Raw genomic sequence first — 72,089 nt, forward strand, 5'->3', positions numbered from 1 at the left:
TTGGCAGAGATTTTGAATGGTAAACTGGAGATCACTGAGACATCCTCTATTCTTATTCCGTTTGCAAAGACTTCGCATAACACGTCCATAGAAGGGAGCCTCTCAAACATAATGATACGGCGATCCATCCACTTTTGAATTCCCATTCTCAGATTTTCACAACCATTGGGCAGGTATGAGCAATAAAAGCAATCGGGGTCACATCCTGGAAAGTAACCAGCTTGGATTAGCTTTCCTTTGACTTCGCAAAGTGGAGTTGATAATTCGTTCACATCATAGATGTAAACAGTGTCCAGGATAGCGTTAACAGTTTTGTCATGCTTTGGCATAGGTGCAGTGATGACATTTGGAGTTTCTGGAGGATCGAACTCAATTTCCCCAGCATCTATCATATCTTGTATTTTATTTTTCAGGGCCCAGCAGTGATCTGCGTCATGTCCTGGACAGTTTGAGTGATAGGCACATGTTGCATTAGGGCGATAACTCGGAGAGGAAGTGTTGACATTCTTTGGAGGACCTTTTAATGTGATCAGATCTGCTTTTAGCAAATGCTGCAATGCCTGAGAGATTGGCATGTTGATTCTGGTGAAATTTCTTCTTGGTGCATCTGGTCGATGCGTATATTTTGGCTGTTGATCTTTTTGAGGCGCAGATGCGGAGATCATAACTGCCCCTACAGATTGATGCTGCTCATTTTTGCGACCTTTCTGAATTTGCATTGTATTGACCTCATTTCTCCCGCTGATGGGCCTTTTTGTAGTACCAGAGGATGAGCCTATTTGAATTTTTCCATTTTGAATGCCACTTTCGACACATTCTCCGGTCAATATCAGGTCAGTGAAACCTGATGATGAGCTTCCCAGCAAATGACTATAGAAAGGGCCAGTTAAAGTGCCTATGAACATGTCGACTAGCTCGCGATCAGATAAGGGTGGTTGAACCCTTCCAGCCATATCTCTCCACTTTTGTGCATATCCTTTGAAACTTTCTTTTGGTGCCATGAACATGCCCCTTAGTTGAGTACGGGTTGGTGCAAGATCAGCATTGTATTGGTACTGTTTGTAAAAAGCAGCAGCTAATTCTTCCCAAGTATGAACCTTGGTATTTTCCAGCTGGTAGTACCACTCGAGTTGTGTACCCGACAGACTTGTCATACCCCAATTTTTGACCTAAGATACCACCTCATATCATTTGCATATGCATCATTTGCATCTCTAACAAATTGCATAGTTTGTGTTTGCTACTTGTGACTCAGCAGGACTTAATCAAGAGATCACTCATCAGTGCAAGGAGCAGTCAATTAGGGTTTTGTTCTCCCTTCATCTCAAAAGAACCATCTTCATCATCAATCAACATTTGGTCCTCAGAGATTCATTTCAACAAGCTCAACAGCTTTGAATCGACTGAATTAGGGTTTTGACTGAAGATAGCATACTCCTGACTTTTGCTCAGAGATTGACCTAATGACTTGGGACATGACCTCAAGACCCCAAGTGCATCATTTTGACCTAATCCATTGGCTCATAACATTTCCTATACAAAGATTGATCAGACAAATCCTCAGATCAGGGTTTTGAGCTATCAGGGACCAAAATCAGGGATCACATTTGGGAAACCCTAAAAATCCCCAGGGAGTCAATCAAAGACCTCAATCATCCTCAAATAATCCCTATGACAATATCCAATGGAAATTACGTCTCAATTCAAGATCCACGGTCATCAATTTCATCAGGTCGACAATTAGGGTTTTTGACCTAATTCACTGAACAACTGACTTTTTAATCAGGACATGGTGCCACAAACTCAAACCATGGCTCAATATCCTCTAATGCTTCAATATGATCCATTCATACCATTCATATGGTGAGGATATCCTGTTTCATTTGAAATCTCCAGAAACGCGATTCGTCTGAAAAAGTCAACTGTACAAGATCACCATTGACTTTTGGGGAATTTTGATCAACCATGACTTTTGAAGTTTTGAATCATCAATATATGATATATGAAGTCATTTGATCAAGAAAAATCAAGAAAATCAATCAAAAATCAAAAAGTCAAAAGTTTGACTTTCATACTTAGAAAAATTTTCTAAGTGTTTTTCATGGTTTTTTCCAAACTTTGAAAGGGAATTTCTCAAAATTTCACCTACAAACTGAAAAAAACTTCCAACATGAAAGTTGTAGATTTTGATCCAATAAACAACTTTGACACATATAAATTTTTTCCATAAGATCAACCATTTAAGAGAAATGGAGGTTCAAAGTTGGTATCTTTTGAAAACTTCACTTAAAACTTCATTTTCTTCAAAGTTCATGGATCTTTTTCACCCACTTCCTTAAGGATCTTGAAGAAACTTTCAACTAGGGTTTTGAAGTGTGTAACATGAGCTTTCCAAAATGTCCAAGAGCATGAAAAAATATGGAGTGTAGCTATGGTTTTGAATTTTGACATTAGTGACCATTTCACTTGAAATTTCAAGCCATTTTTGCAAAGTTATGAACCAAATTGCCAAATGGTCCAAGTAATGATACATAGAGGCAATAATTGGAAGATATTTTCTGATTTGAGACAGATGGGAAAGAGATAAGAAGCCTAGCCAATTTTAACCATGGTTTAGTAACTTTAACCATATGCATTTAATGGTAAGATTCCTTTCTATCCTTTAAGTGCCAAATCACCAAAGAAGAAGCAAGTTGCAAAGCTCTGAGTTCAGAATGTTTGGCCTATAAATAGAGGTCATTACCTCATTCAAATTCACACCAAAACCTCACAATTATAGGTTTTCTCTCTTCTTTCTTGAATTACAAGTCATGTGTTTCAAAGTGAGGTAGAAAACTCAACCTCCAAACCCTTGAATTTCTGACCAAAGTGATGCTTCCCACAAACCACAAACATCATTTGAAACTTGTTTGAACCACTCATACACCCCAAATCACCTCAAATCTCAGAATCACTACTTCACTTCCATAATTGCATATATTGAACCTTATCATGCAAAAATCCATACCAAGCCATATCTGTCCAAACTAACACTCCTAACACCATCCATATACTTCATATGAATGATCCAAACACTCACCAGCAATCTGAAACACCTCCATCTTCAAATTCGATTCATACTTGAAGCAACTGCAGTTCGAGTGCCAAGGCCATGCTCAGATGAATTCAGCTTGTTCCAGACATCCAGACACCTTCCATAATCATCATTGAAGCTATCCAGATTGATACAAAGCATCTGTAACACTTATATTGAAGAATCAAATCTCCAGTTTGGCCGTTTTTGAGGTAAGTACACTTGAACTTCAAACTCTACTCTCCACGCATCATAAATGAAATATGAACATACCATCTCATTTCTGCACACATGAGGATCATTAACCCTCAATCAATTGCATCATAACTTGCACATACACGATTTCAGATTGAATCATAGAATTAGGGTTCTTCGTGTTCATCAGAAAATTGATAACCTTAGAGTGAAAATAAATGCAATTAAAGACCACCATCATGATCCTTATGAAAAAACGAGTGAGATAGACCCTTCACTTGATCAATTTGGTTCAGTTTTGAAGATTTTCAAATTCAATTGGGGATGGTGTTCTTGGCGCCATTTTCTGTTCAGAATTTTCAAATGTTAGTTTTCAAATATTATTAAATGAGCGTGTATCATTAACAAGCTGCGCGCGCAGCTCAGTTGGTTGTTGTTTTGGCTGGTAAGTATAAGGGTGTGGGTTCAAACCCTGGTGAGGCCAAAAGCATTTTTTTTATCACTATTTTCTTTCAATTTCTTCACAACTTCATCAATTAATTTAACCATTCAAATCAACTCATTTTTGATTCATTTTTTACACACTTCTTATTTAATATACATATTTTGACAATATTAAAAAAAATCACAAAAAAAGATTTATTTAATATGTTTTTAATTAGGTTTAAAATGACATATTTTTAAGTGTTTTTAAATACTTTAAATATTGTTTTTTTCATTTAATTTTTAACCTAATCACTTGTAAATATTTTTTGTGATCAAACCCTAATCATTTAGGTCTTAATTAAGCATTAAAACTTGTTTTAGCTTAATTAAGTTGACTTTTGTCGAATTTAAATCGTTTTAAGACGAGCGATCGCGATTCTTTTTCAAAACGATAAACCACTTCTTTATTAAATCCTTTTTGATTAATCAATCGATTTTCAAACGAAGTGGGGCCTCTCGAATATTAGAGAGTGTAAGTCCCATTTCTTTCCTCTTTCTTTGTACAGTTTTTCTTTGTACAGAAAACTTTTTCCAAATTACTTCCAAACAGTTTTTTTTAACAAATCTCACATCTTTTTCAAACCATCCACCCTGTTTTATGAAAATAAAACAGGGGCCTCTCGAATATTAGAGAGTGTAAGTCCCATTTCTTTTCTTTTTGTACAGTTTTCCAAAAACATTCTTCAAAACAAAATCTTTTCAAAACAATTTTCAAATCATTTTCAAATCATTTTCAAAACTTCAAAACTTCAAAACTTCAAAACTTTTCAAATATACCATGGGCCTCCATGTAGGTATAAGTCCCAAGCCCTTTTGTACATACCCATTCCAGTACATGAAATTAGGTATTTCATTGTACGCCTTTTTGTACATATCTCGATCAGTTTGATTTTTAACTTTGAATAACAAACCAAAAATGAAGGTTTCTTTGAATCTTCCCAAAAATATACCATGGGCCTCCATGTAGGTATAAGTCCCAAGCCCTTTTGTAAAAACCTGTTTACATAGCTTTGAATAAATTCAAGTGGACCTCTCCCCGAGTATGAGTCCCGAGCCATGTGTATACAAATGGATCATGCTTACAGGTATATTTCCTTCATAAACTCCATTATATACACACACCTTGTCATATATATATGTTTATTCATAACTCGTTCATGTTTGTTCATACTTGTTCATGTTTGTTCATATGTGTGATATGTGTGCTTGTTCAACTTAGTACAACACTAGGTTCCCCATAGCCTCCTATTGGGCTTCGTGCAAAGAATCTCCACTAGTTTAGGTTAGGACATAGAGTATGGTTTCCCGGTGAAATCGCTCTAAGAGCTCAAACCAACTATACCATGCCTCCCCTTGGGCTTTGTACAAACGAGTGACCCTCCCATAGCCTCCTCTTGGGCTTACAATGCAAGGACCCTGGATTGTCCCTCCCATAGCCTCCTCTTGGGCTTACAATGCAAGGACCCTCGGATAGCCTCCTCTTGGGCTTCGTACAAGGACCCACGGGCTTCTTATAAGCATCCCAAATATCCAAAACAAATACCCTAGGAGATTAGACATTTTTCATCTCTATGCTAGGAGTATCTCTTATATATCATCACAAACAATCAATCAATCAAAATCAAACTTTTTTGCCACAAGGCTGGCTAATCAATCAAACTGTTTTACCACCGTACTGGATGATTAATCAAAGTTTTTGTCACAAGGCTGACTTCATTGAAACTTTTGCCACAAGGCTGGCTGATTAATCAAAACTTTTTGTCACAAGGCTGACTTCATTGAAAGTTTTTGCCACAAGGCTGGTTAAACAAACAAAAACATCTTTATCATTCTAAGCACCCTAAGTGGCATGGCCCCGGGCTTATAATGAAAAGATTTTCAAACAAAAACAAACAGATGTATGTGATGATATAGATTAGATACATCTAGCATTTAGACGACATTTGTCTATTTTCCTTTGCTTCCACTAGCATAAGTGGGAACTACGATTGCTCTGACTTTCTCAATATCCCTTTGAGAATACGTAGGCACAAGGTCGATCCTTGGCGAGCAAAACAAAACAAAAAACCATTCAAACCTTAGCACCCGTAGACCCCGAGCTACAGATGCTCTGATTCCCTCTAAGGGATATGTATGCAGAGGATCGCGATGATCTTTGCGAGCATAATCAAACAAACACCTTAGGTCCCACCTATTTCAAAACAGAACCTCCACCGTAACAAAGAATGGAATAAACAATAAAGAACCCTGTAGAGTACTACAGATACGATGGGTGCTAATACCTTCCCTTCGTATAACCAACCCTCTTACCCAAGATCTCCCCCCACTTTTAGGTTATTGCAGCTTTTTTCCTTTTCCTCCTTTGGAAATAATAAAAAGTTTGGTCGAAATAAAAGAAAAATCATTTTTTATGAGCACTCGAGCCCAAAGAAGGCATCAGGTGTCTCATCCACAGAAAAGAGGAACAAAACGATTTTTCGCCCGCGACAAGACTTTCTTGGAAGAAGTGAATCCGCAATTTGTTATCTGTTGTATGAGGTTGTATCTTCCTCACATAGGATCTCAGATGTAGTTTTGGGCAAGAAACTCCATCATATTTTGCAAAGACAGGAACTTTGAATTTTGGAGGGATAACAACATCCGAGATGAGTCCCAGATCATTGAAATCTAAGCCAGGTATTTTTTGTATCTCCATAGCTTTCATACGTTCTTCCAGCTGTTGGTACTTGTCATCATCCGGTTCGTCCCCAGAATGATCATCTTCTTCATTGGAAGAGAGAGAGAGAGGGTTTAGCAGAACCCTGGTTGCTGTGATTGTCTCCTTGTTCATCATCACCGACTGTTTCAGGGATCGGTGGCTTTTTGAACTTTTTGACTGGGATTTTGATCTTCCTTTTCAGGTGACTCAAGCCTACAGATCCTTTGGGCTTCTTTTTCTTCTTGATTATCAGGGCTTTCAGTTCTTGTTGCCCCTTTTCCAGTTCCAGAATTGCCACTTGAACTTGGGCATTCTGTGCTTCGAGATTCTTGATGCTTGTCTCAGATTCCATCTCTTCTGACTGAAATAAACAGCGAGGAGATGAGAAATCCGTCATGTGAACCTGTAATGCAATATGTATGAATGGATGCAATGTATATTAATGAAATGTATATGCAATGTTTATGAATGAAATGTATATGCAATGTATATGAATGAAATGTATATGCAATGTATATGAATGAAATGTGTGTGCAATGTTTTCAAGGATCTTAGAGTTTAGATTTGTTAAAACAAAGAAGAAACAAACATTAGTTAATCAATTTATTTCTTTTTTTTCTTTGCCCCATTTGGGCTTACAAAACAGAAATAAAGGAAATAAATGATCCCTCAGGTTTCCCATGGACGCTTTCTCTTTGCCCCCAGGAATGTGTTGATCTGCTGTTCTTCTTGAAGCTGTTCGGTGAGCTCCAATATCCTTCTCTCATAGTCTTGACAGTGTGCTTTGAAGGTGTCTCTTTCATCTTTTAGTTGAACCCAAGATTTTTGCAACTCTTCTAGGTCAGTTGGCATATCCGGGTGTAGAATAACTTGGGGTTCGTCTCCTTCGACCTCTGGCTCAATAGTCACAGGTAGAATAGCGGGATATGGCATAATGAGTTTCTGAGCATGAGTACGGACCCATCTGAGGTAAGGTTCCATAGGGATAGAATTCCATTGCCCCAAAGTTTTGCTTTCTATTGTATAGACACTGCCCCATGCATGTATGAACCTTCGTCGGTGTCTATGAGAATCATTCTCGTAATCAAACACAATGCCACGGATAATCATGTCATGAGGACCGTTGCTCCTTGCATATCCGAATTGGCGTAAAGCTAAAGAGGGATTGTAAGTGATGCCCCCTTTGATGCCAAGGAGTGGCACATTAGGGTACTCTCCACAATGATCAATGATAGTAATGTCTCTTTGAAAGAAGTTGTTCCACCGGATATTTGAATGAGACAAAGACATAATCCTGCGAGACCATTGCATTCTTTGTTCATTTCTCAGCACTGATCGGGGAAGATGAAATGTAAACCACCTAGCCAGTAGTGGTATAAGAGTTCATCGTTTCTTCATGGTACGAGTGTGTAGAGAATGTAGAATGTCTCCCAGCAATGTTGGTACCGGGTTACGGGTTAGGAAAAGGTTGATAATGTGTACACTTATGAACTGGTCGGGATTAGGGAATAAAACCAACTCATAGATCAAAAGAGCCACAACCTCCTCAAAAGCTGGATAACTTTTGTTTTCTAGTAGTAATCGAGCCTTTTCCATTAAGAACTTAGCAAGCAAACCCTTAACTCCACTCTTTGTTTCCCAATTGGACTCGATTTCTGACTTTCGCAAATGTAAAGCAGCAGCAATGACTTCAGGTTTTGGAATCCTTTCTAAACCAGTGAAAGGTAATTGATTTCGAACAGGTAATCCGATTAGTTCAGGAAATTCTTCCAAAGTGGGTACCAAATGGTAATCTGGAAAGGTAAAGCAATGATGTTCAGGGTCAAAGAACTGGAACAGGACCCGTATCATGTCTTCTTTAAATTTTGAGGTAACCAAATGGAGTAGGTGACCATGCCTTTCGGTGAATTGAACATTCCTGGGGAATTCTGATACTAAGTCTTTTAGTTCAGATGGTACCGTTGAGATGTTGATTCGAATGAAATCTCTGGTGGCGGGAGCCATTACCTGTAAATAAACAAAGGTAAACTCTTTGATCCTTAAAGTGTTTAGTGAGAAAATGATATGCTTATGATGCTTATGATGTCAAACATGTGGCACACACAAACAAATCAAACAATAGCCTTAGGTTTAAAGGCTTGCATGGAGCTGATAGGTGATACCCTCCCCACTGAAGTTGAGTTGGTTAAAACCTGTCCTAGAATAGTATTCGGGTTCTATGATCCTTGGAGGTAACATCTCAATACGGCGCTTGAGCGGCCGATCAAAATATTCCTCGAGGATAACTAACTTCGATCAATTTCAAAGCTAGCCACTTAATAGGCCATAAGTCAAGTTCAACTAAAAAGGTTCTAAGACAAATTAGTGTTTAATGACATTTCGGAAGCCTAATATACTCCTTGATCGTTTTCAAGGGATATCAGTATAAACCAAAGTATCGCACTAACGATGACTACCAGATCAACCGTATCGGTACATGCCGTACAGTTTCCTTGGTCTATTGTCATATACTTAAGGTATCTCGAGATTCGGGTTAGAATCTTCCACACAGGCAAAATACCCAAACAAACCTTTGAAAAATAGAGCAATCAAGTCAAACAATTGAAAACATCGAAGTGATCTATTCTCTTAAGGTAACCCCTTTTGAAAACATTTTGTTTTTTTTTATTTTTTAAAGTAATTCCCCAGCAGAGTCGCCAGTTCTGTGGGCCTCCGTTTTCGGCCATACCTCTCGCGGAGAGATACGTGAACTGACTCTTTTTATTGTTTCTGCTTTCGCATTTTTGAAAATTCAGAGAGTCGCCACCGACCTTTTATTTTATCCAATTAAGGAAAGGTTTATAAAAGAAACAGAAAAAAGACCTTTAAGAAATTCTGGGTAAGGGGGTAGGTTATACAAAGGGAAGGTGTTAGCACCCTTTGTATCCATGGTTATCCATGGGCTCTTTAGTTTGCTTAGCTCACTTGTTTTCGATCACTTTTCAATTGCTTTAAAATGCTCATATGTGGTTTCAAATACCTTTGTAAATTGAATTTGTAATGATCCTTGTGCGGATGTATACAAAGTGTTTTTTATCTTTCAAACGATGTTTTTTGAAAAAAAGAACGTTAACTTCGTAATGATCCTTCTTTGGATATATACAAAGTATTGTCTTTTTGGAAAGTTTTATTTTGAAAAACAACAGTGTATGAGAATTTTGTTTGTTTTGATTTGAGCAAGCAAATTAGGAGGTCTACCCTGAGTTGTAAGGTCTTTATCCTATTTCCTTTAAAAATCTATCCTTTCACCGGATACAAACAAAAGGGTTCGATTTTGTACTCGAAACAGTAGAATTTTGACTTTGATTTTGAAAAGAATGAGAAGGGATTACCTTAGGAGGTGCAAGTGTGATTATGTTTGAATTCAGATATTTTATCTTTTGGAGTTAGTGATCTAACGGTTCAATTTTATCTTTGACATACACGCAGTTTATATGTGCTGGAATTTAAAATGCGTAAATGTAAAATGCGGAAAGTAAATCTACGCTATTACATCGATTTGCAGGAAATGTAAACTACGCCTATTTACATAGATTTGACAACCTATACATTTATCTAGGAATTTAAATTGCAAGAAAATAAAGACATGTTTTTTATGGATTTTTTATGATTTATTTTAATTATGATTAATGCATGATTAATTTAATTAAAATGAGGAAAAGATGGAAATAAAATTTAAACCTAAAAATTAAGTTCAAAATATGTTCAAAATGTTTGCTAATTAATTTTAAAACAAAACTAATTTTTTTTGAATTTTTGAAATTGATTTGAAATTTATTAAGTTAATTAACACATAATTATGCAAATAATTACACAAAGAATTAAAACTTGAAGAGAAAATTATTCAAAATATGTGCAAAATTAGTTTATAATATATAAACAATATTTAATATAAAGAACAATTTTTTTTATATTTTTTTGATTGGTTGAAATAATTAAAAAGCAAATATATAAATATATACTAATTAATTATGCAAAATATTAAAATTATGAAGAAAAATAAAATATTTTTATATCAGAAAATAATATATTATTTTAGCAACTTAAAAATATTTTTTGTGTATTTTTTGGATATTTAAAACTATTTTTAATTAATTCAACAAAGAAATTAAAATAAAAATAGAAAATAAAAGGATAGTAATCAGATGTGGTTGATTGGAGAGTCCATGGTATGGACTGGCGTGTCAGGGACGTAGGATGAGCTGGCAAGTGGATCAGAAGGTGATTAAAGTGAGGCGTATGGCAAAAGCATAGACTGCAAAGCACAGAATCAGAGGTTATTTAAAAAAAACGCGCGCGTTCTATCCAATGAGGTGGAGACACCTCATCGTCTTCAACCTCCAGCCAGCACCTTTAATAACGTTTTTGTAATAAAAGCGCTGTAATAGATACCTCCTAAACCTGCAAAATAGCGAATAGGGTCAACCATGAATATAAATTTGGCGCGACATGCCCATTCGATTCGTCTAGCCCATACGAATTCAATGGTACTACTTAGAACCTGTAATTTTGCCTATTTCAGAAAGCCCTAATTTTGAGATTATGAACCCTAAAATGGTAACTTCGTGATTACTCAACCAAACCTTAATTAAATGTCCAGAAACGATCGGGACATCAAACTAAACTCAAATATATGTCTACATCTTGTCAAACATGCATGGATTATGAGATACAAGTTGATTTTAGTTCGAACAAATCGTGACCTGTAGTGCTTAGTTCAGTGAGTTTCAAGGCTTGGAAATGATTGGAATATGTTCAGTGATGCTTGAGGAAGGTGTTTGAATGCTTAGTTTGTATTGAAAATGACTTAAACTTAAAATTCGAATTTCAAGTTTCTTTGAAAAAATTAAGTGATTACAAGTGTGTTACAAGCAGAAGTTTGGCTCTAATTTCGTGCTCTTTTATTTGTGAAGTGTTATAGCCTTTATATAGGCTATGTTGTGCTTAGAATTGAAGCCAAGAAGCCTTTAGTTGCCTTTGTTGAATTCTTGATTTTTTTATATTAAAACCTTTGAATTGTTGACCAAGTCTTGCTTCTCTTCAATGCTCTTGCCTTGTACCTCAATCTTCTGCAGAAAATTGAAGATTCTTGGATGACTCATGCTTAGAAACTAAGCTATCCATTATCCTTCCATTTTCTTTTTTCATTTTATCTTAAAATAAGATAAAATTAAGCCAAAAATGGATAAAAATGGTGTGGGCTTTGTCTTGGTCGTGGGAGGCCCATAATATCATGGCAAACATGTTTGAACCATGAAAACTTGGCCCCATTTGGAAAAAATACATTTTTGAGCAATGTTGGTTTTATGCATTTTCCCAAAATTTAGCCAACTTCATCAAGGTGTAAATCCCTCAATGTTTGTCATATGAAGGAGATCTTTCACTTTTTGGAAACCTCAAAGAGTCCTCTAACCAATGTCTTTGTTCTCATGTCAAAATGATTTTTGATGCTCCTTGTGTGTCCTTTTGAAAAAAGTGTCTTTTTATTGACTTTGAAAATGACCTGTAATGTCTTTGTTCATATTTTTCAAATGGTGAATGTAATGACCATGGGATCAATTGCATTTGAAAGATAATTTAATTTCATTCAAAATGAGCTTTGGTTTGAATTTTTTGGATGAAGGATGAGAGAGTTATGGCCAGTCAAAGTTCAGTTGACTTTTTTAGGAGAAAACCCTAATTTTGAATCTTAGGGTTTTGTTGATTTTTGATCTTTCCTTGATGAATTATGATCATCCAATGATCAAATGATGAATCTTTTGACAAAATATGGATGTTGACAAAAAATTTCATTTTTGACTGTCTGTTGACTTTTTTGGTCAAACGGGTCGTCTGTTGACTGTTTGAGCTGCTGACGGTGCGTCTGAGTGAATTGAAGTCTGAAAATTTGTGTGATGGTACTTTGAGATATATGGATGTCCATGAAATCCATTTGAGGTCTCAAAAACTTGTTTCTCCTCTAAAAACAAGAAAACCCTAGTCAGGGACTGTTTGTGTAGGAGACAGTTAAGCGTACCTGATTTTTGTGCAGTGTTGAGTCTCTGCTAATCATGTGATATTCAGAAGACTTCTAGGACAAAAATCTTGGAATTTTGAATTGTAAAAGATTGATTTGATTGATGGTACAAAACACTGAGAATTGTACTGCCAGCAGTTTGACTGTCAACTGACTGTTCAGGTATTAATGTAGCAGTTAGAGTGAAAAATCAACAGTCAAAGTTAATTTTCTTTTTGTTGTTTTTTGTTTTATGTGAAAAATTAAAGTTTATTTACATGACTTGTTAAAAACACAGACATAATAAATAACTAATATTTACTGTACGCGAGCAAAATTACCGATAATAACCCTGAAAATCATTTAATGCACAGAAAAATGAATATTTGACTGGCAGAAAACACACAAAATATTATCTGAATAATTAAGCAACATTATGACAAATAGTACAACATTTAATACTGACAGTACAAATATTACATACTATATTGAACAGTACGACGAATAAACGGTACATTTAAGAAATAAGAAATACGGCAAATTTTAAGAATGACGATTAATAACCCATGCTACAAATAATAACATGTAGATGATTGGGAGTGCAAGCATCCCAGGTCCACAGTATTCCGGGCTATGTAGACAGAAAAAAGACATGATCACCGTAGCAATGGTGATGACCATAAGAAAACACGTTTCCCACCACTTCGCCATTTTGTCGGGGAAGAAGAAAGGATGGATATGAAGTAGAAATTTGAGAGATGAGTTAGAATTTGATGTGAGATTTTTATGGAAAAATGAGAGGTATTTATAGAATGGAAAGAAGGATAGAGACGTTGGGGAATGAAGTGATTCCGTACAACAGGAAAATTTGAGTGGAAGTAAGATTTGAAAGAAAGTGTATGATAGTGTTGGGAAAAAGAGAGATGTATAGAATAAAGTTAGGATTTGATTTTTTGAAAAAGAGATTTGAAAAGATTTTGAAAATAATGGAATATAGTACAAAAAATTAGTGGGAAACAAAAGATAATAATAATCTACTTGTTACCAGTACAGTCTGAGTTTCCTGATTCTGCGCCTGCAAAAGATTTAACTCTGTACCAATTGTGTCAGTACTATTTATCTGTAAATAAATAAATAGCATGTGTGAAGTAATAAACAGTATTTGGCGTTTGCGTAAGAATAAATTCAACTGCAAGCCAAAATACTATATAAGAAAAATTCTAAAAACTAAGTATTTCACATGTCAGGATATTTATTGAAATAAAAATCCATGATTATATGAGACTCTTAATTTTTAGATTGGAGTTTTCTTGAAAAAAGATGCGGGCAAATTTTGGGGTATAACAACAACAATTCAACAATGATAATACATCATTCTCATAACAACAATTACTTGCCATAAGGCCACACATCATGTTGACAACAAACAACCAAACATCCTCACATATCAAGAATGAACATTCATTAATACATAACGCATACGAACATGGTTTCATGTTAACCCACACCCTAACAACAATTGCAACCAAGCACTATGACTATTTACCAATCATATCACGCATATAAACAATTATGTGTTTTCATCAACAACAATTACAACCAATTAATCACAATCTAACCAAGCCTATACCATCATATAGAACATCCAACTAGCTTCCTAACGCTTCGAACAGCGTATAAAACGGGGTTACGGATCAAAAGTTACAAGGTTTCAAAGTTTGGATAATTGAACATACTACACAGTTCATCACTTGATCCTAATAAAAATAATAGGAGACTACATCCTATGAATCATTTAATTAGATAATAGTATAGTTCATTTCGTTAGCTTTCCAACGCTTCGAACGACGACAAAATCGGAGTTACGGTCCAAGAGTTACGAAGTTCCAAAGTTACGGGCTCAGCGGGCCGCTAAGCGGAAATTCCAGAAACGGACCAACGAAAACTCCGCTCAGCGAACCTGAGGCCGCTTAGCCGACCTGAGAAAAACCAGAAAAAATCCAGCACAAACAGAACTGTCTCAAGCCCCTCATACCCACCAAAAACACTCCAAAACATCATTATAACATCAATACAATACATACATACCATAGAAATAACCTAACATCAAACTTTTCATGGTTGATTCATCAATCTTTCTCAAAACCTAACATTATCTCCAAACTCAAACAAGCCATGGAAATGGAAAACAAACATGATCAATGAAGATATCTATCATCATATTGCACATACACACCACAAAATCATGTTTATAACTTCAAAACTCACAATCCACCATTGTTGGTCAAGCATAGAAATGAACAAGAACAAGAACAAGAACAAAACAAAACTATAAGAATCATACATCCAAGATAAATTAGATTCACCCCCTTACCTTGGTTTGATTCTTCATCTTCTCCAAAATCCCCTTATTCACTTTCTCTCCATCTTTGCTCTTCTTCTTTCTCTCTTCCCTTTCTTTCTCTCTTCTTTCTTTCCTTTTCTTTCCCTTTTCACGTTTTCTTCTTCTTATTTCTTTTCTGTCTCCCCCCACTACTTACTATTCACACACAAAATATCTCACTTTTCGGTCCAAATTCAATTGCTCAGAAAAACCCCAAAACGCAGAATATTACCTTAATAATATTTCTAGTACCAAAAATATGAAAACCTTCAATTAAATATTAGTCCGTCATCCCGAACTAATACCGACTGAAATGACTCCAAAAACGGTAAAATTCAAATAAACGTCACAAACGTCCAAATTAAGCATATTCTTATTTTTCCGGGCGTTACAATTAGCATTAGATAGATAAGGAACTAAGTCCCACAACTTATTTTTAATAAGAGCATCATATTCTTCTTTAATGGGTATTTTCCAACTAAGGTCATGTAATGCATCTATAATGTTTGTAGGTAAAGGGATATGTAATTATGAGGTGAAATATGTAGGTTAAAAAGCTTGTAAGGTTTGACTATACCATGTTGAGCTCAAGTAGTCCCTTGAGGTGATAATTATGGTAATATTGATGAAGGAGAAAGTGTGGGCGTCAATGTAGTAGCTGAGGTTTGTTGTGAGTTGTGAGTTGAAGGAGAATGAGATATAGGTGTGGAGGAATAATTTGGTGGGGATAGTTGGTTAGGAGAGGTCGTAGATGAAGGTGGATTTGAGGTTGATGTTTGTGAATTCTTAGATTAAAAGTTAGTTGGAGTTTGAGTATTTGGTGTATGGGATCCATATGAGTGGGAAGGAAGGAAAGGTGTGGAGTCATTATCTAAAAAAACATATTCAACCATGTCAGAAGAAGTTAATGAAGAGAAGGGCAACATATTTTCTTCAAATATGACGTGCCTAGAAATAAAAAGCTTCAAATGGACAACTCATAACCTTATATCCTCTATGAGTAAGTGGACAACCTAAGAATACACCTGGTGTTGACTGAGGCTGTATTTTATTTCTAGAGGTTGAGGGAATTAGAGGATAGCATAGACACCCAAAGACTCGAAGATATGAATAGGAAGAATCTTTTTGGTAGAGCTTCTTAGTGGGTGAATGGAGGCCAAACTTTTTGGTTGAGGATGTTATGTAAGTATAATGCCATTTACAAGGAATGCTGCCAAAAGGATGGTGGGATAGAGGCATGGGATAGAAGGGTGCGGAAAGTGTTATTTATAGTACGAATTTTCTTTTATCTTTTCCATTTTGAGGAGAAGTATAAGGACCTAAAAACCTAAATGACATGCCATTGAGTTTCATATAATTTTTGAAAGAGAGCATTGTCATATTCTTTCTTATTATCACATTAAAAACATTTGATTTCTCGTTTAAATTGGGTATTAATGTGAGCATGAAATTGAAGAACACATAGAATGAACTTGAGATTTATTTTGTAATGGAATAGTCCACACAAAATATCTGAAATCATCTAAAAATTACACATAATAATTGTGTCCTCCTTAGCTAAGAACAGGTGATGTCCAAACATCACTATGGATAATATCAAAAATGCATTAAAATATAAGACAAAGAATTATAAAAATACAATTTTATTTGTTTCCTACTTAGACAATAATGACATAAGACATTGTTTCGAAACTTATTACATATAAGAAAATTATTTTGGTGTAGAGAATTTAAGATATGTGCTTCAGGGTGTCTTAAGCGGTTGTACCATATTTCATTAGATACTACAACAAAGGTAGATGGTGGTTGGGTTGTAGAGTAAGATTTGGTGGTAAGTGGGTAGAGGTTGCTGGAGCTACTACATTTCATTAAATGCATTATTGTATGAAAATCCTCCACAGAGAAAGCAAATGGGTCAAATTCAATGGAAATATCATTATCAATAGTAAATTTTCCGACAAAAATGAGATTTTTTATTAGAATAGGGCATGTAATACAATGCGTAAATTGAAATAGTATGTAGAGGTAGATTATGATGCACGTTCATAGCCAATAACTAAAATATTATGACCACCACCAATAGTAATATTGTTGTTAGTATTGAAATAAGGCATATGATTACTTATGTTCACCGTCATATGTGAAGTAGCCTCCGTGTCCATATACCATTCAACATTTAGAGGAGAAATATATAATGTATGAATAGCATCCTGAATGTCTGTTGGAGCATACTAAGAGGATCCCAAGTGTCTGGCCCAGTATGGTGCATTGTTCTCTACACGAGCTTGATGATTTGGACATGATGGAGAGTACAGAAAGCTGGTATGACGGTGGAAAATTCCACTGTTGATTTTCGTTGTGATATGATGGATAAATCCATTATTATTGTTAATGTGGTTAGGTGGTAAAGTCCATTGTAGACGTTGAGAGTGATTCCCATCATGTCAATTGTTTCATCCTCTGCCATGGTAGCCACGATTATTATCCCCTTTTCCATGATTTCTATTACCGCCGCCACGGTTGGCGCAGTTGGCAATGTTGTTAGTGGTGTTGGCTTCCTTTTTTCTCGGGATCTTTCTTCTAAGATAATCATGGAGCAAATTTTGCAAAATTATGGAAGAGAATCACTCTGAAAATTTGTGAGCCTACAGTAACATAGACATTTGTTAGGCCTATGATGTTTGAAGAACCGAATCTTCATTGGAGACAAGAGCCCCAATATTAGATAATTGGTCGGAGAGGGATTTGAGATATTGACAGTAAGAGGATGCATCAAATAATTGTTCCATATGAGCAAGTGAAAACTCTTGCTTTAGGTAAAGAGTCTTATAATTTTTATTTTCATAGAATATGTCAAACATCTTATTCCAAGTAATTTCTGCAGTAGAGTCATGTTCAATGTTGGTATGGAAAAAGTCCTTAGAAATTGTGTTGTATATCCACTTTAACACTACGACATAAAGGTGAAACCTGAGTTCAGGACTAGTGTCTTTAAGTGAGGGAGTTGCGGGTGCAGTAGAGGGGGAATGAGGGATTATATGATCAAGCACTTGACAAACACAAGCATGAATTTTGAATAATTTGGATCATGTATTTGAAGGTGTGAAAAACACTAGAAAGGGGGGTTTGAATAGGGTTTAACACCAAAAACTTGTCCCTTTGAAACGAAGTTGATTCTTGATAATAAAGATAAATATGCAAGAAGGAAAGAACAAGGTATGTTTATACTAGTTCACTTGAAAATTATCAAGTTAATCTAGTCCACCCACCAAGGTGATTTTGCCTTATCAACAAGGTCTTAATCCAATAATCTCAAAAATATTACAACGCACAAACTAACTGCAAGTGACTAACAATACAAACTCTAAGACACAATAATCTTATACTTCTCAAGAAATCTGACTAACCGGTCTCTTGAGGAACAACAAACAACAGTTTCAAATAAGACTTGTTTACAAAGAAATACTTCTACACAAGCTGAATGCAAATAGTATTTTCATAATAATGAAAAAGGTAAGAGAGCGTATGAATAGTATTTCAAGAGAGAATTAGCACCTTCTTCCATTTTTCTTAAATCCTTATATATATCCAATACAATAATATATTCGTTGGAGGGCTTTTCTAGAATTTCCAGAAAATTGGCGGCTTGAAAGTAGTGGGGGGACAAGATAGTATGCCATGTTCGTCCTTTCATGGTAGTGGAACGAAACATTCTCTTGTACCTTATACCTTGTACTACGTAATGTTATCTTCTATTCTTCTTGAACTTCAGAGGCTTCTGAGAGCACGAGTTGGATGAAATAAAATAAGCCTTGGGTCTTCAAAACTTTAAGTCTTCAGAGTCTTCAACACTTGGTTTTCAGTACCCTTTGTCTTTAGAAACATAAATATTCAGAACTTCAAGTCTTTAGAAATACGTCTTTAGAGTCTTCATCACTTGGTCTTCATATTGGTTTATTGGACCGTGTAATCAGAGTTGTGAATACAAGATTACACTCAAAGACGTTTTTGATTCATGGCAAACTCAAATAAGCATTCAAACAACAAGGCGGAAGCAGAAAACTCAAAGAAAAGCAAGCATTGATCACTCATGATAGTACAGGTTGATCTACTATGCATATAGGTCGACTCAACACAAGCAGAATAAGAAGAATGCAGAAAATCAGCAGTTAGGTCGACCTACTGTCAACCTAGGTCGACCTAAAATGGAGAAAAATCCATATACTTCTGCTAGGTCGACTCACAGATCATCTAGGTCGACCTAAAATGAAGAAATCTACATATCAGTCTGCTAGGTCGACCTACACAACAACTAGGTCGACCTAATCTAAGAAATTGTTCCCAGAACGCATCTGAAGAGGATTCTGGTCGACCTACTCCTTTAACAGGTCGACCTAACTGGGAGCAAAATTCTGCAAGCTCTGCTAGGTCGACCTAAGCACCACAAGAGGTCGACCTAACTGATCAAGAATGCCAAAAATTCTGTTTCTCTCAACTCCAACTGTTAAGCACTCATATATATTATCAAGTGTTCATTCATTAGATACAATACCAACGACTGAAAGATACACAAAGTCTTCTCATCTTCGTTCTTCGTCATCTCCAACACAATTACACATAATCATTCTTGCGTTGAGGGTTAGTGATGAGTTCGATAACGTCCATGGAACGGAATTGAAGATTCCTAGTGGGTCAAGACACTGCAGAAAGGAATCAAAGTGAGACTCTTGGATAACCTTGATCTTGCTCAAGATTAAGGGGGAAGAAGATTCAAAGGATCGACATAAGTGGTTTATCGTTTATCGCTTTGTTATCTTCTTTGTATAAACTGCTTTCAACATTAATGAAAGTTTTCCCAATTTCAATTTGGAATTGGGGGCAGGCGTAGTCGTAGCGAGGACGGTCGACGAACTGCCTACACAAATATCGTGTTCTTATCGCTTTTATCTTTTCTTTTACATTCTGTTCATAATTGGTATAATTGAAAAATTGATCAACGATTCAAGTGTTAAAATTGTGAATTAAAGTTCTGCATAAACATCACAATTCACCACATCTTGAATTAGCATCAATTTGAATATTGTCACCAAGTGTTTGTCTTTTTGCTTATTCCACTATTACTGCATTGCAAATAAAAGTTTGTCAATCTAGAAGTTAATTGATATTCAGTTGTGAAACGTATTGATTCGTGAACATATCACTTCATCGTTTATCTCAATTATCTTGTGGTTTTGTAACATATACGACCCTTGCAATAGCGGTCCGGAATAGACGCAAGTCGATTCAGAACCGCTTTCGCTCTAGTTCGTAATAATCCCGGAAAAACTATGTAGGATCTATTCACCCCCCCTCTAGATCCTCAGGCCATCGTCTAACAAGTGGCATCAAGAGCTTGGTTAATTCCGTGCTTCGTGAAACACTTAGTAGAAAGATGGCTTCCGGACCTAAAGGGGCTCATAATAGAGCTCCAGTTTTCAACGGTGAAAACTACGGCTATTGGAAGGATTGTATGTGTGTCCATATCAATGCAATTGATAGGAACATCTGGACAGCTATTGTCAATGGTCCATTTCAGATCACTATGACAAATGAAGCTGGTGCAGTTGTTCCAAAACCAGAAAATACTTGGGATGCTGAAGATGAAAAGAAATATGCATACGATTGGAAAGCGAGAAACATTCTAATCTCAGCTCTAGGAGTTGATGAATACTATCGCGTTTCCCATTGTAGATCCGCTAAAGCTATGTGGGACACATTGCAAGTTGCCCACGAGGGAACGGATGATGTCAAACTAGCTAGGATCAATACGTTAACTCAAGAGTTCGAACTCTTCCACATGGAAGATGGTGAATCCATCGAAAACATGCAGAAGAGATTCGTTCACCTGAAAAATCGGTTAAATTCTCTTGATAGACCTGTTTCCAATGCAGTTGCTACTAACAAAATTTTAAGATGTTTGAACAGGGAATGGCAACCCAAAGTTACAGCAATAAAGGAAGCAAATGATCTAAACTCTTTGGATATTACCACTCTTTTTGGTAAACTAGAGGAACATGAACAACACCTTAAATGCCTTGACATGCATGAGAAAAGGGCAAAGAAAGAAAAGAACATGGAGAAGGAGGTAGAGAAGAAGTCAATAGCTCTAAAAGCTTCAAGCTCCAAGACCTCAAGACAAGAGCTAAAGGATAGTGATACAAGTAATGACGAAGACTCCGATGATGAGGATATGGGACTGTTTGTGCGAAGATACAACAAATATCTAAAGAAAAATGGAGCAAATCATTCCAACAAAGGCTTGATCAACTATAGAAAGCAATCAACCAAGTTCAAACAAGATGACAACAACAAAGGAAAAATCAAAGGGCTGTGCTTTAATTGTGGGAAAGCCGGTCACTACAAGCCGGATTGTCCATACCTTGAGAAGGAAAAAGAGAAGAACCAAAGCAAAAGTCATAGCAAATCTAAAAGAGCCTACATAGCATGGGAAAGTGATTCATCTAGTGAAAGCTCATCAAGCGATGAAGAAGAATTAGCAAACTTATGCTTTATGGCTCATCAATACAAGAGAAAGAAAGCTGTAAGTCATCTTAAACCTGAACTTGTAGATAAGGTATCTCATGATCAATTGAAATTAGCTTTTGAAAAACTACATAGAGATGCAATTGAAGCTTTCAAACTTTTGGCCTCAAATAAGAAAATCTTTTCATACCTTGAATCAAAAGTTGAGAAGACCGAAAAGGACATGGAAGCTTTAAAACAATCTATGCTAGACATTCAAAAGGATAAAGTTGATATTGATCCTACGTCATGGTTTGGTTGTGAGACATGTCACATTTGGCAAAAAGAAGTGAGAAATCTAAAGACCAAATTAGACAAGGCTCTACAACCAAAAGTGACCTTTGCGGTTGATCCAAACAAATTCAAGAGATCTTATACTCCGCCATATAGCAAATACACCTTCGTACCTAAAGCATCAACCGGTAAAACGGTATATTCTCCTCATATTACCTGTCATTATTGTTGCAAAAAGGGACATACTATTGAAAAATGCAAGTTTAGGAGAATCTTAGTTCCTAAAGGCGTATTTCAATGGTTGCCTAAGTGTAACAATGTCTGTACTCACCATCTAGGACCCAATGAAGATTGGGGACCTTCCACTCTAAATTAGTTTTTGCAGGAAAAGTGTCTTGACATCGCCGAAAGGTGGTGGTCCCTTGATAGCTGATGCTCAAGACACATAAAGGACGACATATCACTCTTGGTATGTCATCTATGAAGACAGAAAATCAAAGAACTATACTTGGCAAAGAAATGTAGGTGACTTGGCCACCACAAATGTATAAGATACATCACGCATACAAGCTAACTCGATAAACACAAAGGACGCATTACTTGATGAGCAATTGACAAATTGCATTGCAAGGAAAGTTAAACTTACTCTTATCAGAAAAATGGTTGGGACCCTGTCCCACATCCGGGAGAACATCAAGTAATCGACACCAGATGAGTTTTTCGCAAAATCAAGAAACCAAGACATGAAACTCTCTAACAAGACAAATTCATCATCAAGTCTAGGAGTGTGGCACACTGACAAGAGGACTCCACAAAATGGTGACAAAACACATACACATTGAGAAAGCGGTAACATGCTCATTGTTCACTTCCAAAAATTTCATCGATACTATAATATGCTATCAATTAACATGCTTATAGTGACTTCATGTATGTTTATCCATATATCTCGATTACATATATGTGTTTATCATCCTCATTCATAACATATCATAATTTGGGCATACAAGCAAGCAACTAAGCATAAATCCATCATATAGCAACATCTCTAAGTCATTTCAAACATTTTGAAGCAATTTAGGTCGACCTACCTTGTATCTGAGTCGACCTACAAAAGAAAAGTTTCAGCAGAAACTAAAATTGTCCAGTTACGTCGACCTACCCACTCTTTAGGTCGACCTAAATCGGTTATTTTTCTCACCACTTTTGTTAGGTCGACCCAGCCTTCATGTAGGTCGACCCACTGCTGAAATAATTCCCAAATTGGGTCTGTTAGGTCGACCCGACCCATCCCTATAAATAACCATTCTTCATTCTTTCCATCTTCATTCATTCTCACTTCATTGTGTACGGCCAACCCTAATTCCTCAAAGATCAAAAAGTGTCAAAATCATCTCTCTCTCACAAATCATCAACAACCATGCCTCCAAAATCAAGAAAGGGAAAGGAAGTTGCGTCTGGATCATCCTCACAACCGGTAAGTGCTGTAGCCCTTGTTCACCCTGATTGCAGAGATAATTTTGAAAAATGGCAAATGAAAAGGAAGGTAGTGAAGCAATATATCTTTAATCAACATGTTGCTAAAAATATGCATATTCCTGATGTTGTTAGTCTTATTAAGCATCAGAACATTCACCCCCTTTTGGAATGTGCCACAGCGTACTGTGAGAACACTGTTAGGGCCTTCTATGCAGGGTTCACAAGAGAGGAAGGCTGTAATTTTAGGTTTAAGATGGGGTCAAGATCTCATATTGTTGACAAACGTGCATGGATTAGTATCTTTGGTCTTACACTCTTGGGAGACGAAGTTCGTATAGAAGACGGTGACCTTCCTGCCAATTATGATCATGTCGCGTACATGACATCCATTCTCAAAGATCCGGCTGTTCTTGACAAGCAAAATGAATCTATCACAGCCGGTCACCTAAAAAGGGATCCTAGGCTCCTTAACTGGATTATCTCAAGAGTCATTCGACCACGAGCAGGCGGATTTTCCAGAATTGAAAGGAATGAGATTGTTATGATGTACTTGATCCAAAACAGAACACGTGTGCACTGGCCACACTTTCTAACTGCCAAGTTTGAGGAAGTAAAGCAGAAGACTACTGCTCTGTGCTATGGCTCGATCATATAAACAATTGTGAACCATTTCGGCATGAAGCTGGATGGATTGTCATACATTCACATGAAACAGAATCAAGATTTTTCCCAAACAACCTTAACTGTAACACCCCATACATAACTGACTAGTATATTATGCATGAAACGTTAAAATTGATATTGAGTACATACAAAAGCTATAGTTGTAGAAAGATCCATATAAAATACAACATGATATTCTACTAAGAATTACGACACATGTGTCTTCAATGGATCTTGCACAGCGGAATGTCAAAACCAATGAGGTCTTCGAGCCAACACCACTTCCAATTCATCAGTCCAAACCTGTTACTGACCAAACGCTACTAACTGCACCTGAAAAAATATAAGTTGATTGGGGTGAGATTACTAAATCTCAGTGAGTCCTCCTATCCTATGGGTCCACTCGGCTCTACAGGGTGCATGCATCACAAACCGAATCCACCATTGATCCGGGGTTTATCCTCACATCCGGTACAAGTACGGAGTAAACACATGAATCGTCCACCATAGGAGTCATCACATCACAGTACACAAACAGTACAACAAACACGTATGCAGACCCATACCCATGTACGGGGAATCCAGAAGTACGTTAATACCACTAGACTAAGTTACTAACACACCCTCGGTGGGTTCACCCATGCCTATTTGTCAAGAGACTTACACAAGCACCCTGCAAGAATGATTAAATGGGTTCGCACAAGCCTACATGGCTGCGAGATGACCTTGCCTAAGAGGCGACATCGTCCCATTAACCATCTGTACGCACGTGGTGTTAACAGCAAGTGAAACACGCCGTCTTGACGCATGAGCCCATCCGGATAGGAACCTAATGATGTAGCCTACATGGCATCATTAGAGATGGTTTACCTGTTATGCGTAGGCTTACTTAGCCGCATAACGCCATCATACCGAGCACGCGAGTGTGTATACAGCAAGTGAGTAAAACGCCTTCAGGCCCTCACAAGCACACTGCAACGGTAGTTCAGGTATGTGCCTCTGGGATCCAAGATCAGGGCAGTCCCACAGACAACTCAAGGACCCACGGTCCGAATCGTAACTTAGTACCGGGTCTACTTCGATTCTAGCATACCACACGCATAACAAGCGTCAATCACACAATACAATCAATACCGATCGTTTAACCAAAACGACGGTGTTAGCAGGATTTTCATGTATAAAACATAATGGCATAACATTCTCAATTATGGATATCACATCACAATAAGCAATAAACAACCATGCCATGCTTAACACAAGAATTATTATTCAATTGGTAAAGACATAAGTTCCCATACTAATTCGTTGATTCACTAAGTGGGGCTCCACTATTATTCAATCAACAATTCTGGTTTGGGGACCTATTTAATTAGAAAGTACACGTCGCTAGCTTTCCAACGATATAAAGTTTGCGCAATTCCGATACCCGAGCAGGAAGTTATGACTTTCTAAAGTTTGCTGATTTTTGCACTTTTGCCCAGCGTAACGGGTTACGCCAAAACCGTAACCGGTTACGGGCACGAAAAACAGCCCAGAATTGCATTTTCAACAGCGTAACCGGTTACACCAACAACCGTAACCGGTTACACTGAACCAGAACTATTTTTCTGCATTTTTAGGAGCTCTAAACCAGTCCCAATTGTCCTATATCAATTCCAATCATCATGATTCAATTCTGAACGAATTTCCAACATGCAATAGTGATCTAATGTACACATTACATACATAAAACACAATCTAAGCATTAATCAAGCATGCATTACATAAAATTACCAATTAGCAATTTATCACATTTATCATTCATTTAAGCATGCAATATGTTTATCTCAATCTAAACCCTTGACATGCATTCTTCCCCAAATCCTACCCAAGTTCTATCTAAAGGACTCACCTTGCTAAAATGGAGGTTTAGAAAGATGATGTTTGCTGCCATTGGACTCCCACCATAGCCAAAGTTTCACTCCATCTTCATCAAATCCGTAATCACACTTGTACCCACTTTCAGCATCACTGACACAACTTCAAGGTCAGTTTTCTCCTTCGAAACAGAAGCTATGAACGCGAACCATAGGTGCAAATCGAAGAGAAATTCGTTAGCTATCCAATGGGACCAGAATCGTTACAATCGGAGTTACGAGTTGAGAGATATACCTGTTTTAGTGGAGGCTGTTCTTAGGGTGCGAAAATGGAATTGATGAACATAACTTCCTCCTTTCTCTCTTGCTCCAAATTCTGAATTGTGAAACAAAAATGAATAGCATGCACCCAAACAAGGCCTTATATCATGCAACATTACTCAAGGTCCATTATGCCCTCAAACTAAGCCATATTTACACAATAGCCACTTGGTGAGTTCCTAACCAATTTCCTTCTACTCCAACTAATCTTTCTTAATGCAAATTAGTCCATAATATTTTCTTAGTATTTCATAATCATGCTTGATCATAATATGGGATATTACATTCTCCCCCCCTTAAATTGAATTCGTCCTCGAATTCCTTTCAATCATCGCGAAAAACTAACTCTTCACATCTATCCAACCAAGGGAAAGAATGTTACTCACATTTCTCTTCAGATAATCTCACTACTCTGCCTGAGGGTCATTCCACACGAAGAAACATAATCAGCCAAAATGCTTGCACCCCACTACACATGATTAGAAACCTTAACTCTCAAGCAACACGTCTAATCTGATACTTCGTCTTGATACACCTGGGGAAAGGGTCCTTCCAGGGTCCTTGACCTTTACTGCTCTGCACTGAATCTCCAAAACTTCAAAAACTCCAATAATCCACTCATGTCGGATATCCTTCGTTTCATTCTCTGATGTGTTCACCCTCGTTCAACAAACATTACTGATCCACTCAGCTCCTTGAATTACTTCCTGTTTGAGAATTACTGCCACCATGTCACTTCTGCGATAACACTTCAAATTATTCTCCATTCGAGTCCATACAATGTCATTAGGTGATCTTCAAATTCCTCGGTCTTAACCTCTGGTTCCTAAAGTCTTAGGATGATTGTTCCAAATTTACCTTTACTCATACAACTGAATCTTTTTACTTAAACCCTTACTCAAGTTTAGACATAACAACTATCACCGTAAACCGCGAAGGTGTAATCGTCTTGCAACTATATCCTTGACATTCGACAACTTCGCACAGGATTCTACTGATAAGACGCGAAATTCAACCACTGATCTGTAACCATTGTCCAAGTCTTCGTGCACAATCGTAGTACACGAGACATACCCACAACGAACTTGCGCCAACTGAATGTCCTCTCTAGCCTTCAGCATCTCGACGGTCTGATGCTCAGTCCAACCCTTGTGACTCGCAAGCTAAACTGATGACCTACGAACATCGGACCCCATGCCATCCACAAAAATGTATTCCCAAGCTGGTCCATTGACAACACCTCTCGAGTTATGGTGATCCTTGAGAGACTGGAATGGACGAAACGCTGCTCCGACAATTTCCCTTAGGAAGATACTTTCATCCCAACATAAAATCCTACAAATAGTCTGTTCGTTCCTACCTCAGACTTATCTGATTCTTCCTTGATCCGTTGCGCTACTCTGATTCCAACAAGTCACACAACTTGAAATCCTCTGAGTCACGTTATATCCATAACTCACTTAGTTTCCATTAACACACAATCATTCCTTATCCACGGTTGTCCAATTACAACACGCCCTAGAACTCCATATACATCCATCACCGACTACTACTCTTTGAAGTTCCGTACTCTCCAGAATCAAGCTTCTACTTACTCTGCCATTCCATATAGTTCATCTACCACAATTTAGGTACACGTTTCATCCTCAGGACATTGAAACCAAATACTCACTGACTTAGAGGTTCTTCCCTGTCACTGATTTCCACAGCGTACATCTGCTATGTTTGTCATTCCAACAAATCTTGTTGCTCAACCGGTATTTCGAACCCTTCACGATGTACTGCAGCTCATGATAACTCTAGCAGTTTTACACAACTTCTACCCAAACATACACCTTCATTCTCTTAGCGTAGTATCACCTCTGATAACTTGTGCGACTTACTGATATAACAACACTCTCATAGCCACACTATATCCACACAATCATCTAATGTCTGATCTATCTCTTACCTAAACTGACTTCCTCGGCGGCTGCATCCTTCATTGCGGTGCTTCTAACAGTCAGAGTGTAGCCACAATGCAAGAAATTGCACTTTGCACTCGAACATCTCTCTTATAAACTCCTTAGCAGTTCCTAAACCAAAATGTCCATGCTTTACCAAGATTAACACTTCTCCACTCAGAGTATCTAGCAATACCTTACCAGACACATCACACATCGAACTAGTCCAAGACACAATTCACATATTCCATCACCGGTCGCCAATGGTACATGATAGCCACTCACTATGCTGACCAGGATATCATGACCGCACATGAGTCTCACTCTAGACACTCATGCAAAATTGCCAACCTAACACTTCATGAAACGAGAACGTCTCCAAGGTACAATCTGATACTAACTCACGCAATCACGATCACTCAGGGTCTCCATAAGTATAGTATTGGATCTTGATCCATTTCACCATCGGCTGTCTAGTTATTCCTCTACTATTGAGTGTGACGTATGGATTCTTATCCCACATACCTTATGAGAGTCTGGATCTGTGTCTCACGAGTGCCAAATCAAAATTCTACCTTGAGCTTCAGATCACCTTTGTCCCACACATGTCGGAAAAAGGATGACTCACGCATCTTGTGCACGATAGCGATACTGTGGCATTATACCCGTCTGGTAGTACCAACATGGTGGTCCAACTCCGAGGCCATGTACTCAGGTAACCTACCTCAGTGGCGTATAATGATCCCCACGCGTATCCTATAGTTGCAACCGACAAGTGTCTGAACAGGCCTCCAATAGGTTCGTCGTTCCTCAAGTCCTTAGAATCACACTCCTCAGGATGCTAAAACCTGAGAGTACTACACATCAAGGTTTACTTACTCAGAAAGCCAAAACGCTAAGCACGAAGATATGAAGTTCAACTTCGGATCACCATGCAGTGCGCATACCCACTCGTCCCACGCATGCATGAGATTCCATGTATAATTCAATTCAGATAGGAGTACCTTGGTTCCTAACAACCGACGCAACTGCGATCATCCTGCTGACGTTCCAGATGGGTGTTAGTTCTTGTTTGCCTGAATGCCCAACGCCAAGCGTAGTTCTATGGCTTCACTCGGGGTCAGACGAACAACAACTAACAAGAGCTTAGGTCACTGCATTTCACGCTTCTACATCATTTCATATTCCATCTAGCGTAGTTCTAGAACTTAAATAAAAATGACAAGAACGGAAGTGCATGCCCTCTTCCACCGACAAGGTATTCAAGCTTCGCCAATTTTAAGTTACCACACTCATACATTCCACCAACATCTACTAGGTAACTACTCTCGATTAGGGTGCTTCAAGTTGGATCAGGATCTATTACTTCATCCATCCAATTACTGTCCGTACTAGCGCAAACAGAAAGGTCTGACTCCTCTATTCGCATTTCCAAGGGTTATTCTGTCCTATCAGCTCATCAGTCGCACTCAACACCAGCAGCATCATCAGTACTGAATCTTACTAATTCTCAGCTCAACACCTTCGGAGAATCCCACTTACAAGGCTCCTACTCATTCCTATTTGGATTTCCCTTGCTATTACCAAGACTTAGAGAAATCTTCACTTCGTCCAATCAAAATCCTGGGGGTTCAAGCTGTCTCCATCCACACCTTGACAGTTTGGGTATTACTACTTTGTGTCGAACGCTCTCCTTAAGCTTGACGACTCCAATATCATCCACTTAAAACGTCCAACAATTCGTTACTCATCCCACTCCAACAATTTAGGTTCACAACCTTACAGGCTTACGAGTCCTCGTGGCGGCTCTGCCGTAATCCTACTGTCTCACACTCAGTCGATGAGTTGATCAAGTTCAACAACTTAATGAGATATCAGTAAAATCAGGCTAGCAACGCACACTTGAGAGGAGGAAAAGAATTGCTAGTGATGTCTCATGGCTCGGCCGAGAATCGACCTGCTCTGATACCAACTGTAACACCCCATACATAACTGACTAGTATATTATGCATGAAACGTTAAAATTGATATTGAGTACATACAAAAGCTATAGTTGTAGAAAGATCCATATAAAATACAACATGATATTCTACTAAGAATTACGACACATGTGTCTTCAATGGATCTTGCACAGCGGAATGTCAAAACCAATGAGGTCTTCGAGCCAACACCACTTCCAATTCATCAGTCCAAACCTGTTACTGACCAAACGCTACTAACTGCACCTGAAAAAATATAAGTTGATTGGGGTGAGATTACTAAATCTCAGTGAGTCCTCCTATCCTATGGGTCCACTCGGCTCTACAGGGTGCATGCATCACAAACCGAATCCACCATTGATCCGGGGTTTATCCTCACATCCGGTACAAGTACGGAGTAAACACATGAATCGTCCACCATAGGAGTCATCACATCACAGTACACAAACAGTACAACAAACACGTATGCAGACCCATACCCATGTACGGGGAATCCAGAAGTACGTTAATACCACTAGACTAAGTTACTAACACACCCTCGGTGGGTTCACCCATGCCTATTTGTCAAGAGACTTACACAAGCACCCTGCAAGAATGATTAAATGGGTTCGCACAAGCCTACATGGCTGCGAGATGACCTTGCCTAAGAGGCGACATCGTCCCATTAACCATCTGTACGCACGTGGTGTTAACAGCAAGTGCAACACGCCGTCTTGACGCATGAGCCCATCCGGATAGGAACCTAATGATGTAGCCTACATGGCATCATTAGAGATGGTTTACCTGTTATGCGTAGGCTTACTTAGCCGCATAACGCCATCATACCGAGCACGCGAGTGTGTATACAGCAAGTGAGTAAAACGCCTTCAGGCCCTCACAAGCACACTGCAACGGTAGTTCAGGTATGTGCCTCTGGGATCCAAGATCAGGGCAGTCCCACAGACAACTCAAGGACCCACGGTCCGAATCGTAACTTAGTACCGGGTCTACTTCGATTCTAGCATACCACACGCATAACAAGCGTCAATCACACAATACAATCAATACCGATCGTTTAACCAAAACGACGGTGTTAGCAGGATTTTCATGTATAAAACATAATGGCATAACATTCTCAATTATGGATATCACATCACAATAAGCAATAAACAACCATGCCATGCTTAACACAAGAATTATTATTCAATTGGTAAAGACATAAGTTCCCATACTAATTCGTTGATTCACTAAGTGGGGCTCCACTATTATTCAATCAACAATTCTGGTTTGGGGACCTATTTAATTAGAAAGTACACGTCGCTAGCTTTCCAACGATATAAAGTTTGCGCAATTCCGATACCCGAGCAGGAAGTTATGACTTTCTAAAGTTTGCTGATTTTTGCACTTTTGCCCAGCGTAACGGGTTACGCCAAAACCGTAACCGGTTACGGGCACGAAAAACAGCCCAGAATTGCATTTTCAACAGCGTAACCGGTTACACCAACAACCGTAACCGGTTACACTGAACCAGAACTATTTTTCTGCATTTTTAGGAGCTCTAAACCAGTCCCAATTGTCCTATATCAATTCCAATCATCATGATTCAATTCTGAACGAATTTCCAACATGCAATAGTGATCTAATGTACACATTACATACATAAAACACAATCTAAGCATTAATCAAGCATGCATTACATAAAATTACCAATTAGCAATTTATCACATTTATCATTCATTTAAGCATGCAATATGTTTATCTCAATCTAAACCCTTGACATGCATTCTTCCCCAAATCCTACCCAAGTTCTATCTAAAGGACTCACCTTGCTAAAATGGAGGTTTAGAAAGATGATGTTTGCTGCCATTGGACTCCCACCATAGCCAAAGTTTCACTCCATCTTCATCAAATCCGTAATCACACTTGTACCCACTTTCAGCATCACTGACACAACTTCAAGGTCAGTTTTCTCCTTCGAAACAGAAGCTATGAACGCGAACCATAGGTGCAAATCGAAGAGAAATTCGTTAGCTATCCAATGGGACCAGAATCGTTACAATCGGAGTTACGAGTTGAGAGATATACCTGTTTTAGTGGAGGCTGTTCTTAGGGTGCGAAAATGGAATTGATGAACATAACTTCCTCCTTTCTCTCTTGCTCCAAATTCTGAATTGTGAAACAAAAATGAATAGCATGCACCCAAACAAGGCCTTATATCATGCAACATTACTCAAGGTCCATTATGCCCTCAAACTAAGCCATATTTACACAATAGCCACTTGGTGAGTTCCTAACCAATTTCCTTCTACTCCAACTAATCTTTCTTAATGCAAATTAGTCCATAATATTTTCTTAGTATTTCATAATCATGCTTGATCATAATATGGGATATTACATTAACCCTCATGGGATACCATTGGGATCCAAATAGGAGAACTTATTATCTCATTCAAAAGGGAACCGGAAAAATCATCTACAACTATGATGATCCTACGGAATTTGGTCACATAGCAGAAAATGAAGAAGAAGCAAATGATCAAGAAATAGCCAATGATGAGGATCATACCATGGAAGATGCAGCTCATGACATGGATTCAAATTGGCGATATGTACCTCCTCAAGAGGAATAAACTCCTTGGGGATACACGGCTCCACCCCTCCTGATCAGTCCAACATCATCTCCATGTTTGAAGCTATGCAACTCCAACAACAACAACATTTCGAAACACAGCAGCTTCAGTTCCAAACCATGCAGCAGCTTCAACAAGATAGGTATGATGAACAAAAACGTCAATATCAATCGCTATATAGCTTAGTTCAAGACCACAAAAGCGATTTTGAGACGTTTGCCTCCAACTCTACTCTAACACAGAATCAGTTTGAGGAAACGGCATTGCATCGTCATGCAAACATAAGTCAAAGCTTCAACACTCTTAACATGTCTGTGCTGGATCTGTTGGAACAAGTTGAAGAAGATCGACCTCACACATTTCAAAGAGGAAGAGGAAGAAGGGGCAGGCGTTAGGATGGATTCTTCATCATATCATCATTTCATTGCATTTCATGTCATTAAGCATTATGTTAAAATTCTATATGATGTCGTACTTTTTGTGTTGTTTTTATTAATCTCTTGGACTACTATGTATGTTGTAGTGTTTCTTTAAAAACATGTTTGGTTCTTATGGGTTCACTATCTACATGTTATCTATTACTATGAATACCGGTATTTTCTTTCTATTTCTCTTGCTACTCTCCTCTTCTGTTTCTTTGTTTCTCTTTTTGATGTTGTCAAAGGGGGAGATAGATGCTGAGTGTACGGGGGAGCTTTGTGGAGAGATTGCCTGGTTGAGAGATCGATGCTGGATGTACGGGGGATCTTTGTTGAGTCTTTATCACTTACTACCAAAGCTTCAACTAATGGTTTGCCATCATCAAAAAGGGGGAGTATGTGAATACAAGATTACACTCAAAGACGTTTTTGATTCATGGCAAACTCAAATAAGCATTCAAACAACAAGGCGGAAGCAGAAAACTCAAAGAAAAGCAAGCATTGATCACTCATGATAGTACAGGTTGATCTACTATGCATATAGGTCGACTCAACACAAGCAGAACAAGAAGAATGCAGAAAATCAGCAGTTAGGTCGACCTACTGTCAACCTAGGTCGACCTAAAATGGAGAAAAATCCATATACTTCTGCTAGGTCGACTCACAGATCATCTAGGTCGACCTAAAATGAAAAAATCTACATATCAGTCTGCTAGGTCGACCTACACAACAACTAGGTCGACCTAATCTAAGAAATTGTTCCCAGAACGCATCTGAAGAGGATTCTGGTCGACCTACTCCTTTAACAGGTCGACCTAACTGGGAGCAAAATTCTGCAAGCTCTGCTAGGTCGACCTAAGCACCACAAGAGGTCGACCTAACTGATCAAGAATGCCAAAAATTCTGTTTCTCTCAACTCCAACTGTTAAGCACTCATATATATTATCAAGTGTTCATTCATTAGATACAATACCAACGACTGAAAGATACACAAAGTCTTCTCATCTTCGTTCTTCGTCATCTCCAACACAATTACACATAATCATTCTTGCGTTGAGGGTTAGTGATGAGTTCGATAACGTCCATGGAACGGAATTGAAGATTCCTAGTGGGTGAAGATTTGTGGGGTTTTTGGTGAATAAAATCTGCGGGTTTTGTCCTCCACGACAGGTGGTTCTTGGGGGTTTTTATCAAGAGGTCGTCATTGAGGATTCGGCTGAGTGTAACGATTGAGGAACAAGGGTTCAAGGAATCAAGACACTGCAGAAAGGAATCAAAGTGAGACTCTTGGATAACCTTGATCTTGCTCAAGATTAAGGGGGAAGAAGATTCAAAGGATCGACATAAGTGGTTTATCGTTTATCGCTTTGTTATCTTCTTTGTATAAACTGCTTTCAACATTAATGAAAGTTTTCCCAATTTCAATTTGGAATTGGGGGCAGACGTAGTCGTAGCGAGGACGGTCGACGAACTGCCTACACAAATATCGTGTTCTTATCGCTTTTATCTTTTCTTTTACATTCTGTTCATAATTGGTATAATTGCAAAATTGATCAACGATTCAAGTGTTAAAATTGTGAATTAAAGTTCTGCATAAACATCACAATTCACCACATCTTGAATTAGCATCAATTTGAATATTGTCACCAAGTGTTTGTCTTTTTGCTTATTCCACTATTACTGCATTGCAAATAAAAGTTTGTCAATCTAGAAGTTAATTGATATTCAGTTGTGAAACGTATTGATTCGTGAACATATCACTTCATCGTTTATCTCAATTATCTTGTGGTTTTGTAACATATACGACCCTTGCAATAGCGGTCCGGAATAGACGCAAGTCGATTCAGAACCGCTTTCGCTCTAGTTCGTAATAATCCCGGAAAAACTATGTAGGATTTATTCACCCCCCTCTAGATCCTCAGGCCAGCGTCTAACAAGTGGCATCAAGAGCTTGGTTAATTCCGTGCTTCGTGAAACACTTAGTAGAAAGATGGCTTCCGGACCTAAAGGGGCTCATAATAGAGCTCCAGTTTTCAACGGTGAAAACTACGGCTATTGGAAGGATTGTATGTGTGTCCATACCAATGCAATTGATAGGAACATCTGGACAGCTATTGTCAATGGTCCATTTCAGATCACTATGACAAATGAAGCTGGTGCAGTTGTTCCAAAACCAGAAAATACTTGGGATGCTGAAGATGAAAAGAAATATGCATACGATTGGAAAGCGAGAAACATTCTAATCTCAGCTCTAGGAGTTGATGAATACTATCGCGTTTCCCATTGTAGATCCGCTAAAGCTATGTGGGACACATTGCAAGTTGCCCACGAGGGAACGGATGATGTCAAACTAGCTAGGATCAATACGTTAAGTCAAGAGTTCGAACTCTTCCACATGGAAGATGGTGAATCCATCGAAAACATGTAGAAGAGATTCGTTCACCTGAAAAATCGGTTAAATTCTCTTGATAGACCTGTTTCCAATGCAGTTGCTACTAACAAAATTTTAAGATGTTTGAACAGGGAATGGCAACCCAAAGTTACAGCACTAAAGGAAGCAAATGATCTAAACTCTTTGGATATTACCTCTCTTTTTGGTAAACTAGAGGAACATGAACAACACCTTAAATGCCTTGACATGCATGAGAAAAGGGCAAAGAAAGAAAAGAACATGGAGAAGGAGGTAGAGAAGAAGTCAATAGCTCTAAAAGCTTCAAGCTCCAAGACCTCAAGACAAGAGCTAAAGGATAGTGATACAAGTAATGACGAAGACTCCGATGATGAGGATATGGGACTGTTTGTGCGAAGATACAACAAATATCTAAAGAAAAATGGAGCAAATCATTCCAACAAAGGCTTGATCAACTATAGAAAGCAATCAACCAAGTTCAAACAAGATGACAACAACAAAGGAAAAATCAAAGGGCTGTGCTTTAATTGTGGGAAAGCCGGTCACTACAAGCCGGATTGTCCATACCTTGAGAAGGAAAAAGAGAAGAACCAAAGCAAAAGTCATAGCAAATCTAAAAGAGCCTACATAGCATGGGAAAGTGATTCATCTAGTGAAAGCTCATCAAGCGATGAAGAAGAATTAGCAAACTTATGCTTTATGGCTCATCAATACAAGAGAAAGAAAGCTGTAAGTCATCTTAAACCTGAACTTGTAGATAAGGTATCTCATGATCAATTGAAATTAGCTTTTGAAAAACTACATAGAGATGCAATTGAAGCTTTCAAACTTTTGGCCTCAAATAAGAAAATCTTTTCATACCTTGAATCAAAAGTTGAGAAGACCGAAAAGGACATGGAAGCTTTAAAACAATCTATGCTAGACATTCAAAAGGATAAAGTTGATATTGATCCTACGTCATGGTTTGGTTGTGAGACATGTCACATTTGGCAAAAAGAAGTGAGAAATCTAAAGACCAAATTAGACAAGGCTCTACAACCAAAAGTGACCTTTGCGGTTGATCCAAACAAATTCAAGAGATCTTATACTCCGCCATATAGCAAATACACCTTCGTACCTAAAGCATCAACCGGTAAAACGGTATATTCTCCTCATATTACCTGTCATTATTGTTGCAAAAAGGGACATACTATTGAAAAATGCAAGTTTAGGAGAATCTTAGTTCCTAAAGGCGTATTTCAATGGTTGCCTAAGTGTAACAATGTCTGTACTCACCATCTAGGACCCAATGAAGATTGGGGACCTTCCACTCTAAATTAGTTTTTGCAGGAAAAGTGTCTTGACATCGCCGAAAGGTGGTGGTCCCTTGATAGCTGATGCTCAAGACACATAAAGGACGACATATCACTCTTGGTATGTCATCTATGAAGACAGAAAATCAAAGAACTATACTTGGCAAAGAAATGTAGGTGACTTGGCCACCACAAATGTATAAGATACATCACGCATACAAGCTAACTCGATAAACACAAAGGACGCATTACTTGATGAGCAATTGACAAATTGCATTGCAAGGAAAGTTAAACTTACTCTTATCAGAAAAATGGTTGGGACCCTGTCCCACATCCGGGAGAACATCAAGTAATCGACACCAGATGAGTTTTTCGCAAAATCAAGAAACCAAGACATGAAACTCTCTAACAAGACAAATTCATCATCAAGTCTAGGAGTGTGGCACACTGACAAGAGGACTCCACAAAATGGTGAAAAAACACATACACATTGAGAAAGCGGTAACATGCTCATTGTTCACTTCCAAAAATTTCATCGATACTATAATATGCTATCAATTAACATGCTTATAGTGACTTCATGTATGTTTATCCATATATCTCGATTACATATATGTGTTTATCATCCTCATTCATAACATATCATAATTTGGGCATACAAGCAAGCAACTAAGCATAAATCCATCATATAGCAACATCTCTAAGTCATTTCAAACATTTTGAAGCAATTTAGGTCGACCTACCTTGTATCTGAGTCGACCTACAAAAGAAAAGTTTCAGCAGAAACTAAAATTGTCCAGTTACGTCGACCTACCCACTCTTTAGGTCGACCTAAATCGGTTATTTTTCTCACCACTTTTGTTAGGTCGACCCAGCCTTCATGTAGGTCGACCCACTGCTGAAATAATTCCCAAATTGGGTCTGTTAGGTCGACCCGACCCATCCCCATAAATAACCATTCTTCATTCTTTCCATCTTCATTCATTCTCACTTCATTGTGTACGGCCAACCCTAATTCCTCAAAGATCAAAAAGTGTCAAAATCATCTCTCTCTCACAAATCATCAATAACCATGCCTCCAAAATCAAGAAAGGGAAGGGAAGTTGCGTCTGGATCATCCTCACAACCGGTAAGTGCTGTAGCCCTTGTTCACCCTGATTGCAGAGATAATTTTGAAAAATGGCAAATGAAAAGGAAGGTAGTGAAGCAATATATCTTTAATCAACATGTTGCTAAAAATATGCATATTCCTGATGTTGTTAGTCTTATTAAGCATCAGAACATTCACCCCCTTTTGGAATGTGCCACAGCGTACTGTGAGAACACTGTTAGGGCCTTCTATGCAGGGTTCACAAGAGAGGAAGGCTGTAATTTTAGGTTTAAGATGGGGTCAAGATCTCATATTGTTGACAAACGTGCATGGATTAGTATCTTTGGTCTTACACTCTTGGGAGACCAAATTCGTATAGAAGACGGTGACCTTCCTGCCAATTATGATCATGTCGCGTACATGACATCCATTCTCAAAGATCCGGCTGTTCTTGACAAGCAAAATGAATCTATCACAGCCGGTCACCTAAAAAGGGATTCTAGGCTCCTTAACTGGATTATCTCAAGAGTCATTCGACCACGAGCAGGCGGATTTTCCAGAATTGAAAGGAATGAGATTGTGTTGATGTACTTGATCCAAAACAGAACACGTGTGCACTGGCCACACTTTCTAACTGCCAAGTTTGAGGAAGTAAAGCAGAAGACTACTGCTCTGTGCTATGGCTCGATCATATAAACAATTGTGAACCATTTCGGCATGAAGCTGGATGGATTGTCATACATTCACATGAAACAGAATCAAGATTTTTCCCAAACAACCTTAACCCTCATGGGATACCATTGGGATCCAAATAGGAGAACTTATTATCTCATTCAAAAGGGAACCGGAAAAATCATCTACAACTATGATGATCCTACGGAATTTGGTCACATAGCAGAAAATGAAGAAGAAGCAAATGATCAAGAAATAGCCAATGATGAGGATCATACAATGGAAGATGCAGCTCATGACATGGATTCAAATTGGCGATATGTACCTCCTCAAGAGGAATAAACTCCTTGGGGATACACGGCTCCACCCCCTCCTGATCAGTCCAACATCATCTCCATGCTTGAAGCTATGCAACTCCAACAACAACAACATTTCGAAACACAGCAGCTTCAGTTCCAAACCATGCAGCAGCTTCAACAAGATAGGTATGATGAACAAAAACGTCAATATCAATCGCTATATAGCTTAGTTCAAGACCACAAAAGCGATTTTGAGACTTTTGCCTCCAACTCTACTCTAAGACAGAATCAGTTTGAGGAAACGGCATTGCATCGTCATGCAAACATAAGTCAAAGCTTCAACACTCTTAACATGTCTGTGCTGGATTTGTTGGAACAAGTTGAAGAAGATCGACCTCACACATTTCAAAGAGGAAGAGGAAGAAGGGGCAGGCGTTAGGATGGATTCTTCATCATATCATCATTTCATTGCATTTCATGTCATTAAGCATTATGTTAAAATTCTATATGATGTCGTACTTTTTGTGTTGTTTTTATTAATCTCTTGGACTACTATGTATGTTGTAGTGTTTCTTTAAAAACATGTTTGGTTCTTATGGGTTCACTATCTACATGTTATCTATTACTATGAATACCGGTATTTTCTTTCTATTTCTCTTGCTACTCTCCTCTTCTGTTTCTTTGTTTCTCTTTTTGATGTTGTCAAAGGGGGAGATAGATGCTGAGTGTACGGGGGAGCTTTGTGGAGAGATTGCCTGGTTGAGAGATCGATGCTGGATGTACGGGGGAGCTTTGTTGAGTCTTTATCACTTACTACCAAAGCTTCAACTAATGGTTTGCCATCATCAAAAAGGGGGAGTATGTGAATACAAGATTACACTCAAAGACGTTTTTGATTCATGGCAAACTCAAATAAGCATTCAAACAACAAGGCGGAAGCAGAAAACTCAAAGAAAAGCAAGCATTGATCACTCATGATAGTACAGGTTGATCTACTATGCATATAGGTCGACTCAACACAAGCAGAACAAGAAGAATGCAGAAAATCAGCAGTTAGGTCGACCTACTGTCAACCTAGGTCGACCTAAAATGGAGAAAAATCCATATACTTCTGCTAGGTCGACTCACAGATCATCTAGGTCGACCTAAAATGAAGAAATCTACATATCAGTCTGCTAGGTCGACCTACACAACAACTAGGTCGACCTAATCTAAGAAATTGTTCCCAGAACGCATCTGAAGAGGATTCTGGTCGACCTACTCCTTTAACAGGTCGACCTAACTGGGAGCAAAATTCTGCAAGCTCTGCTAGGTCGACCTAAGCACCACAAGAGGTCGACCTAACTGATCAAGAATGCCAAAAATTCTGTTTCTCTCAACTCCAACTGTTAAGCACTCATATATATTATCAAGTGTTCATTCATTAGATACAATACCAACGACTGAAAGATACACAAAGTCTTCTCATCTTCGTTCTTCGTCATCTCCAACACAATTACACATAATCATTCTTGCGTTGAGGGTTAGTGATGAGTTCGATAATGTCCATGGAACGGAATTGAAGATTCCTAGTGGGTGAAGATTTGTGGGGTTTTTGGTGAATAAAATCTGCGGGTTTTGTCCTCCACGACAGGTGGTTCTTGGGGGTTTTCATCAAGAGGTCGTCATTGAGGATTCGGCTGAGTGTAACGATTGAGGAACAAGGGTTCAAGGAATCAAGACACTGCAGAAAGGAATCAAAGTGAGACTCTTGGATAACCTTGATCTTGCTCAAGATTAAGGGGGAAGAAGATTCAAAGGATCGACATAAGTGGTTTATCGTTTATCGCTTTGTTATCTTCTTTGTATAAACTGCTTTCAAAATTAATGAAAGTTTTCCCAATTTCAATTTGGAATTGGGGGCAGACGTAGTCGTAGCGAGGACGGTCGACGAACTACCTACACAAATATCGTGTTCTTATCGCTTTTATCTTTTCTTTTACATTCTGTTCATAATTGGTATAATTGCAAAATTGATCAACGATTCAAGTGTTAAAATTGTGAATTAAAGTTCTGCATAAACATCACAATTCACCACATCTTGAATTAGCATCAATTTGAATATTGTCACCAAGTGTTTGTCTTTTTGCTTATTCCACTATTACTGCATTGCAAATCAAAGTTTGTCAATCTAGAAGTTAATTGATATTCAGTTGTGAAACGTATTGATTCGTGAACATATCACTTCATCGTTTATCTCAATTATCTTGTGGTTTGGTAACATATACGACCCTTGCAATAGCGGTCCGGAATAGACGCAAGTCGATTCAGAACCGCTTTCGCTCTAGTTCGTAATAATCCCGGAAAAACTGTGTAGGATCTATTCACCCCCCCTCTAGATCCTCAGGCCAGCGTCTAACAAGAGTCTCAGCTTCAGATTCCTTCTGAAGCAATTTGCTACTATTCATTAGAACTTATGTAGCGCAGAAGTGGAACTTGGTATCTTCTAATGTGTTGACCACTCCTTTCATCAGATTCAGAACCCATTTGTTAAAAACTCAAAGCAACAAACATTAGAGTACCAAAATTGTTCAAACCAACATACTCATTATTATCATCAAAACTTTGAGATATATTGCAGAATCGAATCTTGTTCTAACAATCTCCCTATTTTTGATGATGACAAAACTATGTATTTTGATGACACAATTTTGTACATAATCAGAAAAAGTTTCAAAAAATAAGGGTAAGGAATACTTATCCTTCAAGTGAGAAACTCCCCCAGAGTCAAAGACTTGATAAAGATCAGATATCTTGATTAAAAACCATTTGGGTAACTCCCCATAGTTGCAATCGATTAGATATTGAGGTCTTGAGAGTCTTTGATTTATGATGCCAATACTTCCAAGTGGGATCTTGAAAACTCAGAGCATTGTCATCTAGTGATCTTGAAAATCCATAGCCTGGTTAACTAGTCAAGATCTTGAGGTCTTTAGAGCCTGATAGACGTTTGATTTCAATATTCTCATAGCCTAAATGTTGACTTGATTAACTCAGAGTCTGATTGCCAAAAAATGTCTTCAAACTTAGATCTTGATTGTTGAACTGATTCATGATACCTGAGAAAGACAAGAAATTATAACAGAAACAGAAGTTTATATGGGTTAGAATGTGAGCAGTTCATTTTAGAAAATATGACTATTGGAATCAAAATATTAACTTCACTTATTACTCTCCCTTTTTGTCATAGTCAAAAAGTTGATTATGTGTGAAAAACATAGAAAACATAAGACATAACAAAGAAGAGAAAAAGATAATAGAAATAAAACTTCATTAAGAACCGATAGTCAAAAACATCATAAAGAAACATAAAAAGTACATAAGATCCTATGGTTCATAAGCAAAAGGTAAAAACCTAATAATCTAGGGCCGGAAGATGAAGGAGGAGGCAGCCTGGAGAGGATCAGTTGCATTATGTTTTAAAGATTTTCGTTGACATTTTTCTGCTTTGAGATTCTTTCTCTAAATACAGCTTGTTCTTATTTGATATCTCCAATAGCTTGATCCAGACGCAAGATGGCAGGATCAACAAAGGACACAACTACATCAACTTGGTTTTGCCAGGATTAACAAGGTTTTGGGAATTTTAGGAGCAGAGGGTTGATACAGGACAAGAGGTAGTCTTTATCAGGAAGTTGAACATGAGAGGATTCCTCAGTAAGATAAAAAATGTTTGAAATGGTAGAGGGTGTAGATATGGAAATCTCAAAGGGTTCAAAATGAATTGGTTCAGATATGGTTGAACTTGCTTGTTCAAAAAGAATAGTATCAAGGGGTGCAACATTAAAAATATCATAGTTGCTATCAGAGTATGGTGAAGGAGGATCAGAGTGTATGGATATAGGTGAATTAATGTTGGTTGGTTCAGATTGTGTGATAGTAGTTTGAGAGGTGGCAGATTGAGGAATTTCAGAAACTGGAGTTAAAACAAGTGAGGTGTATGTTGTCGACAAGTGTCGAGTCAGTTGAGTTGTGTGACAGTTGAATGATGTCAGTGTATTATTCCCTATTACGTGACATGTGTGTGAAACACTGTCGGTACTTGTTTGCTTTGTTGCAAGGATTGGTTTGATTCCAAGTGGGGGAGAAATTTTACTTCTCGAAGATGTTTCTGTTGTAAGGGATGGTCAGGTATGCTTTCGACAAACGACGATGCAAGTGTTGTTGAGAGTTTTGGGACGATGTGAAGTTAATGATAATTTTGGGAGACAGAAGTTAGAGAGTGGCGATGTTCAACATGGTTAAGGACTGAGAACTTATCGGTGTGTTTAACCTTTGCATCTAATGCCGGTGTTTGACAAGTGTTAAAGTGATAAAGTTGCGGTAGGCTTTATCTTAGACTCACATAAGTGATTAACAGACGTAGTCGATGTGTGAAGTGGTGTGAATCGCGAACCCGAGTGGGAACTAGAGAATGCGTGTAGCTTGAGTTTCGGATATCTGATTTGAACTCTATTTGAAGCGTCAGAAAGATAACGAGATGAAGTGTATTATAAGAATTATTGTCGCAGCCGTAATAGATTTGATTTTGACGTGATGATGTTGAGATGGGATGCAGTTTATCGTCGAAGTTATTTGAGGAGTTTAGGAGATGACATAAAAATTGTCGATGCTTGACGTCGATGTTTACAATTCGGATAACCCCAGAGTTTTGTAGCTTGGGTTTCGAGTATAAGTTGGACGTACCGTTTGAGCCTACGAAGAGGTGAAGTTGTATTCGACCTTATGGAAATATGTAAGCCTGTTGAATAAGAATGATTATTACTATAAATGTCTGAAGTGAAGTCAAGCAGAACTTGTTGTTGATGATTAAGATGAGAGAACATGATGTTCGGTATTAAAGATGATTTAAGTACTAATGACTTTTAAGGAAGAGTGAAGTACTAGCGAAGAAAAAGTCATACTTAGGGATGATAGAAGTCGTATTTGGGATGCCAAAAGTGGCGGTGTGTATAAAAGAAGGACTGTATGGAATTTCTACTGCCAGTTTATCGTGAGGAGAACTTCGGTTGAGACGAAACGAATTATGTGATGCTAAGTTATTATGAATCAGACTTTTGTATTATGTTTAGACGTCGGTGTATCACCGACAAAGTCGATTAATCAGGTAAGATGTTCTGGGAGTTGTGAAAACCCAAAGTGAATCATTGGATTACGTCGTGTTATTGGATTTAAGTGGAAATTCGGAAAGAACGCTATTTTGATGTAACAACGATTTATACTCCACTAAGGTTGTCAGATACTAATTGGAAAATTGGGGAACTGATCACCCTCAATCTATTGTTAATGGTAGACGAAACTCGTGTTGGACGTTATAGATTTGTCTTGTTGTCTTAATAGTGTAGAAAGAATATCTATATTTTATTATGAAGATAGTCGCCCATTAGTTTGTGTAGCTTGGTAAGAGGGATGGTTGAGTTAGAATTAGATGAGATTAACAATCGGTGTGGTACGTTTTATGCACGCGAGTGTCACAAAGTGAAAGATTGGAATTATCAAGTAAACAACGATGTGGGGATGAGTATTGAAGAAAGTTTGTATTGGATCGAGAATTTGTGAACCATATAAGTGGACGGAATTTTATCGAGAATGGTGACTTAAAAGAGAATTATCAGAGTTGAGCAGCGGAAGCCTTAGGTGACACTGTTGTTGTTAGGCTTGAGGGAGTAAGAAACTATATGCCAGAAGTCGGTAAAGATGAGTTATCTTGATATTTGGATTGATGGACTGTTGGAATAAGTGTGATGCGCCAAAATACGACATTGAGCCGTTGATTATTGCAAAACTGGTAAGAACTGTAATGTGTTTATGTTCATGAGAATCATTGTTGTGACGAAGAGGTAGTGATCGAAGTGTTACCAAGCGCGATTTAGAGATTGATATTTGGATACGAGGTTTGTGTTTGGATGGTGTTGAGTCAATTTTCGAGGACGAAAATATTCTAAGTGGGGGAGAGTTGTAACACCCTGAATTTAATTAAATTGGTTAATTAAATTATTGAAGGATTTAAATATTTGATTTAGTCGAATTTGGATTGTCGGTGTTATTTAAGGGCGTATTTGGAATTATATAAATCAAAGTCGGATAGTCAGAAAATAATATTAAGAATAATATTATTTATAAGTCGGAATTATTATATTGAAGGAATTATTATTATAAGTGATATAATTGATTATTTGAGTTATATCTCTTATTGGGCCTAAATTGATTTTGGAGGATATTAAATAAAGAGATGATTTAAACACTAAGCCCAATTGGTTTTATATTAGGGTTTTAGAGATTTTGGAAAGAGAGAGTTGTCATAATGAAGAAACAAGAATAGAGGAGAAAGAGGTAAGACTATGGAGAAGAAGAAGAAGCTTGAAGATTTTTCATCCATGGTGTCAAGTGAAGATGCAATTAGAGACCCATTGAGTTGCTTCCATTGATAAGGTAAGGGTGGTGTTCTCTTCCTATAATGGGGCTTATGAACAATTGTATGTGGGGAATTGGGTGTATAGATTTATTCTATTATCTTGTGTTGATTGTTGCTGAAAATTATGAATCTACCATGAATATCATGAAATTGAAAATGTTTACTGGTGTTGTTGATTGAAGAATGTTACAAAGAATTAGAAATACTATAGAACCGTAATAATACATTGTTATTGCTATGGGTGTTAAAGAAGTCTGTGAAGAGGGAATGAAATGAGGAAGTGGGAGATTTAGAGATGCTAATCTCTGTGTTTGGAAACATAGGGTGTCTATAATGGGGGCGGCGTTGCTGTGACTTTGACGGCCGACGACACTTCTCATTCCACATGTAACAGACGTCATATATATTACTTGCTTTTGTCACTTGTTCTCATTTTGTCCCACATTTTTTTTATCATATTATTATTTAAAGAAAATGACATGTACTATAATATAGTAAGAACAATATACTGAATATTATATAAATGAAATATTATATATATTAGAAACAATAGGAATTATAGGACTAATGAAACAGTAAGCAATTCCGTTCGATCGAAATAAGCCAAATTAAACGGTATAATTAGTTGTTCGAAATTTGATAAAAATTTACGTGGTAGCTAAGTTTAATTAGTAGATTAACATGGTGGTGTTATTTTGTTGAAATTATGATATTTTACGAATCGACTGAAATTGTGTTTGGTTTAAATATTCTTTATAAATAAATTATAATAATTTAATAGAATTGTCAATAGAGTTGTTAGAGTTGTCAATAGAGTGGTTAGAGTCGACAATAAGTTGTCAGAGTTGTTTTGAATTATTAAGAGTCATATTTTTATTTATTTTGAGTAATTCTGACATGTTTAGAGTTGTCAGTGTATAACGTCGGTGTTTGTTTTTTATTGGAACTTTAACAATTCATATCTTTTGAACCGTAACTCCGTTTGAGTCTCCGTTCGAGGTGTTAGAAAGCTAGCGTGATATTCTTTTCAATAAAAATGGTTTTGAGCAATATAATGCTAGAAATTGGAAATGGAGTAGAAATTGAAGTGAATTAAATTAATATAGTTTGATATTAATCGGTTAAATTAATAGTTAAATTAATTGCAATGAGTTTAATTGATTGGAATATACTTGAAGTTGGATCAATTATTCGGTTTGTCAGTAAATTACGGTATTTTGAGGATTCGTCCGTAATTGTGTTTTGGCTTGAATATGTATGTTGAGAATAATATATGTATATGCCATGATGTTGTGCTAATATTGATTCTCTGTGGTTAGTTGGTTAGCATTAAATTAATGATTAATTGCTTGATGTTGAAAGTGCGTGTTTATGTATAATTGGCAAAAAATGAGAATTAACATGAGATAGTATGGTTACTAGTGTTAATTGGATTGTGTGCATCGTAATTGATTAATTGGCCTCTTATATGTTAATGATGTGTGTGTTGCGAATGTTGTGTACAATTGGTGGATAATTCATAGAGTTGAATTATTGAGATATGCGGAAAGTTAAGATGGTAGAGATGATCTTAATTGCATATATTTGTGATATTGTACATACATTCATATCATAGTGTGCCTTGAAACACAGGTGGATTTGCTTTGAAACACAAGCGGGCTTGGATTCTAGAGTGAATCGGAAGCCGTAAACTATATGTTTATAATTGATGGACTTTGGTCTTGTCCGGATCGGAAGTGGGGCTTAGATTCTAGTGTTATGAATCGGAGGCCGGTGAAACTTAGAATTTCACATTGGTACCACATGCATAGTGTCACATGTTTCATTGAGTCACATTAGAGTTATGTGATAGTTTATTATGTGCATTATGTTGTGATAAGTGTACGAGTGAACAAATGATTATGTGCATTGATGTTGTGATGCTATGTGTATGAGTTTGGTAATTGATTATGTACACTTGGTGTTGTAGTGATAATTGTATTAGTTGATAATTGAGAAGAGGTGATGTTTGAATACGTAATTGGTTAAATGCGAGAATATCTGATAATGATGGATTGTGTATATATTTGGAATAATAGTATTGAATCCTGTGATTATTATACGATTGAACTTCGTGCATACTTGAATATGTGAAATTTATTGGATGATACTATTCACATAATTATGACTTGTTGTGCGATGAAAAGTATGAGAGATTAATGAACTGTGGAAGTATGATGTGTATGGTAACTGTTGATACTTGCGATGTAATGATTTTATATGCCTGAATCCTAATATACAATTTATCATGCGCCCACTTATATGATTTGATATCTCACCCTTTTCTCTTGTTTCGCCGTTGCCTTTATATTGGTAACGTGCAGGTATTCAAGTATGAAGATTTAGTAGCCGTTACTCGAGTCGGTTGTCGCTCTGATACGTAGCACTCTGGGGGGAACGGTTTATGTCATTCATGATGTTGTTGTTTAATTGTGTTATCTTGGTTGAACAAAATGATAAGTTAATTGAAGATATTTTATTGAATACTTGTTTAAGTGATTCCGATGTGTTTTAATAAAATAAGTTATTCTGTTTCAAAGGTGCTATGTATCCACTTTATGCGACGAGTTGATTTGTTTTATTTTTTTATTATGTGACGCCTCATTTGTTTATTGAGAAATTTTGAAAACTCTGATTTATATATATTTGTCGGGTAGAAATGGGGTGTTACAGTTTGGATTTATAACCATAACCACATTTTAATCAAAATTGGTTATAAAACCGGTTATAAATTTGGTTATGATTATATAACCGGTTTTTAAAAAAAATCCAGTTATAAAAGTTATTTTTCCCGAAGAAATTGACAGTTTCCAGAAGTACTCTTTCTTTTAAGTTAATCTCCAGCGTAATCTGCATCACAGAAACCAAAAATAGTATACTCTGATGTTTTCTCATACATCAAGCCAAGGTTAGTAGTTCCTTTCAGATACCTAAGAATTCTCTCAACAGCAGTTAAATGAGATTCTCTAGGATCAGATTGGAATCGAGCACACAAATGAATACTGAATAAAATATCAGATCTAGAAGTTATTAAATAGAGTAGAGAGCCTATCATACCACGATATAGCTTCTGACATACCTTTCCACTTACCTCTTATTTCTCTAGAATGCATGTTGGATGCATCGGAGTCTTTGCTAACTTGCTATCCAACATGTTGAATTTCTTCAGTAGTTCTTTGGTATACTTACTCTGATGAATCTAAGTAGCTTCTGGTTTTTTATCAATTTGAATTCCCTTAAAGAATGTCAGCTCTTCCATCACACTCATTTCAAACACATCCTACATCATCTTAAAAAAATTCTTCACAGAGAGAAGGATTAGCATATCCAAAAATAATATCATCTACATAAATTTGAACCGTAGAAAATATATAAAATAGATCTTTTATCTAATATATAAGAAAATAAATTGAATAAAAAGAATGAAAACTTTGTGTTTTTCATAAGAAAGTTGTGTTTTTCATACATCATAATTGTCTCATGTCTAAAATAAATATTTATAGCAATTTTTAATATAAATATAATTTGTATAGGTATATAATTATGTGTAATTTCAATGTACATATTTCTAATACTAAATTTAAATATATCTTAAATATTAAGTTGTATTTTAGTTATAAACTAAAACTCATTTTAATATGAATCTATTCAATAATAATAATAATAATAATAATAATAATAATAATAATAATAATAATAATAATATATGTTTTATGTAATAAAACTATATCATCTCATTCACTAAAACAAAAATAAAAATTTCAAACTACATTAGCCTCTAAAATAATTTACTAACACAAATGAAAAATGACTCTTATGATATTTGAAGATAAAAATTTGAATATAATGTAATATATCAAATTAATTTATTGATCTTTATTAAATATAGTAAGAGAATATAAGTTGTCCAAATTTTACCGTATCAAATTTTATAGTAATAAATTTGCGTATTAATCAATTATTTTTAAAAAAATTAGAATAAATATTAACATTTTATTTTAAAAATACATACTTTTTTGATAAACTAATATTTCAATATAATTTGTTACACTTTAATAGTGTTTGTAATTATAGTTAATATATTACATATATTTTTTATAAAAAAATATCACAAATAAATAAAGTTTATAGATACAAATTATTATATATTATTTTATATATTTTTTAATATGATAAAATTTACTATTGATGCAAAGTAAACTTTATGTTAAATAAATTTCAAATTCTCAAAATAATATTAAATTTAATTAATTATTTAATTATTGTTCTAAATTTATACCTTGGTTATAGGTTTAAAAAAAATAGATATGCCACTCAAACTAAGTTTCTATGTAATGGTCAATAGAAAAAAAATAAAAAGACTTTGAATATAAAGAAAAGGATAATGTTGAAATAAACGAAGTAAAAAGATATGACATAAAAGATATATTTTAATTTAATTCAATGTAAATAATTCTTTTTACCGTTGTTATGACACGCAAAAAATGATAAAGGGATATTATTTAATTAGATTTATTAGAACATAATAAAAATAAATAATAATAATAATAATAAAGGGATATTATTTAATAATTATTAATGATAATAATAATAATAATAATAATAAGATATAAAAATAGACCTTTGGAATTCTGACGATTTCTTCTCTGACGATTTCCGGCGCGATTCCCGGTTGACAATTGTCTGTTAGCTTTCCGGTGCGCCCTTCCCATGGGCAAGAGGGGCGTTGGTCGGCCGCCGAAGAAGCAGGCGGCGGCGCACCAAGGGATAAAGGAGAGGACTATTGTGACACAAGTAGTGGTGGTAGATGGAGCGGAGAGAAGGAATGATGCTGAGGGGGAGGAAGTGGTTACGCCGAAGACCACTCCGGTGGAGTGGTATGAACATGAAAGCCCTATGACGCCGCATAATAGCCCTAAATTCCGCAAGGAAACAACTCCAATTAGGGTTCCGATGCCGACAGTAGGGGGAGACGAACAACAGAATGGCAAATTGTGGACAGATGTGATACAGGGAAATCGAGATCTCAAGAGAGGCATGGCGGTTGAATTCATTGCTCCGACGATAGTCAACGGTGAAGATGAAGTAGCCATTGAGGATTCGGATGTGGAGGATGAGTTACGCTATTGGGAGAATGCTTTGATCCTGTTCGCTTTCAGAGAAACATTGTCCATGAATGCCGTCAAAAGATTCATGGAGAAGGTATGGAACTTTGTTACTCTGCCTGAACTGTACTATAATGAGTCTGGTTATTTCATAGCAAGATTTAAGTGTAGTGAGGATAGAGATGAAGTTATGCTACAAGGGCTTTAGTTCATTCAGGGAGTGCCTCTATTTGTGAAACACTGGTTTGCTGAATTTGAAATTAAGGAGGATATGCTAAGAGTAGTTCCAATTTGGATTACTTTACCACAACTGCCTCTGCATCTATGGGGGGAGAAGAGCATCTCAAAAATCACTAGTATGCTAGGTAATCCTATAACCACTGATGAGTGCACAGCCAAGAAATTGAGGATTTCTTATGCACGTGTACTGGTGGAGGTGGACATTACTCAAACAAGTAAGGATACTATTTGGATAAAGGACCATACGGGAAGGAGATTTGAACAAAAAGTTGAGTATGAGGGAGACCTAGGTATTGCCAACAATGTCTTAAGATAGGGCATGATTGTTCTATCAAACCTGTGCAGCAGAAGAAAGGCAAGGAGAAGGTTTGGCAACCAAAGAGTGTGGAGACTGTTGAGGTGAAACAACCTGAGAAGGTGGCAAAACCCATAACAGAGGAAAATTGGACTGAGGTTGCCTCTGGTAAAACTGATAGAGGGAAGAAACATTTGATAAGCAAGAGCCCAAGTGGAGGACAAGAGGTGGTATGCAATAACAGCTTCCATTCCCTACAGACTGGAGAAACTCTGTTAGGGGAGTCATCACATGTCCCATGATAGTGACATGGAATGTAAGGGGCATGAATAAGGATGCTAGACATAGAGAGATTTGCTATGCTCTTAGTGGTTTTAAAGTCCCTATTATTGCTCTTTTAGAAACCAGAATAAAGGAAAAGAATGCCAATAAAATTAGAAATAAGTTTGGTAAATGGAATATTGCTGACAATTATAAAGATCATCACAACGGCAGAATATGGCTCCTGTGGGACTCTAGTGAAATTCGGTTGAAAGTAGTGCATACAACAGCACAACTTATGCATGTGGATGTTGTTGACAAAGCTGGGAGACAAGTACTGATCACTGTGGTATATGCATACAATCAGTTAGATAAAAGAAGGAGTTTATGGCATGAGGTGGAGACCTTAGGACAGGGGGTTCAGGTTCCTTGGATGGTGCTGGGGAACTATAACAATGTTCTGCATAGTAATGATCGAGTAGGGGGGAACCCTGTTCAGGAAAATGAATATAAGGACCTGGTTGAGATGATGAACAGTTGTGGATTATTTGAGGCTCAGTCCAAAGGCAGCTATTACACATGGACCAATAAAAGTACCTCTAATCCAATCTATTCTCGAATAGATAGGATGATAGGGAATAGTGAATGGTTCCAAACATATATGGATGCTAAGATTGAAGTCCTTCCCCCTGGGATTTCGGATCACAGTCCAATTAGAGTTAGCATTGAAAAACATGAGATCAAGAGAAGATATGTGTTTAAGTTCCTGAATTGTCTCACTAAGGATAATACTTTCCTCCCCTTGGTTCAGGATAGCTGGCAGCAAGAGGTAAGAGGATCCCCCATGTTTAGATTGTGGAGTAAGCTAAAGAGACTGCAACCTACACTTAAACCCCTGACCAAACAGATGACTGGGATTAAAGTTCAAATTCAGCAGGCCAGAGATAGTCTTTTGCAAGCTCAGACCAGACTGCAACAGGATTTGTTTGATAAGAGGGCCATAGAGCTGGTGAGAAGTTGTACTGAGCAGGTGGGGCAGTTAAACCAGCTGGAGGAAGACATGCTGATGCAGAAAGCTAAAATCGATTGGTTGAGGCTTGGTGACAGTAATAACTCTTTCTTCCATGCCTCCATCAAGGAAAGAAACAAGCACAAAGGGATTCATTCTTTGAGAACCATGGAGGGAAGTCTAATTCATACCCCTGAAGAGATTGAAGAAGAGATCCTCCTCTTCTACAACAAGCTAGTGGGGACCAGACTGAATAGGTTGGAAGGAATTGATCTACCAGCTATTAGAAAGGGTAATGTCCTGAGCAGAGTGAGTGCTAAGAATCTGATCAAACCCGTGGAGGAGAAAGAGGTGTGGGATGCTCTGGCTAGCATTGGTAATAACAAAGCTCCGGGCATGGATGGGTTTAATGCCTATTTCTATAAGAGCACTTGGAGAATTATAGGAAAAGATGTGGCTGCTGCAGTGAAAGAATTTTTCCAGCAAAAATACATGTATAAAGCCTTCAATTGTGCCCTTGTGACTCTCATACCTAAACATGCCAATGCTGAAACTGTCAAAGACATGAGACATATATCGTGTTGCAACACTTTCTACAAGATTGTGTCGAAAATTCTGACTGCTAGATTAGGGCAGGTGCTAACTGAGGTGATAGATGATAGCCAGTCTGCATTTGTACCTGGGAAACTTATTCAAGATAATATTATGATGGCACAGGAGCTGGTTAAAGGGTATGGTAGAAAACACATATCACCTAGATGCATGGTACAGATTGACATTCAAAAAGCCTATGACACTGTGGAATGGAATGCCCTGTTCAAAATCTTGAAGGAACTTGGTTTCCCTGGGTTGTTTATAGAGTGGATAGCTGCTTGTGTCACTACTGTGTCCTACAGATATGCTATAAATGGGAACCCTTCAAAGCTTCTTCAAGCTAAGAGAGGCTTGAGGCAGGGGGGTCCCATATCTCCCCTCCTCTTTGTCCTGCTCATGGAGTATCTGCATAGGCTTCTTTTGACTTTAGGAACTTCACCTAAGTTTAAATTTCATCCAAGATGTGACAAGCTGCATATAACAAACTTGTGTTTTGCAGATGATTTACTTATCTTTACCAGGGGAGATCTTGGCTCTGTGCAACTCATGATGGGGAAGATGAGGAAGTTTTCTGCTAGTACAGGGCTGGTGGCAAGTCATCCCAAAAGTAAGATTTACTTTGGAGGGGTGAAGGAGGATGTGCAGGAACTTATCAAACAAGAAACTGGTTTTGCTGTAGGAACCTTACCCTTCAAGTACTTAGGGGTGCCATTGGCTAGTAGGAAGTTGACTATCAATATGTGTCAACCTCTGATTGAGAGAATGACTGGCAGGTTAAACCATTGGTGCACTAGATTACTGTCTTATGCTGGTAGGGTACAATTGGTGAAGAGTGTGCTATTTGCTATAACGAATTATTGGATGCAGGTGTTCCCGCTTCCAAAGAAGGTAATTCAACATGTAGAAGCCATATGCAGGAGCTTTATCTGGACAGGCAAGGAACTTATATCCAGGAAAGCACCTGTGTCTTGGGAGAGCATGTGTGAGCCTGTGTCTGCTGGGGGAAGGAACCTGACAGATTTGAGTCTTTGGAATAAAGCCACCATTGGGAAAATGCTGTGGAATGTGTGTGCCAAAGCTGACAAATTATGGATAAAGTGGATACACTTGTACTATATCAAGGATAGAGACTGCCTCAATTTTGCCCCTCCTCAACAATGTTCTTGGATAGTGAAAAGCATGTTCAAGTGTGGTAGAGAGCTCCAAGGGACTCAGGCCTGGGCAGAGGCTACTAGACAGCAGAATTATAGCACTAGAAAAATGTATAAAAGTTTGCAGGGGAGAAAACCTAATGTACCTTGGAGAAAAGTCTTGTTTGGTAATAGGGCCAGACCAAAGGCTAGTTTTATTCTGTGGCTTGCTTGCAGGAACAGACTGCCAACTAAAGATAGAATTGGTAAATTTGGCATACAAACAGATGGAAAATGCATATATTGTGGGGATGAGGAAAGCTGTCAGCACCTGTTTTTTGAGTGCAGGGTAACGAAATATGTCTGGATGCAAGTGTTAAACTGGCTGCAGATACCCCATACACCACACGGATGGGACTTGGAGTTAAAATGGATTAGTCAAAGTGTCAACAGAAGCAATGTGCGAAGCAGAACCTTACAAGTGGCGGTGGCTGAAGTTGTGTACGCTGTGTGGATTGTGCGTAACCATAAGATTTTCCAGGAGGATAGTCACATGGAGCTGGATAGCAAGCAGATTATACAGAATATTAAAGGGAGATTGAGTGGAACTCCTAAATTGGAAGCATATTGCCATACCCTAGATCTTGCTTAGTTTGAGCCTTGTTTTGTCTCGTTAGTCTTTTTGATGCCTGGATCGGCTGCGATCGGCGTGTACTAAACGTTCATTTTGGAATAAAATTATTCATATTTGCTCCAAAAAATAATAATAATAATAATCAAAATTTTAATACTAAAATTAGTATAAAAATTGAAATGATAAATGTAATGAGAATGAGGTATATCTACATGGTAACGACAGTAAAGCTAAGGATGGATTATGTATTAAAAAAAATTGTTTTTATTTTTTAATTGGAATACATGTATAAAAAAAATGAACAATCTTCATCTTCAAGCCTCAAAAGTAACTGAACATTCCTATCAGTAATGTTATGGAATCCAGCATTATTCCAACTGTCACCTCCTCCCAGCTTTTTCACGGTTCACACACAAAATCAAACATCTTTAAATCTGAAAATTTTAACCGATCAAAAAGTAATCCTCCCGAAAAAACAAACATTTTCAAATCTCAAAAAGCAACCAATGATGTGGAACTTGAGAAATATCATATACTTATAACAACAACCTTTAATATCCTTACCCTTTACCGAAGTCAAATATTTTAGACATGATTCAGAAAATCAATATCTACTAACAATTTCCCAACCAAACTCCCAACCAAAACCTTTTCAATTTCATCCAATTGCAAAACCACCTAATCACCGCAGCACCGGCACCACAAACTCCGGTCAATAACAAAGACACCACTGCAAACTCTGGTCAACAAAGAAGACACAATTAATCTCCTAGGTTACACTCGAACTGTAACCAAAATCAAATCATGGAAAACAAAAAGAAAACAAACTGACAAAGAGTGTTGCAACGACGGCGACGAATTCCATAGCACAACCTTTCGACAGATCTGAAACATAGAAAAAAAGAGAGACAACCAACTGAGGATTTTCAGAAAAAACTCAGCATACTCTAAAACGCAGAAATATTCAAGAACCAAGATTTACTCTGTTGTTCAAAAACTTTAAAAGTTTATGAACTTCAGAAAAAACAATGTGTATTATAGAAATGACTCTGAAATGAGATTAGGGCTCTCTCTAGGGTTTATATTAGAATACAGTAGAATCTAAATTTTTTGTATTTTAATGTATGAGGAAAATCCAAAAGTCATCAAATATTGTTTAAATCAATGAATAATTTAATTAATGTGTGAAGGAAATATCAAAAGGCATAGAAATTGTTGGAAATGGAAAACTGAATTGATTTAGCTATAAAAGTCTATCATATTGGAAGCATTGGAACTGATGAATTGTGAAAATAAGTTGGTTCACGGTTGAAACAATTTTTGGGAAAATAAATCGTCTATAATTATTATAAAAAATATGTATATTAAATAGGGTGGTAATTAATTATAAATAATAAATGATAATACCAAAAACAATATACAATAATTTTAAAAAAAATTGAATTATTAAATTAACAACTATAGTAAGATTTCCAAATGTAGAAATAATAAAAATAGTAAGCTCTCTATAATGGTGACACTTGTTAAAATTGCCAAAAATCTCATTTTGCTTTATTATATTGTATGATTCTTCTCATACTAATATGACTCAGACGTCTATTCCAGACACAGTGCTCTTCGTTAACATACAGAAGACATTTGTATTCTAATTTCTTAAATCAGATAACCTTATATTATAAATATTGTTCTTCCTCTTACAATTGAACAGGATTGAGTCATCCTTCTGACTAACAGCTTTATAGAACATTTGATTAAAAATGACGTCATAACCATTGTTACTAAGTTGGCTAATTGGAAATAAGTTATGCATCATACCCTCAACTAAAAGAACATTATTAATAGAAGGGAGCTTACCGTTACCTATGGTTCCAGGGCCAATAATCTTTCCTTTTTGATTGCCTCTGAAACCATCGACTCCGTCAGATTTAAGTTCCAAATCTTGGAACATATCCCTTTCACCCATCATGTGTCGCCAACAACCAGTATCCAGGTACCATGATTGGTGTTTTAGTGGATCCATCAAGGATATCTGCAACATAGATTATCTCATTCTTAGGTACCCATTTTCTGGGTCTTCTCTTGTTAGTAGTTCTCGAGGTTCTGACACCTTTGGATTCACGTGCAACAGGATAAACAGGTGGAATTTGTGCATGATATTTGGTCTTAGAAGTTTCCTTCTGTGTGGTTATGATGTGATAGAATCAGAACCTTCTTGTTCAGAGCATTTTAGTTTAGTGCCAGCAAGCACAAAATGTTTAGAGGGGGGTTTTGGAATAACAAACTCAGTTTCAACAGGTTTCTTTGGTGGTCTTGAGTAACCCAAGCCTTTGCCTCCATTTCTGCTAACACCATAGATTATTGAAGTCATCTTGCTTCTATCTACGCTTTTAGCTAAGAAATGCTGAAAAGCTCTATCGTATCTGATTACTTCATCAGTAACATATGCCATATACGTGATCTCTTCTTCTAACTTAGAGACTTTACTTTTCAGAGCAAGATTTGATTTTTCTAAAGCAAAAACTTTTTCATGACAGCCTTGCTCAGACTTAGTAGAGTTCTCAAAGGTAGCTAAAAATTTCTTTTTCACATTTTTGTATTTACCAAAAAGAAGATGATGTCTTTTCATCATTTCAGATAAACAAGATTCAAGTTCAGTTTGTAACACGGTGGGAGAACTGACTTTAATTATTTTCGCAAACAAATGTTGCGGTGAGTGATAAGTGCCAAAATGTACTTATTTTGTGTATGTAAATAGTGGCACTTATCGATACTTTTGTTAATACTGTTTGAATAATTCTCCGTTTTGTGTATAAATACGTATACTTTGTGAATAGTTGTATTTTCATATACTTTTATACCATTTGATAGTTTTTCCTTTGTTTTTATACGTATTCATGCTTATTGGAGCCTTGAGGAATAAAGTGTCAAAGGCACGGCTTCGATTTCGCAATTTCGGTGAAAGCCCGCTTAGCCACCGTCAAGCGGACTTCCAAAGACTCAAAATAAGGATGACCAAAATCATCATTTTGGTTTCCATTCATTCATTATTGGATAGAGCATTGAATAAGCTTTCCAACGCTTCGAACCGGGCGCAATTCGGAGTTACGGTTCTCGAGTTATGGCGAAAACAAAATCTGATTTTTAGCAGACTCCGCTAAGCGGAGGGGGTCCGCTGAGCGGAGCTCCAGCGGAGCAAATCAGCGTCTGGATGCAATTTTGAGTCCGCTGAGCGGAGGGGGTCCGCTAAGCGGACCTGCTAAGACAGCAGCACGTTAAAAGGGGCAAAAATCACATTTTTAGGTAATGGGTTGGGTATTTTTGAGTCCCAACACCATCAACTTCATTCTTAGATCAAAATTAGCTTAGAAAACAACTTCGGAGGTTGCATAAGGATGATCGGGGGTGGATTGAGCGTCGAACGGAGCTGACAAACCGGGAGATCTTCGGTTCATTTCTCTTCTTCTTTGTGTATTTCTCTTTGGTTGGGTTTGTTTGTATATTTACTTGAATCTTATGTATATTTACCGATTATAATGTTATGTTTAACTTGCTTTACAAATCTGTGTTGATGTTATCCTGGATTTTTGCTCTATGCTAAGGATTTGGGGTGCTTTAGAGATAAACTTCTTGAATCCTTATCTAGGATGATTATCTGTTAGTTTCTGAACTCTAGAGATAGATTTAGAGCTAATATTCACTGTTTGTATCTGTTCTTAATGCTTTTGTGTTTGAGCGGCGCGCGAGAGATCGCGACGCGAGAACACGGATGTTCTCACGACTTTGCGTTAGAGATAACCTTAGTTGTGAGATGATCTCGTTTGTGCTCCAGAGATGGACGCTTATGTGAGAGATACGTGATAACATAGATGGGTATCGTAGGTTGAGTATAATGGGTTGGTAAGTGTATGTTTGTGAAGAGTGGGTATATTTACATTCCTGATAAGTTATTTCTCTTCTAAGAATATGTTTATTGTCTTCCTGTCTATATATTTGTTTACTTTTTGCTCATTCAAACCCCAGCTCGAAACCGTAGAAACTGTTGAATGGCATCTCTCCATCTCTGAGGACGATAAATCCTGGATCAATATTTCCAAATCTTGTTTGTTGCTTGCCCTATACTGCAATCAACAAAATGGCGCCGTTGCCGGGGATGGTTGTGATTGCATCGCAATAGTTTCCGTGGTCTTGAGCTTTGTATATATCGTATATATTGTATAGTTTCACTTGTATATATATTTACTTGTACATGTTTACTTGTTTATGTTCACCATATAGTTCTACTTGTATATGTTACATACAAGTATACTTTTGTTAGTGAATGTTGGTGAAACACGTTGAGATCAGACCAGTTCATTATTCAAAATCTTCACTTTTCAACTTGTGAATCCAACATTCACCAATTTTCTCTTTTTGTATGATAATAATTGTATTTGTTTCATACTTGTATATATGTGTTTGTTTGTATATATAGTTGTATACTTTGGTTTTTATGTTCGTTTAATCATTGTATATATTTGTACCCGTAACGTTTGCTGAGTGTTTTGGTTAGGACACTTTCTTTAGGCTTGTGCGGTGAGATGTCACCATGGCATGACGCGAGGAAGCTACTTTCCAAACACCAAAACAATAAAGGCGTCGAGCTAATGATGTAAAACAAGCGCTTGTTGGCAGGCACCCCAACGGTTGTAAATTTTTGTCTATATTTCACTATTTGAGGTATTTAGGTGAAGTGGAGAGAGTTGGAACACCAGATTTTGTTCTGATTTTTCTGGTTTTTTCTGTGTCCGCTAAGCGGAGCAGAGCTCGCTAAGCGAGCATAGCAGAATTTTGTTTTTCTACTCTATACCAGTAGGGTTCCCATTCCACTTGGTTCACTCATTTTTCCCACTTTCACCAAGGTTGTTTAATAGTATACAATAGTTTTGTTTTTCTAATTCTTTTGTGGTTGTTTGTACTCAAATTTTGTTCGGTAATTCGAAGACTTTAGAGGTGATTTTCCAAAGCTTGAGTGTTTCAACTTGCGGATGTATGGTAGGATATTGTTTTTGAAGTTGTATCATTCAAGGTACTCATTTATCGCTTTCTATAGCATAGCATGTTTAGGAAACTTTTCATTTGTACAATTACCATATCATTCATTCTTTTGCATTACTTGCTTATTGATTGAATCACTTTAGTTCCCAAACCATAAATGTGAGGAAGCTTTCCATTGTTTACATATGTTGGAGGCCACAATCTTTGTTTTAACTGGATTTTATTATGCTTAATCTTTTGTTTATGTTGATTTTGTGAAAGCATGAAAAGGATCAAGGCATTTTGTTTCATTTTGAGCACAACTACCAAAACCAAATAGTCAATTCACCTTGTGAGTGTGTGATTATTTGTTAACCCTTTTGAGCCTTTTTGTCAAAGTCCATGTTGTTTTTACTAAATGCTTATCTTTGAGTGTTTAGTTCTCATTTTTGCATGGATGATTGATTCTTTGTTTTCTTGAACCCTCAACCATGATTTTTGGTATGAATTTTTACCTTGCCTTAGAAAGTAGGGAGTATTCACATGATGATGTGGTTGAATTCAAGTTAGGGATAAAAATGATTGTGCACTTATTTGGTTGTTGCTATGAGATTGAAAAGAAAGAAAAAAGAAAAAAAATGTGAAAAGAAAAGAAAAGAAAAGAAAAAGAAAGAAAAAAGAGGAAAAGTTTTGAAAAAGAAAAAGAAAAGAGAAGTGAATAATTGTGCTAATAAGTATTGTGATTGGTTTGAGAAACTTGTGGTTAAGGAAGAAGTTTAATCGAGATTTTGTTGCTTAGGACTTTGGTGGATTGATCACTCCCTTAGGTTTAGGCAAGTTTTTGTTTCGATTAGCCTTAGGACATATCCCTTGTTTGTTATCCAAGCCACATTACAACCTTGAAAAGTCCTTGTGATTCTTGCTTTTGTATCTTCAATGTGATTTTTGGATGAATGCATAATTTAATCTTTTGTTTGCAAGGTTGTTGGATGAGTGTTAAAAGTCCTGCACCTTTGTGTGTTCTTCATCCATTGATGAATTTTTGCTAGGTGTGATTCATGATGTGAGCATGTATTGTGTTAGAATGTTTTGTATGCTTTTTGTGCTTAGGAATCGTTTCGGTTACATGTTTTCGTTGTAGGATAGTGGTAAGTATTTACTTTGTTTATACGTTTTTGTATTGAGCCATACATTTGTTTTTGGTTTTCAAAACTTGTTGATTCACAATTCTTTGGTTTATTACTTTTGATTCTTTGATTTATTTGACATTGTTTGAGGACAAACAAAGTTTCAGGTTGGGGAGAGTTTGATAAGTGCCAAAATGTACTTATTTTGTGTATGTAAATAGTGGCACTTATCGATACTTTTGTTAATACCGTTTGAATAATTCTCCGTTTTGTGTATAAATACGTATACTTTGTGAATAGTTGTATTTTCATATACTTTTATACCATTTGATAGTTTTTCCTTTGTTTTTATACGTATTCATGCTTATTGAAGCCTTGAGGAATAAAGTGTCAAAGGCACGGCTTCGATTTCGCAATTTCGGTGAAAGCCCGCTTAGCCACCGTCAAGCGGACTTCCAAAGACTCAAAATAAGGATGACCAAAATCATCATTTTGGTTTCCATTCATTCATTATTGGATAGAGCATTGAATAAGCTTTCTAACGCTTCGAACCGGGCGAAATTCGGAGTTACGGTTCTCGAGTTATGGCGAAAACAAAATCTGATTTTTAGCAGACTCCGCTAAGCGGAGGGGGTCCGCTGAGCGGAGCTCCAGCGGAGCAAATCAGCGTCTGGATGCAATTTTGAGTCCGCTGAGCGGAGGGGGTCCGCTAAGCGGACCTGCTAAGACAGCAGCACGTTAAAAGGGGCAAAAATCACATTTTTAGGTAATGGGTTGGGTATTTTTGAGTCCCAACACCATCAACTTCATTCTTAGATCAAAATTAGCTTAGAAAACAACTTCGGAGGTTGCATAAGGATGATCGGGGGTGGATTGAGCGTCGAACGGAGCTGACAAACCGGGAGATCTTCGGTTCATTTATTTTCTTCTTTGTGTATTTCTCTTTGGTTGGGTTTGTTTGTATATTTACTTGAATCTTATGTATATTTACCGATTATAATGTTATGTTTAACTTGCTTTACAAATCCGTGTTGATGTTATCCTGGATTTTTGCTCTATGCTGAGGATTTGGGGTGCTTTAGAGATAAACTTCTTGAATCCTTATCTAGGATGATTATCTGTTAGTTTCTGAACTCTAGAGATAGATTTAGAGCTAACATTCACTGTTTGTATCTGTTCTTAATGCTTTTGTGTTTGAGCGGCGCGCGAGAGATCGCCGACGCGAGAACACGGATGTTCTCACGACTTTGCATTAGAGATAACCTTAGTTGTGAGATGATCTCGTTTGTGCTCCAGAGATGGACGCTTATGTGAGAGATACGTGATAACATAGATGGGTATCGTAGGTTGAGTATAATTGGTTGGTAAGTGTATGTTTGTGAAGAGTGGGTATATTTACATTCCTGATAAGTTATTTCTCTTCTAAGAATATGTTTATTGTCTTCCTGTCTATATCTTTGTTTACTTTTTGCTCATTCAAACCCCAGCTCGAAACCGTAGAAACTGTTGAATGGCATCTCTCCATCTCTGAGGACGATAAATCCCGGATCAATATTTCCAAATCTTGTTTGTTGCTTGCCCTATACTGCAATCAACAGTGAGCAAGAGTCGCCACCGACTTTTATTTTGTCCAATTATTAGGAAAGGTATAAAAGTACAGGAAAGACCTTTTAAGAAAAGAGTTGAGTTCGGGGAGTAAATTATGAAAAGGAAAGGTGTTAGCACCCTTTTCAGCCGTAGTTATCTACGGGCTCTTAGTTTTCTTAGCTCACTTTTGTTTTGTTTGAAAGATTGAAAAAGCATAGTGTGTGTGTGTGTTTTGAGAAATAAGGTGCCAATAAGGCAAAGCTTTGTAATTATCCTTGTGTCATTCCTCAAGAATAATTATGAAGTGTTTTTTTGAAGTTTTATTTGATTTGAACTTATGGTGTAAAAATCATTTTTTGTTGAGCAAGCAAATTAAGAGCTACTTACCCTGATACTTAGTCTTTCCTGTACTTTATACTTTTCTTTAAAGGATAAGACTAACCATACCATTTGTGATTAGGTGGTCCTATCTATTGGACGTATACGGGACATCGAAGGGTCATCGACGGTCGTTTGAAGGCAACATGATAGAGATACCTTAGCAATTCAGCGGGACTATCATCATTTTCTGAAGGGACTTCAGGGATAAGATCTTTTACCGTAGGCAACTCTAAGAGGGTCAAGTTACTGTGCATAGAGAATAATCTATGCACCATGCATAGAATAATCTCTGCCCTTGGATCAACATTTTAATCTAACGGTAAATATTAGGCATATATAAGACATTTGCTAAAGAGGAAACCTAATCTCATTCTCTTGCTCTCTCACGATTTTGGGGCTTCGGATTCTCTCTCTCGCCGCCACCACCATCGCACTCTCTCTCTCTCTCTCGCCGCCACCACCACCATCGCACTCTCTCTCTCTCTCTCTCGCCGCCACCACCACCATCGCACTCTCTCTCGCCGCCACCACCACCATAGCACACTCTCTCTCTCTCTCGCGGCCACCACCATCGCAGCACCTTCAACATCATCATCTAGGTAAGATTAAAACTTTCTTCCGATTAGGTCGCGATTTTGTTTCAATTTGTGTTTTAGTTACTAAGATTAGGTCAGATTAGGTCACGATTTTGCTATATTTGAGTTATATGTATGAAATAGAGTAATATGTATTGAGTAATGCATGGTCTACTATGAGCACTATATGTAACTTGCTGAGTTATTACTATACTGATTTGAGTAATATGTATGAAATAGAGTAATATGTATTGAGTAATGAGTGGTCTACTATGAGCACTATATGTAACTTGCTGAGTTATTACTATACTGATTTGAGTAATATGTATGAAATAGAGTAATATGTATTGAGTAATGAGTGGTCTACTATGAGCACAAATTGTTGGAACACTTTTTGGCTCATTTTGTTTACCCATTCTGTCAATAGATTATTGAATTGGAGTAATATGAATTTCTGCTTCTTGACCCATTTACCACACTATGTTCATTTCCATGTAGATTTCATATTATATTTCATGTTGTAGGCTATCAAACTTTTGCCAAAGTATCATTGCACTTTAGTTTTAAATTCAAAGTGTGACCAAATTTTTGCTCTAACTACAAATACCACTCGTTGAACTACTAACATTTGGAAAATAATATCAAACAGCTTGAAATTGGTAACATATGATTTCTTTAGTATCTTGCCAAATATATATTGATGCTTGTAAATTGTGAACAAATAGGTCAACAAAGTTAGTGAAGATACAAGTGTATCAACATGGATTCAATTTGGTTATACTGTCAATTACAATTTACAACATATGCTTCCCAAGGCTTTTGCTCATTACTGTGAATCCATCTAATTTCTGCTAGATGTATTTATATGTTAAGTTAGTCTGTCATTGCTGCATATTCAGAGTAAATATGCTTCCGACAACAAAGAATGTACAAGTTATCCCTAGTTTATCTTGTATTGCTTTTATTTATGTATTCTGCTAAAAGTGTTCTTTTCAGAATCAGGATACTGCTGCACATCATCATGGATGATTGTATTCTTTAAATAGAGTATTGCTTTTATTTATGATTGGAAATAGAGTAATATGTATTGAGTAATGCGTGGTCTAAACTGAGCACTATATCTAGGATTGTAGTATGACATCTTATTGTAGTATGACATCTTATTGTAGTATGTTCTGTTCCTTGCTTATTGAGTAATATGTTGTATGGACAGATATGAGAACAAGATCTGCGGCACGAATTGACAACAATGACCATTCTGATGATTTTGAGACAACAGAAGAGGAAGACGTAAATGATCGTACTGCTGCAGTTGGGACTGAAGAGGAAGAGGATGGATTTGCTGACATGAGAAATAAGAAAAGCAAAAGAACTTCATCAAGGATATTGCATAGAAGTAAGTATTTGAATAATCTATTTTTGGATTTGAGTAATTTGTAGTTAATATTTATGTTTAGAACAGTCATATCATAAGTTTTTTTGGGAGGCCCTGTCCTGTACGAGTTAGCTACAATTCAACCATGCCACCAATTAGGGTTCATATATTTAGATATAGTTTAATGGTGACAATTCTATTAGGAGTTGTGCATAGTTCAATACTGGCCAGATTTCATGAGTTCATGCTTTTAGAGAATAAAATCTGGATGTTGATTTGTTAGGATTCAAATATTGATTTATTTATTTTTTAATTTTCCTTGTCTTTTAATTCTAAAATTTACAAGCAGATGTGGCTTGTATTGTTTTTTTAAAAGGTTTCATACTTAGTATTTTTTTTTCTTTTCGAACTATAACCAAAAATATGGAACAAAGCTAGTAGTAATTTTTTGGATTTGAGTAATATGTTGTTAATATTGAGTAATCTGTTTTTGGATTTGAGTAATATGTTATTAATATTGAGTAACCTGTTTTTGGATTTGATTAATATGTTATTAATATTGAGTAATCTGTTTTTGGATTTGATTAATATGTTGTTAATATTGAGTATATTCTGTTCCTTGCTTTCTGTTCTTGTTATTTAGTAATATGTTGTATGGACAGATATGAGAACAAGATTTGCGGCACGAATTGACAACAATGACCATTCAAAAGATGTTGAGACAACAGAAGAGGAAGACTTAAATGATCATACTGTTGCAGTTGGGACAGAAGAGGAAGAGGATGGAATTGCTGACATGAGAAATAAGAAAAGCAAAAAAACATCATCAAGGATATTGCATAGGTGTTTTCCTAAGAAGCTGACAGAATTAGTTTTGTTGTTGAACGAGGGAAAGAAAGATCCTAGGAAGAAAGAAGACTGTATTAAGAAAGAGAAGTATATTAAGGAATGTGGATTTGGCGGATTGTTGAAACTGAACATCACCATTATCCCGGGGGTATTTGTAAGCTGGATTTTAAATAACTTTGACAAACATAGGGGAATGACTGTCAAGGAAAATGCAAGAATTACTGTTGGAGAAGAAGATGTGAAGAGGGTATATGATTTGCCAAGGGGTAAGAAGATAATTGATTTGGAAAAGGTTGACAAATCAAATAAAGAAAAGTTGAAGAAATTTAAGGAGCAGCTCGGGTACATAGGGGAGACTTATGATAGTATGATCAACATACATACCAATGTTTTGTATGAAAAATTGATGAAGTTTGAAATCACAAAGAACAAAGCTTGGGCAAAAGGTTTTATATTATTGGCTATCGGAAGCATTCTTTGCCCTACTACTTCATATTTGATTAGTTTGAACTATGCTACAGTGTTGAGCGAAGTAAAGAAAGTTAGTAACTACAACTGGTGTCAACACTTAATTCAACATGCCAACGGAGGGATTAAAAAAGATGCATGTTCTGGGAAAGCAGACTTCCACTTTCTTCTAGTATGTTGTTGCACCCCAAAATTTTCCCTCTTTCTTTGTGCTATAAGTTATCAACGACGTTTATTTCGTTGCTCAAAAAATGAAGAAAAATAATAAAGAGTTCAATATGTACGTGGTGTCTACAATCGTTAATTCAACTGAGCTTCATTGGATTTCATGTGGAGGAGTTCTTATGTGCTTAATTTTTATCTTCCTCAAGAATTCCTCAAAGCTTCTTTGTTATGTCAGTTTGAAATACCAATGCGAGTCATGACACGAGAGGTGAATTTGTAGATTCATTGTGATCAAAGAAGTTTTTGTTCTCATCACTGTTACTCGTTATTTACAATACAAGTTGACTTGGATCTAAGACGGCGTGCAAGGTTTTAATTCATATTCTTGTGCAAGTATGAGGTATAAAGTTGTGTCGATTCAAGAGACTACTTAATGACATGAATTTAGATTTGTGTTCAAGATTAATCGGTTCATTCTTAAGCATATGATTTATCAAGAATTAATTCAAGCTTGCAAAAATGGAAGATTCATTCATAAGGTCTTAGCACACAGAGTTCTATAACTCAAATCATAACATTCATTCGAATCATTCAAAGCAATTTCTTACAAAATTCATCATTCAAGTTCAAATTTTCAAAGAATTACAAAAAGAGTTCACATTCCATTACAAAATTCAGATACAGTCATTCAATTCCAAGTCCTGACTCTTGAAAAGATATTTCTCTTAAATTCTATAAATAATGCTCAGGATCTTCTATCAATTCTTCTTGGCTAAGTTCTTTCATATCATATGATCTCTTTGCTTCCAAAACCATGTGCTCAACCTGCAAAATGGGAAATTGTACCGGTTCAAATACTCTTCACGCATAAGTTCAAGCCAACACGATAAACCGAAACGGGTTCACGGAACTTTAACAGTATAGTAGCAATTCAGAAAACAGGGAAAAGATCTAACAAAAAAGCTCAGCAGCATAAAAGGAAAATATCAGAGAAATCAAAGAGGAGATAACGGAATTCCAAAAACTTGTAACAAACTTTTACCTCGCTCTCTCTGAATCATCTTCAACGCTTCAATCCAACCTTCATCATCTTCCACAATTCATGAATCTTAAGAAAAACTTCATCAGAAAACCTACAATTCACAAGAAAATCTCCATAACCTTCGACCGTTTTCATCACTGAAATTATCGGAAAATCTCGAATCCACAAGAACCTTTCAATCTCAGAAAACTTCATCGCACAAAAAGAACCTTCATCTCCTTCACTCCTTCAATTTGCGCTTCAATACGAACCAGAAGAATCACCTCCGAACATTCAATCTTCAGGAAGATTCACTTGCTTTCAATCGATCTTCAATTCATCATTGAAGAAGATCTCCTTCAATTCACCATGGCACAATAACCGCGTCATCGCAACTTTGACCTTAGCATCATCTTGACAACAACAACACCTGCAAAGATAACGCGCCAAATCATCATCACGTTGCAACAACAACATCAACGCAGTAACAATCGATAATTATTCAACATCATCATCAACTACAGAAGAACTCGAAAGAAGAAGAAGAACCGAGACGAGCAAAAGAGGGAGAAATGTGTATTGAGATCGGAGTTTCAAAATCATTACCTGAAAGACTTGGAACTTCTTTTCCTCTGATTCTTTTTTTCTGCAATTTGGCGCCCGAACATCTTCTCAGTTTGAGATGAGAGATATCGGAGACAAGAGAAAGTAAGATCGAGAGAGTGATCGGAGAGGTTGAACGCAGAGGAGAAGCTCTGGCACCGGTTGCCTAAAAGTTGAATCGGAGAAGAGATGATCCACCGCCGCAGCGTGCCGTCGCCGTTGATGCCTGGGAAGGCCACCGCCGTTTCGTTGCGAGAGGAGGGAGACGAGTCTGAGAAGCTTCAAAATCCAAATGTCACGTAAACCTAATCCTCTTTCTTTGTATTAATTAGAATAGATTTAGCTTAATTGAGATTAATGTGAGTTTAATATGGTTTAATTGTTTGTTAACTGAATAAAATCTGATGTTGGATCAAGTAGAATTTCCTTGGGGCATCTGTTCATCACCGAATTACTGCCATAAACCCCACCTGGCCCGTCACACATCCCTTTTTTTGACATAGAGAAAATCTGATGACAAAAACAACATCCAGGGCTTGCCTCCATGGGCCTTGCGCCTAATTTTACTGCCTACACCATATTTTCAGTTTTAAACCCCTCTATTTCATTTAAATTCTTATTAGATTTAGTTTTTTTTAACTAGTTTTTTTTGTCTATTATTTTTAGTATAACAAAATGTATGAAAAATCTTGATCTTTGTTAGTTTTTTTTGACATTACAAAAATGAATAAAAACATTTAATCTTTTCTAGTTAGAATTAGATTTTGTTTTCTATATTTGTTTTAGCATGATAAAAATAATCAAAAACATGTAATCTTTTGCTTGTTAAACTTTAATTGTTTTCTTACATAGTTAGTTCTAATTTTTAGATAAAAATGTCACAAAAAAACAAGTTTCTCTTGTTAGACTTTTGTTTAGGATTTACTTAGAATTTAATTTCTATTATTTTCTATGGTGGGTGCATGCTTCCTGGTTATTACTGATTTGGCTGTTGAGATGTGCGAGGTACTTCGAGAGAGCCTTTGATTGCGATTCGACTTGCTTCGTGTTCCACTTTACTTGTGGGACACGAATTCACTTCCGGTGTGATTGATTTGCATCGTGTTCCACTTTATTTGTGGGACACGAACCTATTTCCGATGCGATTCACCCGATCTCTCATTCATTGAGATGTATATTCCTGTATTGTCTGGTTTGTATTTCCTGCAGGTTGCTTGTGTGGTTGTGTTTGATACGCACCACATAGCGGTTGTGATTTATTTTCACACCGCATCGCTTTGACGCTTATGCTGGACTCCTGGCTTTGATGGATGTTAGATTACGTGAAGTTTCTTCTCTGCTTACGCTTGCTAGCTCATTGCGGATTTGCTATCCGTTCGGTATCGTCTCCTTGTCCTTTTTATCGCTTTCTCGCATCATCCTATAACATGAGAAGTAGGATTTAGACATGCATCTGGCCAAGCCCTCGAAAGAGGCTCTGTTTTTGTTGGTGTGTTTACATTTGTGCTTTGCGGCAGGGAGTCACGGTGTAATAAGTCCTATATGGCACTCCGTTAAGTCCTCATAGAAGGCATGCGGAAAGGGTTAGCAATCAACCCCCGCCTAGTCTCATCGAGTCTGTTCAGTATGCGCACGCTACGCGTTGCTCGCTTTTGAACCTGCACAAGATCTTGTTATCGAGTATGTCAGGAAAAGGGTTCATGTAGCCGGACCCCCGCCTTTCTTATAGCTCGCGTCGCTCGACGTTGATGCTCGGTGTACGCACGCACCGTTTTCCTTTACGATCCGTGACGGCTTGGTTGCTGAGAAGGGTCCGCCTTCTTGTCTATGGCCCGATCATTTTCACGAGGTCTAATGCTTGGTTGACTTGGGTTGAGCTGCTCCCCTTGGCTATGGCGGGACCGCTTTTCTACCATTCGGTCAGTACCGTTGGTTTTGTTTGCTTTACGAGCGAATGCTCGTTTGTGTGCTCATTGTTTGCTCTCCTTTCTTCCCCATAGGTTGTTAGCTTAGCTTAGACTTGTACCCTTTGTATGATAACATTAGGTAGCAAGCTTTCCCCCTTAGCTTAGGTCTTCCTCATGCATTCTTTAAAACACAAACCACACTCTTTGATTTTCTTTTCTTAAGAGCTTGTTATTTCCGCTTCATTCCCAAGCATAAGTCTCCAAAGGTCGAGCAGCGGAGTGTGAATGTAACTCGTTCACCTAAAAAACACAAAACAAACAGAAATTAGTTAGCCGAGCTACGGTAGCTCTGATTCTGCAAAACAGATACGTAGGCAGCGGGGTAGGGCCCGTGCGAGCATAACTCTTTCTTTTCCCTACATTCTGCATTCATTTTAGTCCAGGTTAGCGTAGTTTGCTTACACACCCTTAGTTTTAGACACAAGCGTGGATACCATCGAGTACGATGGGCGCGAGGGGTGCTAGCACCTTCCCCTCGCGTAACCGACTCCCATACCCTTTTCTCTGGTCGTGAGACCGTTGTTTTGTTTTGTGGTTTGCTGGCATTCCCTTCCTTTTCAGGATAAATATGTTAGTGGCGACTCTGTTAATTTTCGCGGTAGCGACAGCTGGGGACGTCTTGACCTGTTGCTGGTCCGGACCTAGCGAGTCGATCCTAGCGCTTGTGTGTTTATCTTTGGGTGCTTTTATTGCTTTGCATATTTACATGTTTGCATTGCATTCTATGTGCGCTTTTACTTTTCTGCATCATATTCTGGACTGGCTGGATCTCTGTCTGTTGGGTGGGTGTTTCAAGAGGTAAAAGGCCCAATACCCAGGCTATGTGTGAACCATAGGAACCCTAGGATAGAGTGGGAGCATGGTTTGTCTCGAGGTGTACGTCTCGGGATGGATTATGTGAACACGAGCAGAGTAGTGGTTTCAAACGGAGGTATTATCGTCACCCGCTTACGCGTTGTGATGATGCTTACCTTCGGGCGGACCGTATACTGCGTTTCATGACCTTACCTTGGCCTAGATTTTACCCGTGAGTGGGGCGGGAATCAATGATTATATAACAGGTACATTGTTGGTGACCGCTTTTCTTGTTCGTGGGTTACCGCTGTTCTTGTTCGTGGGTTACCGCTGTTCTTGTTCGTGGGTTACCGCTGTTCTCGTTCGTGGGTTACCGCTGTTCTTGTTCGTGGGTTACTATTGGTTCCTGTTCGTGGGGTACTATGGTTCTTGTTCGGGTGGTAATCTGTGTTCTATTCCAGTGTGTTATTGACTATGGGCTTTGGTTCCGTGGATTGACATTCTATGTTCCGTGTGGTATATCATTTGGGGCCGAACCTTTGGCTTTGTACTATGTGTGTTACCGGCAGTGCAGAATGCCTGGTGGGCGGCAACAAGTCCCACCACTTTGCATCATTGCATATTTACTTTCCAAAAAATGATGTACAAAAAAAATAACTAGCATACTAGCATGCATGTTCCTTCCATTTTCAAGGAATCATATCTTTAAGCCTCGTGTCAAGCTCGTTCATCTCTTGCTAAAAATCAAAACATGAGAATTCCTTGGAAATCGAATGAACATGGCATTGCATTCATATCATGCATCTCATACATTCCATGCTTAACAGGTATTCAGGACCGAGGATCTATTATTCAGACTTGGTGCTCTCTTCAGGCTCGCACACTTGACTTGTTACTGTTGTGAGCTCAAAGATTAGTCATGGAACAACTTTGTGGGGATTTTATCCAAGGTGAAAGCTCAATTGGGTTTCTTTTTGAAGACAGGTCTTATTCTCATTTGCTTCCACGGTTGCTTTATTTGCAACTGGTTAAATTCCGTACTGTATTGATGTTTGCAAGTTCTCTGCTTGATGATGATGACACTAGGTGTGAGTTCTATTCTGGGGCACCTGGTCGTGATGTTAGGATCTGCAAGTGTTTGAAGTTGCTTGGGGCTCCCGCACGAGGGATAAGCAAGACATTGTCTATCTTGAGCATTGCACCATTTGCATTGCTCGAATCCCTAATGCACTTACAAATTCCGTTTGACTTCACCAGAATCTTCCTCCAGACAGTAATCAAGAGTGTTTTGCAAAGGCACCTCTCATTCTCAAGGTTCTGTTTCATATTCCGAGACACTTCCTCCTCATGGAGTTTCCTTTTCAGCAACCTTTGCTTGTCAACAGAGACGGAAAGAGTATAAGAAGAAAGCTAATGTAATCACATTGCCCTTATGTCAAGTTGCTTCACTGCTTGTTGGAATTTCAGTTGGTTAAGATTCTTGCTTTGAGTGTTTCTCACCACGGATGGCTCTCTTGATTTTGATGACAATACTCGGTGTTTCCATGCTGGGGAAACCTGATCATAATGTGTCAAGCTTTACAAGGTGTTGCGGTACAAAGAGTCCAGAACTTGCTCGACGTAGAGATGTTTGAGTTTACTCATAATGGTTTCTGCTGGTCAATCCCATTTCATCTACTGCAAGTAGAATGTTTGTTCTTCCTCGA

This window comes from Vicia villosa, unplaced genomic scaffold (genome assembly GCF_029867415.1).
Source record: "Vicia villosa cultivar HV-30 ecotype Madison, WI unplaced genomic scaffold, Vvil1.0 ctg.000291F_1_1, whole genome shotgun sequence".
NCBI classification, from domain to species: Eukaryota; Viridiplantae; Streptophyta; class Magnoliopsida; order Fabales; family Fabaceae; genus Vicia; species Vicia villosa.